This window comes from Cibotium barometz, chromosome 40 (assembly GCF_041138505.1).
Source record: "Cibotium barometz isolate CiBa-2024 chromosome 40, ASM4113850v1, whole genome shotgun sequence".
Lineage (NCBI taxonomy): Eukaryota > Viridiplantae > Streptophyta > Polypodiopsida > Cyatheales > Cibotiaceae > Cibotium > Cibotium barometz.
The window spans coordinates 26,083,639-26,155,727 of record NC_141085.1 but is presented as its reverse complement, the minus strand read 5'-3'; positions in this window follow the sequence as shown (position 1 = coordinate 26,155,727).

Below are 72,089 nucleotides of genomic sequence, written 5' to 3'. Positions count from 1 at the left end.
CTGGCGGTACAAGATAGGCGGCCGGAGCCTAGTGATGATCTCTGCCTCCTCCTTGAGCGCACCTCCGAGTTCGGTCAGTTGCTGCTGCCAGTAACTCCTCAGGCCCCTCCTCAAACTCTTACCTTGTTTTTGTCTATACTAACACTCTCTCTACTTCAGTATGACATTAATCTATCTGAAGATATAGGCCTAGGAGAACTAACCTTAGTTAAACAAAATACTGAAAGAGATTCTGATCCTACCATAATAATGGGAATTTTGAGGGGAGACTTAGTATTAAAAAATCCCCAAGACATCTTTTTCTACCCTCTACATCCTATAGTGCTAAACCTTCATAGTTGGTGTCGCGTTCTCCAAATATCAAAAATTTTGGACAACAGTGTTGAAAAATTAGACCTATTTGTCCCAGATGACATTCCAGAGACGCCCGCCATTATGAGGTAGTAGCACATAGTTACCAATGGATTATTAGTCATGGGTGGCTAGAAGTATATAACACTCACCGGCATTTAAATTTATGTGAGTCCATATTATATCATCCTTTTGTCATTCTAAAACTCTACTCGAATATCTACAAACACTTACAAGCCATGCTAACAAATGTACAATACAATTTTGATGCTACCCCACATAGAATATCCCACTATCAATTTTGAAGAAATTCCAAACTAGCAATAATTTATTAAGTCTCATAAGCCTAGCCACCCACCCGCTAGCACAGGTCAGGGTCAAGAAGAATCCTCTTCTTCATTTTCAAAATCAACTTACCCTATCTATTCTAACGTTGCAGTACGTTACTTAATCCATATCCTAATACGCCACCTACTAACACATCTCAAGCGGACTGCATTTTCTCATCTTTCAATCCTCCAGAGATGGATTTTTCCACTAACACTCTCGCCCCCGAGGAGATACTAGCACCTCACGCATCTCCACCATGGCACTCTCAAGAGGTACGACATCCTATCCCACAAGATAATATTGAGGCATTTACTAATGATACAATATGCAAAGAAAGCGAGTATTAGAGAGACAAAAGTCGGTAAATTTAAAGGCCAAGGTATATAGATTATCATCAACCCTATTCCAAGATGGAATCTTATTTATGGAACAATCCTCTACAACAATGTAAGATGGCAAGTTACTAAATATTAGCTCAACACAATGATCTACCATCTTCTCTTTCACCTTGCCTTTAGTAAAAGTTATGTTCAACGCTTCCATAATTCCACTCATGATGGTGGAGGGTTGCTTCCAATTCTGAACATCCAAAGTAAGATCTACAATGCTTGCATTAAAAGCAAATATACTTCCTATCACAATTTAAAATGTAAGCATGGCTAGGTCAAGTAAGGACCTTCATTGGGATATGTATGGAGAGTCAACTCACCTTTTGGTTCCAAAATGTCTATTGGTGGATCTCTAACGTTCTCAGTTTCCTCTCCACCAATGCTACTACTCCGTATTTGTGTTACTCGCTGCATGTTCTACAAGTTGTCTTCCTAGGTTCATAGGTGGCATGAGTAATGTGGCTGTCAATATAGTAGACTGGGCATGGGATGTAATGGGAGTATTCTAAACATACGACACACATGTTACATCATGTAATTATATTATAACACATGAAAGACAAACGATTCTCACTTACCTCATCTGTAATCTCAAGCTGTGCTCATGAAAGTAATACAGACTTATGTTGTTGATATAGATCCATCTCTTCATCTGGTGCTATATTTTTTTTCCATGTCCAACCACCATGGACAATGATCTCTCTCAATACTAGAAATAGCTTGTGTATAGGTATAACAAGAATAAGAAGAAGTTATAGTTGACTATGGTATTACATGAACTCAAAGGATACATACTTACTCTTCCCAATTACAAGTCTTCATACATATATGTTGGTGTATCATTGCAAGCCCATATGGTTTCTAGTGGAGGTATGCTCTCAAGTAAACCCACACTTATAAGTTTAAGAAGCCACCTGCTTATTACATAAGCTGATTTCAATAAGTGTCATTAATGATTAATTTAAGAGGTCAAGAAGTATATAGGAAGCAGTTCAACGTAAATAACACGTCGTGCAACCTTGCGAAGACTGGGCTGATACTTGATGTCATTGTTGAATCTAATGCTTCCTTAATGAGTCTTGAAAGCCTTTTTAAATTACTTTCTTCGATTTGTCACATGACATACTCTGTGTACACATTGTCATTTTAGGAAGCCTTACTCTATCTGCATTACGTATGTCATGCAATAAAGATACCCCCAATTTGGAAATTTGAAGCCAATAAACAAACATGTGCAACCAATCTCGTATCTTCCTCTTGTCACTAGGTAAGTACTCCAAGGTGTGTATAAGAAATTGGGAATTGTCAAGCATCCCCACAAGAAAGGATTTGTCTTCATCTTTAATACAAGCATCAGTAATCATGTTCAATTTCTCCTCGATTTGCTTGGTGTCAGGCTAAAATCTGAGAGGGTTTTTTGGTCAGTGTACATATGGTGCGTGTGGTTTGCAAATAAATTTTGCCCTGAATGCCCTGGCAAGTGTACAGGCTGGGTGATTTTGTTGTGAGCTGGATTTTGCACGTGTTTGTTCCGGAGAAAATGCTGGAGATCTGGAGTTTTTATGGCAACTGTGTGGTGTGCCGGTGGTTGCTAAAAGCAGAGCACCGAGACTGGGAATTTGATGGCTTGGTAGTTCTGAAGTTGATGATTATGGTTGTGAGCAACCCTAGCATTGTATTGGAGTGTTGTATGCACCATATACTTAGGTGAAACAAGTAGTAAGTGGTGTGGTGGCCGTTAGTGTGGTTTGGGGAAAGAAGTTTTAAAAAAATATATAAAAAATAGGTGGCCAGCTTGAAGAGATACGTGGAGGCAAAAAAGGGCTGCCAGCTTGCTTCGAGAAGGTGGTACAGAACTTGAGGGCGTGAAAGAAGGAAGGCGGCCGTTTTGAGGAGCCGGGTGCAGTAGAGAGGGGGACGTCGCCTTTGCGGAGAGAGACGCCAGACAGGAAGGGGCTCGTCGCCTTGCAAGTGGGCTGCAACGAAAAGGGGGGTCGCTTCTTGGTGTGGAGAGTAGAGGGCAACTAAGGAGTAGCGTGGAGACGCTTTGGAGCCCGCCAGTGTAGCTGCAGCGAACTGGGTGCAGTAGAGAGGACAGAGGCTGGCCCGGAGGAGGTGTTGCAGAGGAGGATCGTCGCCTTGCTGGAACCGGGTCGCCAGAGGGTATGAGTAGAAGTGCTTGCTGAGACGGGGACGTCTGGGCTCAGGCGACTGTGAGCCGCCTTGTTGTGTGAAAACTGCATGAGGAGCTGCAAAAGGGAGAACCGACTGGAGACGTAGAAGGGAGGCGCCAAGAAGGGCTGCTGGGATAGCTGCAAGTGAGGGCTGCTGGTCGACTGGGGGACCGGCTGCGAGCACAAGAGGAAGGTCTGTAGAGAGAGGAGAGCCAGCCGCAGGTCTTCAGAGAAGGAGCCGCCTTTGGAAGCTGGCGCGGGGGTGCAAAGACAAAGAGAGGGAGCTAGCCGTAGTGAGGCGGCTGGCGTGAAAGACGTGGAGAGTGGTGCTGCTGCAGAGAAGAACAGAGGTTTGAGGCCCGTGTGTTTGATGCTGCAGAGAAGAGAAGCTTGGGAGCCATGAGGGCTACTGGGAATAGTGTACAGGGAAGTGGAGAGCTGCTGTGGCTCTGAAGTGGTTGATGGATGCAGAAGTGAAGGCTGGTGTGGGCCTTGTGTGTTGGATATAAGTGGGCTGGAGTACAGCCGGGTGAACAGAGAAAGAGGCTGCAGGTCTCTTGGGTGATGTCTAGTGTGGACATCTGATTGGAGCAGCAGAGAGGGCTGCTGTGAGGAAGGGTACATGAGATGTGGCTTGGGCTAGGTATCTGGGATGCTGCGGTGAGCAGTGGGTTGTGGTGTTGAGGATTGTGCAGAGGCTCTGGGGTTGGTGAAGCTGCTGGTCACGACATACAGAGAGTGGGAGCTACTGAGTGAAGGTTAGCGGGTGTGGGCGCCTTCTGGAGAGAGTAGCTGGTCTTGTGTGGGCGATGATTGCAGGCAGTGCGTGGATGCTGACCAGAGAGGGAGCCTTGGGTTTTTGTGTGTGTTGGATGCAGAGGTGGTGCTGATGTGTGGGCTGGAGACAGTGGGGCTCGCCTACGACAATTGGCAGGTAGCAGCGGACAGAGAGTAGCCAGGCTACAGAGAAAGTGAAGAAGGGTTGCTGGTGTGGGCGCCCTCTAGAGATTACAGGGACCGGGAGACAGAGGCTCGGTTGTCAGACGCAAGGGTGTGATTCCCTTGGCAGTAAATCCTGGCCAGAGTCCTGGTCTTTGGTGTAATTGCTGTGTTTATACAGAGTGTATGATGTTGTATATGTTTTTTGCTGAATGATCATCTGTCCTTCATGGTTCTGAGCTGTCTTATGGTGTGGGTGGGTGGCGAATGTTGAGAGAGTGTTCCAGCCGGTGGCTGGTGGTGCCCCGTTCGTGTGTGTTATTCCAAGTTTGGGAGGTGGAAGGGCTATAGAGGCAGGTCTTTCTTTCTTTTTTTCACCTCACATCCTTCTGGTGCCCCCACTGAGGATTTCTCAAGGCATTGTGTGACTGAGGAGTGGCTCAGTTGACAGAGGATAGCTCAGGGATTTCTCTTACGAGGGTATATGCCCCAGACTGAGAGATTGAAGGAAGGTGTTTTTGGGTTTTTGCTTGGGATTGGAAGTGAAGTTTTGGGATCAAGATGATGTCTTACCCAGAGTTTTATGGTGGTCTGAATGAGGATGTGGCAGACTTCTTGGAAAGGATGGAGGTTGCATGTATAAGCAACCATATTAGTGAGCAGGTACAGGTGTTGCGGCTATTGAGCATCTGTCTGAATGGAGATGCAAGGACCTGGTACAGGGCTTATGAGGAGTCGTTGAGGGATGCTGTTCCACGCATTGAGATGACTGAGGATGGACTGAAGACAGCACTCAGCAACAGGTTCAAGAAGGTGGAAGACCCCGATAAGATTTGGCATGAGGTGCAAGCTCTGACACAAGGTGAGTTTGAATCAATAGATGATTATATGAAGAAATTTTCTTTGCTATGGGAAACTCTATGCAGGGCTTTGGGGGAAGATCAGGTGCCGCCTGATATGATGAAGAAGAACAAGTTTGTAGCTGGACTTAAGAGGAGTATTCGCTGGAAAGTGGAATTGAAGAAGCCCAGGTCTTTTGAGGATGCGGTGGAAATTGCTAAGTCAAAAGATTGGAAACTGCAGCGGATGAATCAACTGGGGATGATTCCAGTTGTAGCACAGCCGGAGATTCGTAGAGTGGAGGCTACACCCATGAGTGCAGTGATGGAGAGGATGAAGCCTACTGAAGCTCAAGCTATGCAGATGGTGCCTCAAGCTGGTCAGGGAGTACCTATGGTTCCTGCAGGTTCTGATGAGGGATTGCGACAGGATATGAAGCAGATGGTTGATCTTATGAAGAATTTGAGCTTAAATTTAATGGGAAGTACAGGTGGTGGACGTGGTAGAGGCCGAGGTAATTATGAAGGGGGAGATGGACAAGCAGGGTATGGATGTGGTCACGGTAGGGGCCGTCATTTCATTCCTACATGTTGGAACTGTGGTGAGCTTGGTCATTTGAGTACAGATTGTGATAAGCCTCAACGTATGGGTGGTGATATGTACCCACTACCTTCACAGTTACCTGACAGGTCGAATGATTATGGTATTGATATCAGGGATCAAGCAGGTCCGAGTGGAATTACAGCTGAGGAGAAAGGAAAAACTAAGGTGATAGATGTGGTCACCCTTGAAAAGACGAAGGAGGCAGAAGCTGATGTGATGCCTTTGGGGAAACGGATGCCACAGGAAAGGGAAAGCAAAGATGCTGCAGGGCCCAGCAAGAAGAAAGGAAAAGTGAAGGAAGGAGAAGATGTGAAGGTCAAGCAGAAGAGGAGGTCTCGTAGGAAGTTTCAGGTAACTGATTTTCCACTAGGGGGTGGGCAGGATAGCTATAGCTTGCAGGAGGATATGGCTGAAAGGAAGGCTAACATTACCTTTGGGCAATTGATAGAGTTAGCTCCCAATTTGAAGCGTCAATGGAAAAGACTTGTGAATCCGAGAGAGAAGGAGCCTGCCAAAGGAATAGTGACTGTTCTATCTGTCCAGGAGTTGCCTGACATATGTCCTGTGGTGAATGTTTGGTATAAAGGGAAGAATCTTGGAGAGGCATACATAGATGGTGGAGCACAGATTTGTGTGATCACATTTGCAGCTGTGGAGAGGCTTGGTCTTAATTTTGCTGAAGCGTCTGGATTCCGAATTCGGCTAGCTAATCATCAGAAAGTCAAATGCTTAGGTATGGTTAAGGAATTGGAATTGGAAGCTTTTGATGTGAAGGTGCTTGTAGATTGTCATGTTATGTCTGCAGGAATGGGTGCATTCCCCATTATTTTGGGAAGACCATGGCTGAGAGCAGTGAAGGCTGTTCAGGATTGGAGGAAAGGGGTTATTACTCTGTATGACAGGAGAGGGGATAAGAAGCAGTTTAACATGGATAACCAGAAGCCTGTCAATGATGAAGAGGAGAGTGAAGCTGATTCGAGTGATGACACCACCAGTAGTACTACTACTAGTGAGAAAACAGAGGATACTTCATCGAGTGAGGAGGATGCAGAGATGGATGCCGTGGTTATTGATGAGGAAGTGCTTAGTGATGAGGTTGCTGAACAGGAAGAAGCCATACATGAGGAATGCGAGGAGGTGCAAGTGAATCCTGAGCAAAGGTATGCCTGTGATGTGAAAGAGTCTGTTTTTGAGTTTTTGGATAATGAACCTGTGTGGAATGAGTGGGAAATAGACAGTCTACAGGATGATGAGCCTGAGTTGGAGATGGATGATGAGATGTGCATTAATGTTAAAAAAGCCATGATCAGAATTGAGGCTATGAAGAAAGAGAAGCAACAGAAGACTTTGAATGATGCTGCGGTTATGAATGAGAGGGATACTGTAATAGGTGAATTTCTTGGTGGCCTTGACGAAGATGAGGATACAGGAACTGAGGTGGATGCTTTGGGAATGGTGCCTGTTGAAGAGGAGTTTGTTTTGCCTGTGGTGGCTGGTTTTGATGGTGAAGTTTCTTATGATGGTGGACAGGAAAGTGTTATGGCACGACAGGTTTTTTTTGATGAAGCTTTCATCAATTTTTACCCTCAGCAGGAGTTGCTGCACTGGTTCTCCGATATTGGTGCTGATCGTATCAGGGATTTTGGGTTTGAGATGAGACGGGATGGTGTATATGTCAGGAGCTTTGTCTCGAGAGGTTTTGGTGTTGTGTTGTGGGATATGGGATGGAAGATTATGCCTGGGGAGGATGACAGTGTTTCTTGGATCACCTGGAACAGAGATGTGCTAGTTACACTATATGATGCTCAGAGGATTGATGGAGGGAAACGTGGTCATCGGAGGAAAACATGGTTATATGCTTTCTGCTGATCATAAATGATTCAGCAGGCTAGGGGTTGGGCAAAGTATGTCAGGCTAAAATCTGAGAGGGTTTTTTGGTCAGTGTACATATGGTGCGTGTGGTTTGCAAATAAATTTTGCCCTGAATGCCCTGGCAAGTGTACAGGCTGGGTGATTTTGTTGTGAGCTGGATTTTGCACGTGTTTGTTCCGGAGAAAATGCTGGAGATCTGGAGTTTTTATGGCAACTGTGTGGTGTGCCGGTGGTTGCTAAAAGCAGAGCACCGAGACTGGGAATTTGATGGCTTGGTAGTTCTGAAGTTGATGATTATGGTTGTGAGCAACCCTAGCATTGTATTGGAGTGTTGTATGCACCATATACTTAGGTGAAACAAGTAGTAAGTGGTGTGGTGGCCGTTAGTGTGGTTTGGGGAAAGAAGTTTTAAAAAAATATATAAAAAATAGGTGGCCAGCTTGAAGAGATACGTGGAGGCAAAAAAGGGCTGCCAGCTTGCTTCGAGAAGGTGGTACAGAACTTGAGGGCGTGAAAGAAGGAAGGCGGCCGTTTTGAGGAGCCGGGTGCAGTAGAGAGGGGGACGTCGCCTTTGCGGAGAGAGACGCCAGACAGGAAGGGGCTCGTCGCCTTGCAAGTGGGCTGCAACGAAAAGGGGGGTCGCTTCTTGGTGTGGAGAGTAGAGGGCAACTAAGGAGTAGCGTGGAGACGCTTTGGAGCCCGCCAGTGTAGCTGCAGCGAACTGGGTGCAGTAGAGAGGACAGAGGCTGGCCCGGAGGAGGTGTTGCAGAGGAGGATCGTCGCCTTGCTGGAACCGGGTCGCCAGAGGGTATGAGTAGAAGTGCTTGCTGAGACGGGGACGTCTGGGCTCAGGCGACTGTGAGCCGCCTTGTTGTGTGAAAACTGCATGAGGAGCTGCAAAAGGGAGAACCGACTGGAGACGTAGAAGGGAGGCGCCAAGAAGGGCTGCTGGGATAGCTGCAAGTGAGGGCTGCTGGTCGACTGGGGGACCGGCTGCGAGCACAAGAGGAAGGTCTGTAGAGAGAGGAGAGCCAGCCGCAGGTCTTCAGAGAAGGAGCCGCCTTTGGAAGCTGGCGCGGGGGTGCAAAGACAAAGAGAAGGAGCTAGCCGTAGTGAGGTGGCTGGCGTGAAAGACGTGGAGAGTGGTGCTGCTGCAGAGAAGAACAGAGGTTTGAGGCCCGTGTGTTTGATGCTGCAGAGAAGAGAAGCTTGGGAGCCATGAGGGCTACTGGGAACAGTGTACAGGGAAGTGGAGAGCTGCTGTGGCTCTGAAGTGGTTGATGGATGCAGAAGTGAAGGCTGGTGTGGGCCTTGTGTGTTGGATATAAGTGGGCTGGAGTACAGCCGGCGGGTGAACAGAGAAAGAGGCTGCAGGTCTCTTGGGTGATGTCTAGTGTGGACATCTGATTGGAGCAGCAGAGAGGGCTGCTGTGAGGAAGGGTACATGAGATGTGGCTTGGGCTAGGTATCTGGGATGCTGCGGTGAGCAGTGGGTTGTGGTGTTGAGGATTGTGCAGAGGCTCTGGGGTTGGTGAAGCTGCTGGTCACGACATACAGAGAGTGGGAGCTACTGAGTGAAGGTTAGCGGGTGTGGGCGCCTTCTGGAGAGAGTAGCTGGTCTTGTGTGGGCGATGATTGCAGGCAGTGCGTGGATGCTGACCAGAGAGGGAGCCTTGGGTTTTTGTGTGTGTTGGATGCAGAGGTGGTGCTGATGTGTGGGCTGGAGACAGTGGGGCTCGCCTACGACAATTGGCAGGTAGCAGCGGACAGAGAGTAGCCAGGCTACAGAGAAAGTGAAGAAGGGTTGCTGGTGTGGGCGCCCTCTGGAGATTACAGGGACCGAGAGACAGAGGCTCGGTTGTCAGACGCAAGGGTGTGATTCCCTTGGCAGTAAATCCTGGCCAGAGTCCTGGTCTTTGGTGTAATTGCTGTGTTTATATAGAGTGTATGATGTTGTATATGTTTTTTGCTGAATGATCATCTGTCCTTCATGGTTCTGAGCTGTCTTATGGTGTGGGTGGGTGGCGAATGTTGAGAGAGTGTTCCAGCCGGTGGCTGGTGGTGCCCCGTTCGTGTGTGTTATTCCAAGTTTGGGAGGTGGAAGGGCTATAGAGGCAGGTCTTTCTTTCTTTTTTTCACCTCACACTTGGCACATGCCAAGGCAAAGAAAGGACAACATGCCAGTAACTCACCATTGCAAGGATCTGCAAGCCTCGCATACTTCCATGCTTTTCCTCTATACAACACCTCATCTCTTATGACTTTTTGTCTGGCCTCATCATCCATGCCTTTTGTCTTTTCATCCACTTTTTGTTCCATTTCATCCTTTGATAGAAAACATAATATAATACAACAAGAACAATTAATGTAAGTTCATGTTTTCACTTTGCAAATGAAAGACATATATGTAATCTGACATTTTTAGAAATGCAAGTTATGAGTAGAAAATTACCTTGAAAACAAGTTTTGTGAGTATTGGAATCTTGTACACCAACCCTTTTTTCTTCTTGCATCAACTATCTTGCTCAACTCTGCTTCAATCCATTTCTTATCTTCTTCATCAAATTTAGCAATAAGAGTAGTAAGGTCCGATTCCCAAGCTTCCTAATCTAAAAAAGCTTATCTCTAAATGTGTTGGGAACATACCCAAACTCATTGATCCTACCACACACAAGACAACATTTTAATAAACGACCCAAAATGCACATTGGTCAATCAGATGAGAGAATAAATAGGTTCAATTGGGAGAGAGAAATTTCTTACTTGTTCAATTGGGTGAGAGAAAACAAGAGTTCCCCAACATCATTGTTCTCAAATGAAACAAAATCACAAACAACACTGAAGTCCATCGACAAATCATTTTGGTATTTAGTAGCACCAAGAACACAATTATAAACAAGTAAAAGACAAGATTTGACCATCGACATAAACAATTATAATATAATACTCACCTCTTTTGATGCAATCCATCAATGCTTTGTGGCAATTGTTTCCATCAAGTATGTGGATCATTTTGCCCTTGAGGTATGGACCTCACTCTGCATTTGTGTTCAAGAGTTTCTCAAACCTATCATTCATAGTCTTCCATGCATCAGTCCAAGACTCCCTCCTCTCATATGTTGGGGGTGTCTCCTCCCCCTCTAAATCAAGGATGGAAATAATGAAGAACCCCTTACTTTCCAAGTAACCACCCATCTTCATAAAAGACCTTTAGTAGCACCAAGAACACAATTATAAACAAGTAAAAGACAAGATTTGACCATCGACATAAACAATTATAATATAATACTCACCTCTTTTGATGCAATCCATCAATGCTTTGTGGCAATTGTTTCCATCAAGTATGTGGATCATTTTGCCCTTGAGGTATGGACCTTACTCTGCATTTGTGTTCAAGAGTTTCTCAAACCTATCATTCATAGTCTTCCATGCATCAGTCCAAGACTCCCTCCTCTCATATGTTGGGGGTGTCTCCTCCCCCTCTAAATCAAGGATGGAAATAATGAAGAACCCCTTACTTTCCAAGTAACCACCCATCTTCATAAAAGACCTTGATAGAGTTTTCTTTGTTGATGGATGTAATTTTTTGATTACTTTTGTCAGAATGAGTCTATATAGAGGGATTTTTGGAGGTGGTGTTGTAAAATTCACCCTAATTCTCTCTAGAAAATCTTGAGGTGTACTAGTTTTCAAGAGCTTACCAAATATCTCTATCTTCCTCTTACCCGCACATTTTGGCGCATTTGTCTCCTATGCACTTTCTTGTTGAGCACTTGATTCTTCAATAGATTACCCTCCTTCCTGATTTTCCCCTTCAACAGCTTCTGTAGTCTCTTCTTTATCCCCCTCGTCATTACCTTCTTCACTCCCTCCCTCATGAGCTTCATCATCCCCTTCAATATTAACTCGTTCCATCTCTCCTTCCCCATCCCCTTCCCCTTTTTTCTCTTCTTCCCTATCCCCTTCCCCTTCTCTCTTACCTATATTCCCTTCCTCACCTTCTCTATCACTTCCCCTTCTTTAACAAGATGCTTCTCTTCAATGTCGGTTTCTCCAAGCTCGAACAAACCCCGAGCAACAGTAGATGAATCTTCTGCTGCTTCATTCTGACGCACTTGCACAATATTTTTTCACTTACGGTTAGGTCTTGGATTTTCAACCTCCATGTTTCCACATGATTGTTTAGGTTTAGAGCAGCATGACCTTGTTAAATATCTACTACTTTTTGACAAGCTAGGTGAACCCATTCTATTAGTGGCATGAGAAAAACATAAGCAGTGACATATTTTAAATTTTATTGGAAATAGAAATAGAAATTAAAATGAAAATTTTGTTTTGTTTTTCTAAAATTTTCCGGATGGCGACTTCATTTCGTCATTATGAGTACCAAGGTTGTGGGTGAAATTTTGAGATACGTGTATGATAATTAATATCCATGCACGTATCTCAAAATTGCACCCATGACCTTGGTACTCATAATGTGAGATGCACCCACGACCTTGGTACTCATAAAAAATACATATTTTGAATACCATGCATTCAAGAAGATGCTCAAAATGTATAAACAAAGACATGTAGAAAATGAGAAAAATTACTCAATTTGCATTGCTAATCGAACACTAGCTACCATGTAAGTTCATCTCCCACTATATATGTGAATCCCCTATCTCCAGCTACAATGTAAGTTACTTAGTAATATGTTTTTGAATTAATTATTCCTCTATCTATGTGAAGTCTTTGTCTCTAATTTATTTCAAAAAACCTATTTGAATAAAAAAATCTTTATGTTTTTGAAGTCCTTGTGTCGTATAAATTTCATGTGATTAGGTCTCTAGTTTGATTGTGATTTAGCAGTGATCTATTGAAGCTAATCAATCTCTCTAGATTGAATCACATAAAAAAATATGGGCTCATAAGCTCACAAAATATAATAATGGAAAACAAGTCAGAGAGTAAGCAACTTTAAGAAGCCTCCTTGAATGGTCTCTGTACATCTCCCCTAGAGCTTGTCTTTGGAGACCTTAGATCAAAAACAAGATATGTTCCTTTTCAAGTCCAAGTCTATGAAAAGATGTAGGGGAGAAGAGAGCTTGAGCTCTTGCAAGCACACACACACTCACACAAACTCTAGAAGAGAACACACAAGGTGAGAGGCTGAAAATTCTTCTTCTTCTTCATACAACAAAAGAGGTCTACAAAAGAAGATAAAGTAACTAACACACATAATAGAGTATATACAAGCAGTCCATAATGTAAACATGCTAAGAGGAGTGGGTAGGTGTGGACTAGTTGGTGTAGTCAAGCTGTAGAATCTCTCGCAAAGATATGTCCGTGTGCCAGCTACTAAACGTGCCAGTGATATAAATATCGAAGGGTCATGCAGGCACCTTATGAGTGTCAGCTCATGTTGAGCTTGACATCTCAACACTCCCCATCAAGCTCAACTCCAGCTCATGAACTCCAAGCATATCTCAAAATCTGCAGAGCTTCTAAGCTCCCAAGGCATTCGTGAAGGTATCAGCAACTTGATCCTATGTGCTGACATAGGCCAAGTTGATGTCGCCTACCAGGACTCTCTCCCTGATGAAGTGGTAATGTACCTCAATGTGTTTCGTCCACGCATGGAAAACTAGGTTCCTAGCCAACTGTATACTGCTAAGATTGTCACAATATATGACAACCTTTTTTCTCCACATGCAACCCCAAATCAGCAAGTAACTTGCGTACCTAAGCTACCACATGTTGCCACCACAACTCCTCTGTACTCTGCCTTTGTACTCGATAAGGAAACTGTGGGCTGCTTCTTGCTGCTCCATGTCATAGTAGCACTCCCCAATGAAAACATAGCAACACTCCCCAATGAGTAGTTGAAATCATGACACTTGGGTACCTCTTGTTCCCTACTCTCTTTCACTCTCTCTTATTCTCTCTCTCTCTCACACACATAATTCACATGTAGACTCTATTTTCAAGATATCGATAATAGTTGCTTCCATACACAGGAGACACTGAATACAAATTCCATGGAAAGCACCAATAAGTGTGCTTGGTTGAAAACATAGGACATTTCTTTCTCTCTCTTTCACACTCTCTCTCTCTCTCTCTCTCTCTCTCTCTCTCTCTCTCTCTATATATATATATATATATATATATATATATATATATATATATATATATATCTCAATATTGGCACATTTACATACCAACACATTTCACACTTTTGCAAGATATTTCACATGTAACACATAGGACATTTTTCTCTCTCTTTCTCTCTCTCTCTCTCTCTCTCTCTCTCTCTCTCTCTCTCTCTCTCCCTCTCTCTCTCTCTCTCTCTCTCTCTCTCTCTCTCTCTCTCTCTCTCTCTCTCGATATGGACACATTTCAAACTTTTGTAAGATATTGATAAAATTCACTTCCATACATGAGACGTGAATACAAAATCCATGGAAAACAACAATAAACGTTTTTGGCAACCAATGACATCGTCATCTCTATGACTCATATTCCATGTGAGGCACTAGCACTACTTGCAGTTGCATGATCTTGCTGGTTTATGTTGGGTCATGGAGGTTTTCCCAAATTCAAATATTGATATGGGTTGGTTATTCTAGGTTGTGGTGTACCATAAGGGTATGGCATCATTTCTACTCCTAGTGGTGTGGTGGATAGTAAGAAAGTTGCCAAGATGTAGAAGTAGCACCACATGGTACATATGAAGCATGCTCTGGCAACCACTGGGGTTGTCCACACCAAGGTTCCTCCAACAAAATTTGAGGTTGCATGATTTCTTGAATAATTTTCTTGTATTCTTTACCTTGAAACCATGTGGAACCCAGGTCTATGGGCACATCTTGCAAATGAGCCAACTTCTGATTATAGCACAACTAATCATTTTCTATGCTTATACAATGTCGACGAAGCTCCTTGCATGCTTTAGCCATTATACCAATCCCTGCAAAGAAATCCAGTACTAGCTCCCCTTCCATTGTGAAAGTACCAAGGAGACATGAAAAACTTAGGATCAATGTCTTACATTGCATCAAATCATTACCAATAAAAAATAAGTAGTGTTTATTCTATACCTTGTAGTCTCAATGGGTTGCTTAGCCACACCCCGTAGTGTCCATTACTACTTGGAGGACTGTCTGAAGTATTTGTGTCATTGTCTTCGTCCTCCTCCACCTCCTCATCTTCCGTGTGATCGTCCTCCCTCTGAATCGTCATCATCCTCCTCATCCTCGCGCTTACAACCTTTATTTTCTTTGTGACTTTCTTCCTTTTTGGGGACAAATTCTTTCCACATTTGACTTGCCACCCTTTTTTTGGGTGCCAAGATTAGTGACATCTTTGCCTCGTCCACTTGCATCTTTTTTTACATTTGTAGGCAATGCTTCCCCACTACCTACTCTGGTTACACCTTTCTTGCAATGGCTTGTAGGTTGCTTAGATCCCTTAGCTCCAAATTGCTTAGGCTGATGTAGATCTACTTCACAAAATTACATCAAACAAATGGTTAACATATAGAGCAAGGCATGCAATATATCACATGGCACCGTGCATGGATAATACCTTTCCACAAGGCCTCCTCGTCAGGGGGGTATGTCCCATGGGTACAAACTCTAGACCTCTTTTCCAGCAAGTTCTTCTATCTAGATTTCTGGATATATGCCATTATCCTCAACCTCACTCAATACCCACTCATCTCCGGGATGACAAAGGTCAGGGAAAGAAACTATGTCCCTCATCAAAACCCACCTCCTGGGTAATAAATATGATGGAAATGTTTTTCTTTGCAATCGCTCAAATAATCTGTCAGGACATTATTAAAACTTTGATTCTCCTTCCGCATGAACATCCCATAACATTGGCTTCTCTTCCTCTATTTTACACTTCATATCAAGTGATGTGGTTATTAAGTGATGCCAATACACGTACTTGTTGTTGAAGAATGTGCGGAATACAAGTTCTCCACATGGTACCTGTGCAGACTTCATAGCATTCCCTCCTTTAGCAATGGTTTGAACCAGCTTGCCCTTTCTACAAAAATAGAGCAACCATGCATTACGCTCTAAAGCTTTACTAAAACCAACTTGCACTTTTTGCACAATAGATGAAACTTACTCATTTGGAGGTAGGCTGGAGCGGGTAATGAGTTGTAGCTTCTCGATTGTGAGTTGTTGCTACTTCTCATGCCAATCTTGGTACTTAAATACCACACCAAATAAATCCTTTCAATTTGTAGGATTTGCAATGGTTGCGAATGTGTACCCCTTTTTCATGAAAATCATCTCTGTTTCCTTCAAGCAATTTTGGTACACCTCCTCCTCATCTTCTGTGTGTTCCCCTTCCTTAGGCAATCCTTTCATTTTTGTTTAAATCATCTTCTTAAAGTCATCATATTCTTACAAATCAAGATAGAAAACTTTAAGAAAATCTGAGCTAAATAAGTAACGGCTTTGAATTAAATGTTAGAGGCATGCATAAATATTACTTGAAAAACAAATTGGGACAACAGTGCCATTAGGACACTGTACCACCTTGGTTTGCCCACTTTTTTATTACGAGCAACTATTGTGGTTACCCACTTCCGTTTGTCGTCTGTTAGATTCTGTATAGCAGAGTATTCGGGTTTGCTAGACCAAAACATTGCATCAGAAAAATATCATGGCCTGGTGTGTGTGGTACATGCACACGAGTCACCCTGATGAAAAAAAAACAATTAATAGCTTCAAAGAGAATACTTGCATACAAGATGTTGAACATCTATATTACGAAATATTTATATACCTATTGAGGTTTGCAAGGTTCATTAATAACTCTGCCTCTTCTTCTTTCTTTGTGAAGGAAATGACGCGACACCGAACTTGAGGATACATATACTTCATATGTAACCATTCTATGTATCCAAGAAAATGGAGAAAATTATATTGGAGCTTTCAAGAAATATAGAAAACATTCCAAAGAAAGAAGTGTAAACTTAACTTACTTGTTTCAATGGTATCAAGCCATGACACAAGTCTATGGTTTTCGTCCTCCCAAACAACTAAATTTTTCTAGGTAAGGTGAGCCCACTTCTGTGTTTCTTTTGAGCTTTTCATCAAACATATTCGATTGTTGCCACCAAAACCCATTCCTTTATCTCGAGTCCTTAGGGTTATGTTCTATGGGGGCTTCCCCGGGAGGAAAAGTCTCAGAAACAATGAACTCTCCCATTGATGGCACATAATCGTGCCTATTGAAGCTCTCTTCTGTTAAATTTGCAGCAATGTGTGATGAGCTATGGTGGATCAAATGCAAGAATCAACATCATTACTCTACTATGAGTAGTAGCAAGTTATAAATGAAGTTGTGCTTCAATAAATTGTTGGATATTTCAGAGTCTTACTGGTGTGAACACTCTTGGTCCCTTTACGAGTGACCCTTATTAAGGTCTAGGTTAAAAGATGAGGTTTGATGCCTATAAAAGCATGTTCTTGGGTGATTCTAGAATCACAATATGAATATCATTTGGGTTGTGCAACATCTCTCTCTTTTGTTCTATCACATCTCTCTCTCTCTCTCTCTCTCTCTCTCTCTCTCTCTCTCTCTCTCCACCATTGTCATGGATTAAACTTCATCTCTCTCCTACACTCACACTATGGAAAATCTTCCACACTCCCCATAGCTTGAGCTCTATATCCTATGACCAACATGGTATTAGAGCTACGGTGAACCACCATCATGATGATGCAATTTTTTTCTTTACAACCCACCATTACTGTTGTTGCCATCATCATTATCATCATCAATATATTTTAAATGTTGTTGCCACCATCATTGCCAACATATGTTTGATACTTTTTCCCTCCTACATTTTGTAGTACTATCCATACCTATGCATTTTATAATACTATCCATCCCTATGTGTTATCCTCCTAGAGGTGCCACTATGCCTATTGAAATGCCCACACTTTACCTAGCTTAGTTCACCTGCCTAGTTAGGCGGGTGAACTAACCATCCCCATGCATTCTACAATACTATCCATCCCTATGTGTTAACCTCTTAGAGTAAACACCCACCTCTGCTAGTGTCACTTAGTTTACCCACCTAGTTGGGCATCTCTAGTGTGGATATATGACCAACTTCGTTGGCATTTTGGGACACCACCCCACCACCACGGGCACTCCACCTGACCACTAGTTAGTGCCACCACCCCATGAGACTACACTATTGTATTCCAATTTTGGACAACAGAGACACGTGTCCCCAAACAAGAAAGATGTTATTATAAGAGGATAGGAAAACAAAAAACTTTGTAACACATCCTCTTCATCCTCTTGAGGTACCTCAAGCCTTGTACACATTCTAGTAACTAATATAATGCATCATTTCTTGTAGTTTCTTCTTGATGTGTGGTTCAACTAGTCTACATACTTATGTGTGATTCAACTAGTCTACAACTTATGCATGGTTCAACTAGTCTACATACTACTTTCACTGCACCTTAGTTCTCTAGATACTACATTTTGTTCTATATAGTGTAATGTGGCTCTACCATTTGACTACTTTGTGAGTTCTTTGTGATAGATCTCACGTCAAAATAGTAGTTGTAACTCTAGTTGAAGAAGCTTGCAATTTCTTTGTCCATATTTGTGATTGCTTGTCAAGCAACAATGTTTCTACTTGCAACTTAGGAGAGTTGTGTAAGTCTTGTAAATACTTAATTACTTCTTTGTGAGTACTGGAATACTTTCAAGTCAATTACAAACTTAGTCATCATCAAGTAATTGAAACATTTAGATAACTCTTACAGTGTGACTGGAAACAATTGTAAGTAATACCACTACTACTTAAAAAGTAGTCACAAGAATGAAGAACTAAGCCACAAGCACTGGTTAGCTTTGTATAGTTAGATATAGTCAGTTACAAATGTAGTCATAATCAAGCAATTAAAACATTTAGATAACTCACAGTGTGATTGGCAACAATTGTAAGTAATACCGCTACTGCTTGAAAAGCAATCACAAGAATGAAAAACTAAGCCACAAGCACTAGCTGGCTTTGTGCCTACTATATTTTGACTAATTTATGACCCCTTTAGGATTGCTTTATGACTACTTTAAGGTCATAGGAGGAATTGAAAAGCAAACACAACCACTACCACCTAAAAAATAGCAACAAGCAGAGAAAAAGCAACCATAAGCACCAATCGACACTGTAACTACTGTAATGACTACTTCTAAACTGCTTTTGATTGCTTTATGACTACTTTAAAGAAGTACTCTTTGAGTGATTTGGGATTGCTTTGACTACTTTATGCCTGCTTTGGGATTTATTTAGCTGCTTTGATTGCTTTTAACTACTTTGTGACTGCTTTGTTGGCTGCTTTGATTGCTTTTAACTGCTTTGAACTAATCTATTTAACTGCTTTGACTACCTCAAACTACTCTTTGACTACTTTGTGATGACTACTTTGAGACTGCTCTATAGATACTTTGTGACTTCTCAAGTTAGAAAAGAAGTTGCAAGGAACACACAACCACTACTATTTAAAAAAGAGTCACAAGCATGAAAGAAGCATCCATAGACACTAGTGTGATTACTTTAAAACAACATTGTGAATGCTTCTATTCTTCTTTTTTATTTCTTTTTTGAGGGCTTTAGATTGCGTTTGGACTACTTTTTGATTACTTTATGGCTTCATTGTGACTACTTTGTGACTTCTTAAGAATTCACAAGCATGGAAAAGCCACCTAAAGCATCAAAGTTTGTATCTACTAGTGTGTGCCTACTTTTTACTTCTTTCAAGTTATAACATCAATTACAAGGTAATCGTCAAGCATTTGCAGCACTTAGATAACTATCAACAATGAAATTTAGTTACAAGTAGAATCACTACTGCTTGATAATCTCTCAATAGTGACATTTATTTGCCAAGTAGAACCATTAGTGCTTGATAATTTGTGGTAGTATTTATGAAAAGTAGTAGAATTGTTGCAGGATGATAAGCTAAGTTTAATGTTTCTACATGGACACCATGGTAGGTCAAACTATTTCAAAGATTCAAGGAAATATATCTAGATCTGAAAAACCTAGGTTGTTTGATTGTATGCAGCCATATTTTGTGTGTGCAAACTAAAGGAAAAGTATACATATTATTGTATCCATCATGTGTAAACTAAAGGACAAGTATACATGTTGTTATATCTATCGAGAGCATCTGTCATGTGCATATCTCCTTTTTGAAGAATGCAATAAATCAAATTCGGCATTAGCTCTTTGGCATCCATGAATCATCATGCCAATGTACATGCTTATGATGTGTTGATGAGAGGGGCACAACTGGTTTCATATCTTCTCAACAAGCTTACAAGTGGTTTACTAGATATCCGTGTTATGTCCTAGACCTACTAGATAAACATTCCATAACCTCAAATGTATCGTGGCCTAGTGCAATGATCGTGGCATAAAAAAGTTAGCATCATGTCCAAAGGAGGTGGCAGAGTAACAAACATATAATTGTGAAGGTATTTGAGGATTTATAAGTGGGGATCGAAGATAAAGGCAATAAGAGAAAAAGAAAGGAACTTGTTTGCAAGGATATGTTACATGCAGAGATCTTGTACAAATGTTCTAAAAACACCTTGTAAAGTTTATTAAGCATAAATTCATTTCAGATGGTGAGCTCAAGGAATATAAATTGAAGGAAGTGCTACACATGTAGGTCTTCAAGAGATGGCTCATGTCACTCCTTTTGGGGACATCCTGCACTAAAAGTGAATGTGAACCCAACTAGGGAGATGGGTGATGTGTTTATTTGATGACTTGGTCACATTGTTTGGTCTTGTTGAGGAAAACAACACCATATTAGGAATGATCAGGTGAATCCATCATTTTCTTATGGGAAATTTGGTGCTTCATAAATCTTTTGTTGTGCTCTAGAGAGAACGATCAATGTCTTGATATTATAAGATTGAGGGTTCTACTATTGTTTGAAGCAATAGTGGCCACCAATTCACTTTGGAGAGGATTAGGCCAAAAACAATTGAATTATTAAAAAAATTCAATGTAGATGGCTCAGGACAGGAGTAGAGTAACAGTGCATAAACACCATTAAGCTTTTACAAAGGGGGAGGCTTCTATTTATCGAAAAAAGTGAGCCTCAAACCAAGCAAATTGATTCTAGAATTTTTCAGATCAGTTTGGTTAATTTTTGACCATTTTTGGGTTAGTTTAGCTTACTTTTTGGATCTAGTTTTGAAACAAGAGAGAGGAGAGATGAAAATATCTCATTTTATTGATTAAAAATTGGGGGTAATGATGAGAAAAAGGCGCCTACTTCATGAGGGGAGATCCCCACTCTGAGGTGTCAAAATTCAGTTTTTTAATTCTTTTCTTTGGTCCTTAGTCCACTCTTCATCTTATGTGAGCATTTACTCATTTTTGGGGGGGTTTTTCTTTTATTCTTCAATTTATCTCCTCCCTACATTTGGATTAATCTTATTGGTCCATAGGAAACTTAATTGGACCATAATCTAAAAATTTTCAGAAAATCTTGACCCTTAGGCTAAGGTCTTTTGTGCACATTATAATTTATTTCTAATGTACCTTAGGAATTTCTTTTTAAACATCTGTTTTGGGGGATTTTATTTTAATAAGAAGGGATATTTTTCCATCAAAGATATCTAAAAACTGAATTACCTCTCTCTAGAATATTTTCTTTCTCTAGGTCAAAACAGGTAGAAACAAGATCTTTTATTATTATAAAAAGGGAATTGATTACAGGGGAAGAAACTGGACATCTTGAGGGGCTAGGGATGAATCTTACATATTCTGACTTTTCCCTCTTTCGAAGGTCTATGGCAAAATAGCCTTCTCTTGTAGGGCTACGGCATACTATTCTTTCTTTAAAAGAAAAGCTATGGAGTTTTGGTCTCTTCCTCCGAAAGACCATAGCAATCTAACCTTCTTTTCTAAGATATTAGATAAGAATGAAGAGATATATACATCTCAAGCTCTAGGATTACCTTGAGGCTACTTACTGCCTTCTTACAGTTTTCCTTGTGTAGAGACCCTGATAGAATCAGCAAATTATTTTGGCCATAACTCTCTGATAAAAACTTAGAATATGGTTGTATAACCAGTCGGAAGAACCGGAAGGCATCTAGTCTATAAGCCATTGCAGGTAGAATAGGCAAAAACATCTGTATATAGCAACAAACGCGCCATCTTTGGAAACGCGTTGCTTTTCCACATTTTTAGTATGCATGGACTCTAAATATGTAAAAGTACTCTAAATATGACCTCTTATCACCTAAATTCAAATTTCTATTTTTGGAGATACTTATCTCTTTAATAGAACTATTCTTGTCTTCTTATTTCTTTTAGGATTTTTGGAGATAATATTTTGATTCTAACACTTTCCTAATGTTGCTAGCCTTATTGTCTCACTCTTCTCTAAGTGCACTCTCTTTCCTTATTGAAATCTATATTAAAAGAGACACATACATACATGGCTTGGGGGAGGGACTTACATTATATCATTTCGTAGTCATAACTACCTCATGACAATCTTGTCATATCTTTATAACTTCCTCAAAATCTTCACTCTTGTCATATCTTCCTAACTGCTATGCTATCTAATGATTACAAGATTCATTCTAATATTTTATATCCCAAAATAGAAGGCTGTTTTGAGGCCATTAAAATAATGACTTTTTGATACATTTCACATTTTAGTGTATTTTCATGTAAAACTTTCCTCTCAAATATATATATATATATAAGTTTATTTTTAATATCATTTTCAAATCCTTATCTCATTTAATGTCATTTAATGCCACCCCACTCCTTAGAATCTTTATTTTTGGAGTGTCAAAATGGTTTTTTTAGAGAGATATATTCTTAATATATATGTCTTTAGGATCATTCCAAATGTTATAATATTATTATCTAATTTAAATCTCTTTTTTAATCCTCTATTAATCTTATTTTTCTGTCATCTTGAATTAGGCATGCCTTTAGATGATATTACGAATGGTAGAAAGCGTAAAGTAGACATTCACATTCGTATAGATGAAGATTATGCACTAGAAAAACGTCCATATGTTAGGAAACCATTACCTAATTCAACCATGTCCACACTAAGAAATGAGGGGAAGAAGAATGTTGATCTTTGGGTGGATGGGAGATCCTTTGACCTTGTACAGTCCACCATTTTGTGACTTGACTAGTTTTGTTCGATATGTAGGTGATGGGAAAAATGGGCTCTTAGGTTATTGTAAAAGACTTTCTATTAGTGGTGGTCTTCACATAACCAATACTTACACTCAATTAATTCAAGTCTTCAATCAAGTATTGAAGATTTGAAAAAACATTCACATGACCTAGACATGAAAAATAAGGAACAAGAAACACTCATAAATAATCAAAGAAATAAATTATCTAGGTTATAAAAAAAAATAAGGAGGTTGAAGCACACACCAATTGGTATACGTGAGCGTAAACAAAAGCTTTCTAATATTGAAAATCTTTCGCTGCAACGACACAAGGAAAAGAAGGGTCATGGCAACAAGGTATGTTTCCATGGAATTTTTTGTTTGTATTTTATATGTATGTGTTATTTTAAAGGTTTTTCCTGATAGATCTAATGGTGGTTTTGTTATGTCCCACGAATTTCTTAGCTGATGCATCTGGTGTGGGAGATACTATACATGTTTTCAAAGCCTGCATGAAGAACAAAGAGATAACATCAATCATCCGTGATCCAAATTACAAGAATTTCTTTGAGGTGGTTACAAAGGACATTATGCAAGACATCAAGGGGCTTATTAGTGCAAGGGATGTACAAGATGCATGTTGTGAGATCCCTGTCTCCACCGCGCAACGGATTCGGGGTACTAGCAGCGGAAGTAGCACATCGTGCGCGGGGCAAGGGTCCCACACTCGGGGCCTCGCCCACGGATATCCGGACAAGAGACTAATCCGTCGGTTTATCCAAAACCGAAATCGGAAAAACTTCCTTACCCGAAAAGCACGGGCAATTCCACCAGGATAACTCTTTACTCTAACGTAGTCAAGATCATTACTGGTCAAATTGATCCGATTGTACCTCTAACGGTACTTGGTCAGATCAAGGAAGAAACTTGCACTTTGATCATTGGGATCAACGCTTTTTTCCCCATCAAGAGGCACAGCCGTTGATTCCTATCCATAGAACAATTACTATCCGGATTTACTTCATCTATTGTAATAATAGAAATTAAATCTCGATTACGGATCCATCAGTCTAGCCTAACCCCATCCAGTCCCATGCGTTAGCCAACCTCCCAACCACTGTAGTGATGGGATCCAATTAGGAATTTGGTTAGGTTTTGTCCCGGGTACCAGGGAAAAGAGTTCCCAGGCCCCCTAGCCGGAAGTTCATGCAACATAAAACTAGTCACACCACTTACACACCCGATATGAAATTGCCTTTTTCTCAGCATCAACTAACTTTCAAACAATCCTTTAATGAAACCATTATGTCACTGATGACAATCCTCAAAGTCTCTGGTTGAATCCTTATTTCCCGTCATTCATTCATTGGTGTACTTATGGCATCATTGGCAACCAGAACACTCACCACCTGTTCACTCAGGGGCCTTTTCCATAGTTCCTAGCTCATAGTAACCGGCAATATATTCATATAACAGAATGGAATCTCCGTGGAAGATCAGCAAGATCAACCCACAGAACCATATAAAAGAGCCATGGACTCATCCGTTGAGGACCAGCAAGGTCAATCAACCAGATCCATGCTCGGTTTCAGAAAACAACTCTTACTCCTTGTTCCAATATCTTCCACGACGCACGTGTGGGTATCTTTGGTGACCCAGAGCCCGAGCACCGTATGGTCAGCACCCTCTAGGATCCTTTGCAGGTGACCTAGCGCTTCACTCATAGGCCGCTTCCTTGGTCCCTCATCCACCGTACCGGAAGCTCACCATTTAAGTCGTGGTCAAGACCTTGGTCGACCTTGCTACGCGAGACATCCTCCATTGACTCTCCGTCAGCAGTTGCAACTTTAACATTTAGGTCTTCATGACCTTAATCCACAAGACGGTCAAAATGCTTTTCCAGCATTCTTGACATAAAACAATCATTTACAAACAATCACAAAATACAGTTTCTAAATCAAACTCTCGTCTTTCCACATTATCCCTCCTTAGTCCACATTACTTATTCCACATTCCATTCAATGTGTACTCATTCTCATCCATTTCCTCATATCGACGACACATTAATTCACATACACATTCATATTCACATCCATACATCCACAACTACATGCATACATCCATTTTCACATCCTCATTTGTACATCCACATCCCATATCCACATTCATACATACACATCCATATCCACATCCATACATCCACATCCACATCCACATTCACATTCATACATCCACATCCACATTCCCATTCACATCTATACATCCACATACATACATCCACATCCGTATCTACATCCATACATCCACATCCACATCCACATTCACATTCACATCCATATATCCACATCTACATGCATACATCCATTACGTCCTCATTCATATATTCACATCCACATACATACATACATCCACATCCACATTTCCATTCACATCTATACATTCACATCTACATCCACATACATACATACATCCACATCCGTATTCCCATTCACATCTATACATCCACACACATACATACATCCACATTCACATCTATGCATATACATCTTCATGCATATATCCATTTTCACATTCATACATCCACACTCCCATCTCCACATTCACACATCCACATACATACATCCATTTCCACATTCCCATTCATATAACCCCATATGCCTTCACATCTAAACTTTTACATCACATCCATTCTTGCCCTATCACAACCCATATACATCTTATCCTATCACATACACTTCTTATCTCATCTTATACACATCTTATCACATCTTAATTCATCTTATCACCTACTAACTTATTTCATAAGCATCTTATCACCTCTTATCACATCTTATACACCTCTTATCACATCCTATCACATCTCATATCTATTTATAGAATACAAGAGAATTCTTATATTTGATATAAGATTTCTTTACACATTTATTTATGCATAAATTCCATTTAAGGAGATTAATACTTTCGAAGTAAAAATCAATCTTTTATGCATCTTCCTATGCATAAATTCATTTTAAATGAAAATGACACTTTTGAATTAAAATTCAATCTTTTATGCATCTTCCTATGCATCTTCCTATGCATAAATTCAATTTAGATGAGAATGACACTTTTGAATCAATCTTTTATGCATCTTTCTATGCATAAATTCAATTTGGTAGAAATTACACTTTTAGAATAAAAGAATTTCTCTTATGCATCTAAGTTATGCATAAAATCCATTTATGATGAAAAATCACGCTTTTAGTATAAAAAGAATATCTTTTATGCATACCTCTATGCATGAAATCCAATATGATAAAAGTAACACTTTTACAATAAAATAATCAACTTTTATGCATACCTCTATGCATAAAATTCAAATATGATAAAAGTCACACTTTTATAATAAAATAATCAACTTTTATGCATACCTCTATGCATGAAATTCAAATATGATAAAAGTAATACTTTTATAATAAAATAATTATCTTTTATGCATACCTCTATGCATGAAATTCAATTATGATAAAAGTCACACTTTTATAATAAAATAATCAACTTTTATGCATACCTCTATGCATGAATTTCAAATATGATAAAAGTAACACTTTTATAATAAAATAATAATCTTTTATGCATACCTTTATGCATGAAATCTAATTATGATAAAAGTAACACTTTTATGTTAAAATAATAATCTTTTATGCATACCTCTATGCATGAAATTCAAATATGATAAAAGTAACACTTTTATAATAAAATAATAATCTTTTATGCATACCTTTATGCATGAATTCTAATTATGATAAAAGTAACACTTTTATGTTAAAATAATAATCTTTTATGCATACCTCTATGCATGAAAATCAATTATGCATAATATAAAAATCAATTTCTCTAGGATTACAATGAATATCTTTCAATTAATCTAGGATGATAATTCCTAGAATATGGTAGGAAGTTCTCTTTTCATGCTTTGAATGAAATTATTTTATGCATAATTTTTATAAAAATTTTGCGATAGCTCCACTGCTATGACTGATAAATCTCAATTTTTCTAAGGGATAAAGCTTATCATTAAGGAAATAATTAGAATGATCCCTAATTGGATCATTAATCCATAATGGATTGAATCATCAATATTCATGAAATACATAAACTAAAAGCATAGAAAAAAGCCATTAATTTGGCCTCAAGCATAGATTAATCTTGGATTAAGGAAAAGCTTTATGAAAAGCTTCATTTGGATTGAGAATGGGTCCTGAGTATGATCATTTCTTGAGTGAGAGAGAGAAATTACATAAAAACCATTAGAATTAAGCATAAATGAAAATTTATGTAATTCTTAACTATCATTAATCAATTAACTTCAATAGCATTCATCAAATTATGTAACTCTTCACTAACATTCATCAATTAACTCCAATAGCATTCAAAAACCATTCCAATTAAGCTTCTCAAGCTTGAGAGGGGTTGAGAAGAGAGAAACATTGAGGAATTATAAAAAAGATCAAAATTCACCATTTACCTTACAAATTGCTTGATTCTTTGTTCACGGTAGAGGCCCCCAACCAATCAATTGGTTAAGTATGTTGATGGAGCCACTAATGGGGATTGAAGAAAGAGGGAAGCTCCAAAAACTAGTGACTTATTAATGAATTCATAGTTCTTGGCTTAGGTGGAGTAGAGTAACGATGCATAAACACTATCTATTTTTCAACAAGGGGGAGGCTTCTATTTATAGGAAAAATTGAGCTCCTAACCAAACAAACTGATTCTAGAATTTTCCAAATCAGTTTGGTCAATTTTTGACCATTTTTAGGTCAGTTAAGCTAACTTTTTGGAACTAGACTTGAATGAGGAGAGAGGAGAGATGAAATATCTCAATTTTTATGAGTTTAAAACTCATTCAAGCATGTGAAATATACACCTCCTTTAAAGAACTCCCCTTCCTTACATATGTGTCAAAATGGAATCATTATACCCAAATATCTCATATTTTTAATATTGCTCATAGTTTTTTTACTAATAAACCTTGTACATTTTCAACTCTTCATCTTATGTGAAATATGCACCTCCTTTAAAGAACTCCCCTTCCTTACATATGTGTCAAAATGGAATCGTTATACCCAAAATATCTCATATTTTTAATATTGTTCATAGTTTTTTACTAATAAACCTTGTACATTTTCAACTCTTCATCTTATGTGAGCATTTACTCATTTTTGGATACCCAAAATATCTCATATTTTTAATATTGCTCATAGTTTTTTACTAATAAACCTTGTACAGTTTCAACTCTTCATCTTATGTGAGCATTTACTCATTTTTGGGTATCTTCTTTTACAAATTAGATTTATCTCCTCCCTACACATGGATTGATGCTATTGGCCCATAGGAACCTTAATTGGACCATAATCCAAAAATTTCTGAAAATCTAGACCCTTAGGCTAAGGTCCTTTATACACATTTCCAATTAATTCCAATTGCACATTGGAAAGTTCTTTTTGAATTTCTGTTTCAGGGGAACTTATTTTAATAAGATGAGATAATTTTCTATCCAAAAATATTAAAAATCTGAATATTCTCTCTCTAGAATATTTTCTCTCTCTATGCCAAAACAGGTAGAGACAAGATCTCTTATATTTCAGAAAAGGGAATTGATTACAGGGGAATATGCTGGACATTTTGAGAGGCTGGGGAGGAATCTTACACATGTGATGAAGTCGGCATCAGTCGCGTCGCAAGGGTTACGAGGTTATGGAGTCATCAAGGAGCTTTTTGTGCCCAAGGGATTTGAGGACACTTTTTTCCTCCTTCCTACAAAGTATCATTAGAAAAGAAGGCAAGCAATGCCTCCTTCCTACAAAGTATCATTAGAAAAGAAGGCAAGCAATGCAAATGTTAAATCAATCCTTGGTGAGTATATTCATGTAGAAGGAACAATGGTTTTAGATCCTAAGTCCAAGGATAGGCTTGAAGTACAGTACAATACATACAACAACCTCTTTGTGGACCTAGAGAACCTTAACAACATATAATCCGATTCTATAAGGTTTCACATCAAGGTTGGGTTTGATAATGTATCATTTAACTTACAAATTTCCCTTATCAATGACATGAATTACTTGTGTTATTTGGCTTGGTTTATGTGATATGTAGAATAGGAGGGAGTCCTATCACTTATACTGAAGTTGGATGAGGCTCAACTAGTAAAAGGAAAAAGATTGGAGCGAATGGGAGTCACATATATGAATGAAGCAATGGCATATGCAAAGGACAAGGATAAAATCCCTTCTTTCAGTGTTCAATCTGAGAAGGATAATTGGTGGCTTCTTGGAGCCTTTGAGGTTCTAAAGGAGAACACTAAGGTGTTGAATTGGATGCTTCAACAATGCCCTCAAATTCTAGAAGTCATCAAACAATAGATAAATGGAGAGGAGCTTGAAGTGGATGGTGTGGGCTCCTTTCGTGTGGATTGGCATCTAGGTGGTGATTTGAAGACCATAAAATGCATATGTAATTGTGACAATAGTGCACAATGCCTCCATCCATTTCCATTGTACATGAAGCGGTCAATTCTCAAGCCAAAAGAGCGAGGATGAGCTCTGATGGGTGGAGGGGATCTTGTCTTCCGATTTAGATGCAACACCCAATAGGGACACAAAGGATACAAATTAGGCACCAATTATTCCTTTCCCAATGGATGTATTTATCTATGGTTCACATTAATCAAACTCTCTCCTTCCATGTGTAAGAACTCTCTCATCATGGAAAAGGGTATCTTTTATGATCTTAATACTACTTTGTAGGGCACTATATATCTTTAGTTTTAAGCACCTAATTTATAGTAAGGCCTATATGAATGCTTGTACATGACAATTGAAGGCTAGAAAATGCAAAAGAAGCCCCAACTTGAACAGGGTGACTTTTGCCCAGATAGCAAGCCTGTTTGGGCAAAAGTCGCCCTATTCAGGTTGGGGCTATTTTTGTATTTAGTGGCCTCCAATTGTCATTTACAAGCATTTATAAGAATTCATATTCACCTACACATAGGCCTTACTATCAATTAAAGCTGGGTGTTGGCTGAATTAGATAGAACTACACTCATGTAAGAACTACACACTTATGTAAGAACTACACACTTATGTAAGAACTCTCTCCTTCCATGTGTAAGAACTCTCTCATCATGTAAAAGGGTATCATTTATGATCTTAATACTACTTTGTAAGGCACTATATATCTTTAATTTTAAGCACCTAGTTTATAGCAAAGCCTATATGAATGCTTATAAATGACAATTGAAGGCTAAAAAATGCAAAAGGAGTCCCAACCTGAACAGGGTGACTTTTGCCCAGATAGCAAGCGTGTCTGGGCAAAAGTCACCCTGTTCAGGTTGGGACTATTTTTGTATTTGGTAGCCTCCAATTCTCATGTACAAGCATTCACATTCACATACACACAGGCCTTGCTATCCAATAGAGCTGGGTGTTGGCTAAATCAGACAAAACTACACACTCATTGTGGTTAGAGAGGACAAGGGGGGACATCATGGGAAGTTGGCCCAAATTAATCACTACTAATACCACATAATAAACATGCATGCAATCCAATGTTATCCACAATCTCTCTCTCTCTCTCTCTCTCTCTCTCTCTCTCTCATACCATGGCTGGATAGGAGGACAGAACTACACACCCATTGTGGTTAGAGAGGACAGGGGGACATCATGGGAAGTTGACCCAAATTAATCATTACCGATACCACAAACTAAACATGCATGCAATCCAATGTTATCCACAATGGCTCTCTCTCTCTCTCTCTCTCTCTCATATCATGAAAACTTACATTATTCAAACTTTATGTAGACATTATGTATATAAAAACCCACTTGTATTAATAAAAAGGAATTACATTGATTGTCTTTAACAAAGTAGTAGTGCCGAACACAGTATCTACGACAATTTTTTTAGGCTAACTCATAATGTTCTTGAGATGCCTAGCTATAGTTTTGTGCCTCTTCTTGCTAAGTGGAAGGGCCCCTGACAATATGGCATCAACAACACAATCAAGGTCCTTCTGACCAATACTCTTTGCAAACGCAATGTGTGCGAGCACTTTAGAAGCGTAACCCCCTTGGAAGGCAGCATACGTTGCAGCCATGTTGATGAGCATTCTCTTGTCAGCATTTCTTGGAATCATTGACAAGCATAGGACCTTGCTAAGTACTTTGAGGGCTAACATGTAGAAGCTTTCCATGGGGGTGAATGCATTATGCACCACAACAAGGTGTTGAGGTGCAATACGACCCATGTAATGGGCCAACACAACATCTCTTCCAAAACCCTCGCGTGTGCCACCTTTATGTTGAGCCCAAGCATCTACAGAGACTATATGTTGCACACAAGCAAGAGGATTAGTGAAATTCTACTAGTATTATCAATTATATTTATTAGATTCATACATAATTTATCTTACCGTGTGTTTGAAATCAGATCTAACCACCTCAGGCTTGCAAATGTCAATGGAGGACTTATGTTCCTCCAACGACACTAATGTAGCATCCTCAAACTCTCTGGTCGGGGGCAATTGTTCCTGAGCTTTTCTAAACTCCTCCTCAGTCCATAAGGCTTTGATCAGCAATGCTGATTTCAGAATCATCACCGACTCATGCACACCACCCTGCACCGAAAAAACAAGCCCTTGTTGCAAATCCTCCGAGCCCTTGTTGTAGATGGGAAATTCATCATTCACAGCTAACAAGGAGAGGCACTTGGCTTGGTTGAGCTTGTAGACCTTTTCTAGGTCATGTAAAAAGAGGAATTCCTCCCCTTCAATCACCAAAGAGCTGAGCTTACTACGCTCAAGCTCTGGCATCTCATGTGTAACCTCCTTTCCCTTGCCCACAACATCCGGTACATCTAGGGTACCCTCTATAGGACCCTACCCCACCTCTTCCACCCTCTATTGTGGCTGAGGCACTTGCCTCTCCAGAGTATGGCACCAATGCCTTTGATGAGGATGCTTCACGAGATTGAGGTGCCTCAATTTGGAGGAGGAGATATTTGGCCATAACGGCCTCAACAATCTGGTTGAGGACCTCACGGTTAGGATCCTCCTCCTTGCCTTGTACCATGCCTCCAATTGAGACATCCTCCACCTCTACCTCTTCATTAGAGTCTTGCTCACCACAAATGTATATGAAGGTGAAGAGAGGAAATCAAGGCCAATCTTCCCCCTCTGAAGTGCAAGCATCTCCTCCTTGGTGATCTGCTTGTAGTGACCATCGAGCACAATATCTTGGAAGTTTTGCAACCTCCTGAGGGCATTCATATCATTCTTGTTGATATATCGTAGAGATCGCATGGCACCCAATCACTGTCCTCATGTGGTAGCTTGACAGTCCAAGGCCTCATGTACTCCTCCATGAAGTCAAGAGTACGTCTGTAGTTCTCTTCTACCAAGAGGATGGTCATTCCAAAGTCAATCTCGTGGGAGAAGATAAAGAAAAATTCCTCTTTGCTGTCAGGCCACTCGATCCTCTTCAAGAACTCGAGAAACCTCTTGTATGTCATGTTTGGGTCCATGCTAGAAGGGAGTGATGAATGCTAGAAATGGAGAGATGAATGAGTGCTGAAAGAGAGAGGAACTTCAAAACAAAGTGTTAGAAAATGAGAGAGGTCCTATATTTATAGACCTCAAAATTAAACATTGGGCATTTCAGACTATAACATAAGTGACCAGTAAATAACCCCAAATTTATATAAAGATATATATTAAATCGACAAGACATAAATCAAGTGGTCATTCACAAGGAATCATCATTTTACAATAGGTTTGATACAAAACCATCTTAATTACAAAAAAAAGACAAATAGCCCCTCGACAACTTGCGACACTAATTATGAAGTTGAAATTTGTATATACCATTACTCCAGTCTTTGCAAACCTTTAAGCCCTTCTCCAAATGTCTTCCAATCTAAACAAGGAAATTCAAGTGTAATAAATAAAACAACATATTCAAAAAACACAAAGCAACGCAAATTTACAAATATCAAAGCTCACATTTCGTTGGCCAATCTTGATGCTTGCTTCTTGGACATCTTGAAATCCTAGAATGAGCAAATGCTCTCGAATCTCCTAAGCTCCATTCATTGCTTGCATTCACCACCTCAATTGAACCATCAAGAAGAGTCACAGATAAATCGATGGGTGTATCCACACCCTATTTTGATTGCAAGGGAACCCACTTCCCATTCTTCTTCATCCATCGTTCATAGAAGAATCAAATGGATAAGCTCTGACAAGTCTTCAAGTATCGAAAGGTCACACTTAAGGCACCACTTTACCCGAGTAGATGTCACCTTTGTGTGAAACCCCTCCACAATATTCCATCCAATACCCAAGACATTGTCAACTTTTTCAATTTGTAATTTCTTGCAAATGAACATTGTTGGGGTGGGTTGTGGAGAAAGCTTAGAGAACATAAATACAAATAGATGGATTGGGGCAAACCATCCAAGCCCCCCATAGACTCAGAGGCCTTAGAGAATTTTAAGATGGAGTGTATGTCAAAATACATCTTATTCTTGAAAGCATTAACACTCCACCTATCCGAAATTGGCCACTCCACAGGGATCTCCTCAAGGATACCATATTTTGTAGGCCGAGAAGGGACTTTGTAAGAGTGTGTGTAAAAGAATATATTTTTGTTGAAGAGGGCTCTATGATTCTCACCTGGAAACATAAGCTCACCTATTGTACTATGAAAAGAACTAAACACATCAGTGAGGCTTCTCAAAGGTTTTTCTTCAATATAGCTTGATGGGAAAATGTTTGCAACCCACATACCATAATTAGTAAAACAAAACAAGCCATTTCCAAATAAAATTACAACCACATACTTACAGTTGCAAGGGAGCCTATTCCTCTCCATGGAAGGAGGAAGATACATGTCTATAGCCATGTAGACATGTTGTATTATTGCCTTGATTTCTCCATTCTTATCCTTCTTGAAATGAAGAATCCTTCCCTTCTAATGGTGTTCCAAAACACCACGGTGAAGAACTCGATGTGGACCTATGGCACTTGGTTGCATATAAACCCAATCTTTCACCCTAAATGGATGCTCGATCCACTCACCTTCATCATCTGTGTAGTGTTGTAGAGAAGGTATTCAAAGATGGAATCACTTGGTCTCTTACTAGAGGTAGGCATAATGAGATGTATGGGTGAAGAAGAGTGAGGAAAAGAGAGGGCACAACAGCTTAAGAAATGATTAAAGAAATAGAAGATTATGAAGAAATAGAAGATTAAAGTTTGGTATGGGTGAGCAAGAGAGAGCAAGATGAGATTAGGGAGGGTACAATAGCTTTAGAGATGATTATGCAATAATAAAAAATTAAAGAAGCCTGTGGAAGAGGATTAGAGAGAGATTAAGAGCTTAGAGAGCTTGAAAAATGGGTTTCCCACCATAGAATATGATTAGGTACCCTTTTTGGAGGGAAAACCAAAATTTTAAATTTTAAGGTTTTTTTTTTCCGAGCTGCACTTTTTTATGTAAAAATGTTGGCCCATGTCATTTCAAAAAGGAGATTTGACCCTTGCCTTAAACTTTGGTGTGAACTCTAGAGAGAGGTGGAAGATAGGGGAACAAGGCTAAGAAATGTAATAACTACCCTATATTTTATAGCTAAAGCTAGTGGGACAGAATGTGCACTCCCCCCCTTCCCATTGGTGGATATATTGATTAGCACTAATTTTTTAATTAGTAAAGGGCCCATTTTATAGTCCATTTTCTCCCTAATGCACAAGGTTCTCGAGGATGGTAGGAGGAGCTATTAGAGCAGGAGATAATAGATCAAGACAAGGCCATTCTTGCATTCTAACAATAGGATGAAAAGGGGAAAATCCATAATGAAAGTTAAGAGGATGACCTAATAGAAATAAATATGAGTGATGATCAGGAGTGTGATGATTAGGAGCTGCGTATGGAAATAAATCTAGATGAGTTGATATAATTAAATTTGGATGATGATCAGGTGTCTTGCATGGTCAAAACAAGTGCCAGAGACTAAACCAAAAGAACTATGATAATTGCCGACTTTATATAGGGATGTGTTTGGACAGAGCTACACAATCACGAAGGGAAATTACCCAAGCTTCTACCATCACAAGATCAACTTGAAGGAAGATGAAATTCCTATCAGGTAAGGAAAATATAGGATAAATCCAAACCATACAAGGAAAGTCAATGAAGAAATATAAAAGCTTCTAAAAGTTGGATTCATCTATCCTATGGACAAAGCAAAATCGCTATCACCAGAAGTCATTGTCCTAAAGAAGAATGGAATTCTAAGATTCTCTACATCAATTTACAAAAAACTCAATGTAGCCACAATTTCTATCCATCACATGGATTCTTTTATGGATATTGGACATGAGATGTACTCATTTCTAGATGGATTTGGTGGGTATAATCAAGTCTACTTAGACATCAAAGATAAGGGAAAAATATCTTGTGTGACAGAATGGGTCTAAGAATTTTCTTCCAATGAGTGCTTCCAATGTGATGAAATTTGAGCTAAAGAATGTGTGTGATTCTATTGTGATGACATTTGATTTGAAGAATGCGTATGCTTCCAATGTGATGACATTTGGTCTAAAGAATGTGTATGCTTCCAATGTGATGACATTTGGACTAAAGGATGCACCACCAACATCTCACAGAAAATATTCTATGAGTATTATCTAACCACCTTCATGAGAGTTTTTGTAGATGATTTTAGTATATTTAGGAAACACGTAGATCACCATAATCATCGCACACTCTACCTTGAAACATGTAGAGAAACCAAGCTTATCCTAAATCCAGATAAGTGTGATTTTGTAGTTACTAGTAGATTCTAGGACATTTGGATTGGCAATGGATTTGGCCAAGATATAAGTTATTGTAAATCTACAAACACCAAGGAATGTCGAAGAATTAGCTAGATTCCTAGGGTAGATCTAATGGTATATTTTTGGGGCTGATGTGGCTATGCCTTTGTCACTTTTGGCTTCTACACCCATACTTCAACAACCCAACTATGACCTCATCTCCATGTTTTTGTGGATGCTTTAGATGTGGCACTAGGAAGTGTCCTAATGAGGAAGCACAAGAAGGTTGGTCTAACAAGTATACTATGTACGGAAAAAGTTGTCCAAAGTATATTGAAATTATTTTACCACAAAAAAGGAATCATTGGGAATGATATATTCCATTAAACAATTTATGCACTATATAGGGAATGTTTTTAAGTTCCATATGTGGACCACAAGGAACTTCTATACTCGGTGAACAAATCCGATCTTACAAAAAGGTTAGCATAATAAATGTCATTGTTGTAAGAGTTTAACTTCACCACCATCAAGCACACCCCTAGTAATCATGTAGTTTGTAGCAATATCACATTTCCTATTCAGGATGGAGTTTGAAGAAGGTCCACTAAGAGTCAAAGCTAACTTTCTAGATGCACACTTGTTTATGGTAGGTGGTGTAGACTCTATGTTCAAGATGTGAAAAGCTGAATTGGTACAAAATTATTCTACACCTAGTTTTTTTAGATGGTGAAAAGATGAATTGGTATAAAGAATTGCTACAATTCTTGATTGACTTAATACATGTTAAGGAACCAAAAAAGAAGCTGACTCTTAGGAGTAAGTCATTCATGGGGTGATAACTTGGCAACTTTAAAAAATGGGCATTAATGAGATACTTATAATGTGCTCCCAAAGATTGATCAAGAGTTGTGTTGGTAGAAGCACACCAAGGAGTCACTGAAGAACACGTTTCAAGAAGAGAGATCATAGAAAAAAGGAAGTGTTCCAACTAATACTAGGTAATTAATAACCAATGGCCCCTTCTTCTTGAGAAAGGTAGATCACCATGTGCCCTTTAATGTGACTTTAAGCCTATTGAGCACTCTGCAATCATGCTTTTTGCATCCCTTGCTCTCTATCATCAACCTTCCTAGCAAGATGGTGGAATTCAAGCACTTGAGCTCTATTATCCCCAAAGAAGAAAAAAAAATATGCAAGAAGGCCTCAAAGAGTGGCCATGAGAGGAACTATAACTTAATTTGCATGTAGAGAGGCAACTAGCCAAGTTACAAAATTAAACATGATAAAGCTACCATCTAGTAAGAAATTTAAGTTTTCTCTAGCATACGTAGTAGCAAAGATGTTCAAGCTTCCTAACCATGTGGCCTCTTAGCCTACCTTCCCATGTGAATATGGTGATGTCAGATGCTTGAGCTACTCAACCATGGCTCATAATGTGTGATGTACAAATTCTTTTCTATACTCACTTTTTTTTATATTTTTCAAATGAATCTAGGTAACCAATAAGGTGCAACATGCTCTTCTTACTCTCTAAGAGGCAAGATCTTTGTCTTAATACCTAAGTGGTAATATCTCTCTCTCTCTCTCTCTCTCTCATGATCTCTCTCTCATGCTTTTAATGTTTAAATGGTGCCCTCATGTTCCTTATGTTGAGAAATGTAATTGTGGTGTTGTATGTATGTGTAGGAACGCATCCTAGAGGTGCAAGATATTGTGGCAAGATAAGAATGCCACATGTAATATTGAATGGTGTGTGAGTGTTGACCAAAATATGTGGAAAAGGGAGTGCCACATGGATGATGATGTGTAAAGCGGGATAATGCTAGAAAACCTATATCATTGTATGGTCCATTGTGAATGCAATAGAGATCAAGTGTTGAGTGTGCAATCTCTCTCTCACTCTCTCTCTCTCATGGAGTTTTTAGTGTGGTTTAATCCACCTTGATTATGTTGCTTAATCATTGTCTATCACCATGATCAATCCCATTTTTGGATTGTTAACATGGTATCAGAGCTTGGGTGGGCTCTTGGTCATGGGTGAATATTTATGTATAGTTTTTCTTGGTTATGAGTTCTTTGATTAAGCATTATTTTTAGTTTATTATGAAAAAAATTTATGCACACTCATATTATCATTTGGATTTGCATTTGTGAGGATTTGAGAGAGATTTGGAGATGCCATTCTCAAGTTTGATAGGAGATTTACAACAAGGAGGTTGCATAGAAGTTGTCCATGAGAGTTGCAAATGGGAGTTTTGCAACATGGAAAACCTGCTCATCATCAAAGAAGCTGAAAATGGAGATTTCAGCAAGTATGAAGACTATGGAGTCTTTGGTGTCATCAGGAAGCTGTCAAGGAGATTTGTGAAGGTATTTTGGTGAACTTTACCTCATTAATTTTTGGTTTGAGCATGAAAAATGCTCAATGTTGAAGGGATGCTATGTGATGGGATATATGGATCCCATGGTTCTTTGCAAATGGTCAAAGAATGTTAAGGTGCAGCTTGTCCAAGTGAGGGACAAGTGGTTATGGGCTGAGATGGAGCTCATATTTGGGCAGGCTGGAAGGCATGGTGCTCATTGGTTTTCTCAAGAAGGGAAGGAAACTACTGTGGAAGCCATTGAAGGCTTGCTTTGTTGTCATGCACCTAGTGGTTTCTCAAATGGGAGAAACTTGCAGAAAAGCACCCTTGAAGATTTGCACATGTAGAGGACAAGCATGCATGTTAGAGCTCAATTGGGGAGCTCTTGAAGGCCATTTGGATGGCTATGTGAAGAACCTCAATGAGGTTGATGAGGCAAGATGAGAAAAAGCTCCGTTTGGGAGCTAATAAAGAAAGGCGCAAAATGGTGGCACTATGTGCAATGAAATACACTATTTCTTCCAAGAAATGGAAGTAGAGTTTCATGAAGAAAAAAGGTTGCAGCTAGAGAAGATGAATAGAGGCAGAGAAGGATCTGGCAAAGGATGAAGCTGGAGCTCTCTGCACACGAGAAGGCTCAATTTGAGCCTAGATAGATAGGCACACCCACTGATGGTGGATATTGCCTTTGTGATAAGAAGTGTAGCAGTAGCAGTAGCTTCTGTGCAGCAGTAATTTCTTCTAGAGGGAATGCAGCAATGGCAAGGAAGACTTATCTTCAAGCTGCAAAAGTAGCGACATAAAGTCTGCCTGCACCTTAAGGATCTCTATGAGAAGATGGATGGTGAAGGCCTTAAATACATGGTAGAACGCAGGAAAGATGTGAATGGCCTAGAAAACGAGCTGCCTCTTGCTCTCAGGAGTGCCAGCAAGCTTGCTACGCTCGTACTCGACTGTCTGGATGGGTATTATTTCGTGGATTAGCCAGGGGCAATTAGCCAGGGGCAAACACTCAAGGTGAGAAGAAAGAGTCACGGATTTTTGCCAATAGGTGGGCCTACATATCTGATGTGCCCCTGACAAAGATGAAGAGCAGAAAGACTGATATGAAGCTGTAGAGTAGCGTGGAGAAGCTATTGAAGAAGACAATGACAAGAGTGGGGCTGTCGAGTTAAGAGTTGCAGCCTGCCAGCCTGCACGTCTAGATTTGCAGGCACCATGCCAGCTACTGATGCACAGCAGCTGCCAAATTTTTTTTTTTTGTTTGGTTCAATTTACCCTTAATAACTTTAAGGGCTGCTTCACACATTTCAACAAAGCAACAAAAGAACTCCGATTTTGGATTGGTCAAAACCGTAATCAAGATAAGGGCACTTTCTCACACACAAAGTTTGTAAGCGTCTTGAAATAGTAGGCAAATATCAGCTTGTAAAAATAAAGCTGTGGAAATTTTTTTGACCACTTGGATTTTGTGGGTACCCTGCCCTTGCATAGCACATAAAAAGGTTTGTAAAATCATCTCACCCAGATTTATGAGGGTAATCGTGCCCGAACCTGCATGCTCAAAATGAGGATTTTTTGTAGTCACCCATGGTCTAAGGGTTGCCCTGCCCGAACTCACCTAGAAGCTCGAAATGGTTATCGCGTGATGTGTGCATGAGCGATGCATGTGTGAGGTGCATGCGTATGGGTTGGTTGCCACCCAAACTTATATATTCAAATTGGACTTAGTGGTTCCACTATGAGCAAGTCAGCTCAAAATGGACTTGGTGTCTAAGATGGTAGACACGTGCACACATTCTTGTTTGATGGACACTCCAATGTATCATTGAGGGGGAGTGTTGAGAGCTAGCGATTGTGGTTGCAATGCTACATTGATGGGTGTGATGGGTGAGTTGTGGAACACCTCAATTAAGAGGGGGTGTTAAGAAATGTAATCGTGGTGTTGTGTGTATGTGGGAACACATCCTAGAGGTGCAAGATATTGTGGCAAGATAAGAATGCCACATGTAATATATTGAATGGTGTGTAAGTGTTGACCAAAAGATGTGGAAAAGGGAGTGCCACATGGATGATGATGTGTAAAGTGGGATAAAGCTAGAAAGCCTATATAATGCATTGTATGGCTCATTGTGAATGCAATAAAGATCAAGTGTTGAGTGTGCAATCTCTCTCTCTCTCTCATTGAGTTTTTAGTGTGGTTTAATCCACCTTAATTATGTTGCTTAATCATTGTCTATCACCATGATCAATCCCATTTTTGGATTGTTAACACCTTAGAATTTCATTTATGTCTAAGATATTTATGCATATGCATATGAGCTAGTTCAGTGTCTGGACAAAATATTATGATAGTGGAGAATTGATATCCAACATATATATAATGATTTAAAAGATCAAATAACCTAGAGATAAGATATCTAAGCTCCTGCATAAATGCACTAAAGGTCCTTCCACCTACAATTAAATTATTTCAAGACAAAAAAAGTCCACAGTCCATTAAGCCCTCTCGTAAATGCTTATGTGTATGTTTCCTTGAAGGCTATCTAGGTCTTAGAGCATGGGGTTTATCCTAAAGGTCTTTCCACCAAGTAAAGGATCAACCTTGGAGGGGTGTGATTATTTGGCAAGATTTTTATCATGCGAGCTTTTTTGGCACTCCCTAAATTTTATGCGAGCTATTTTAATTGAACCATATATGGCCCATGCTACCAACAAGTATGCACACTGTTGGAAGCACATTTTGAATATCCAAAGCACCTTCACTTACATCATGAACATAAACTAAGAATCCCCTGCCAGGCATACACTTGGAAACCTCATACAATGGAAAAATCCATTCAATCAAATCTAGATCAAGTTCAGCCTTAAAACATGTCTCCAGTGTGGCCAATTCAGGATACCATCTCCTCAACACTAGAATTGACCCTACTCGCCCCTTGTGCATCCAAACCTCCAAGTAAACCAAGAAAACCCTACCAGACATACAATTGGAAATCTCATCCAATGGACAACTCCATTCAATCAAATCTAAATCAAGTTCAACCTTGAAGCATGTTTGTAGTGTGGCCAATTTAGGATACCATGTCCTTAACACTAAAATTGACCCTACTCGCCCCTTGTTCATTCAAACCCCCACATAACCATTCAAACCTCTCTTTCATAACCCTTGAACATGTACACCTTGCCTCATCCAAAAATAAAAAGAATAAGGATATCAAAAGCACTTAAGGTCAATAAGACCTCACATAGTCCATAGTCCACACATTTCACAAATAGGCACATTTATTAGCTTTAAAAACACACCAATATAACTCCAATAAACCCGAAACTTGGCATACGGCTAGTGCATCATATATCCTAACAATATATGAAATATCACTTTCAAACTCAGCACCAATTAAGAAATACAAGGGCTAAAAGAGAGCACCCATAACACTACCCGTTTTTTTGGATCAAGACATACCACTAAACTATAAAACCAATTTCTCGATGAAATAGATTGAATACTTGCACAAATGGTATTTCCTATGCCAACTAATTAGTATCCTATTATCCATATCATACTTTCATGTATCATAATCAAAAAGTTCAAATCCATTACATACTTTCCTATATCAAAATCATACATGTGGATCCATAAACATGTTATATAATGCATGAAACATATTATACTTATCATGTAGATTTAAAAAATTATAATAGGGTAAAGCTAAAGGTAGAACATGACATCTGAATACATAAATATGATAAAAGTTTATGTCAAAAAAAGTTTCTCCAAAAGCATGTGAAAGTACAAGGATTGCATGACAATAAGAAGGAATATCAATATGTGGAATGTCTGAGAGGACTGTGTCAATAAGAGAGGTGTCACTCTCTCAATGCCTATATAGTGTTGAAGCATCTCATTGCTTTGATGCCCCAACTCTCGACATCTAGCAAAAACAGCAATCATAGAATCGCTCTCATTAGTGAAAGTACTAAGAAACCACTTGGAACATTACAACTTATATAATTTCTTATAGAGTGAGGGATAGCCACATAGAGGATCTTATGGAATACTAGTAACTTAATTATACAAATGGAGTGACCTCTCTACACCTCCATGAATGTAGACAATGCCCACCTTTATTCTCTCAAAAAGGCGTATCATTGGCCGTAATCATATCAAATTATTTTTTGCATTAAAAGAGCATAGGGGATATTCTTTGCCTTGCCTCTTTGTCTGTCTTCAACAAGACATCGTACTTTCCCTGCCAAAATAAAGAAATTTGTAATCTCTTGATCTATCAAAAAATTTACTACATGCCTCTCTGTCTATCTTTGGGACATCGTACTTCCCCCGCCAAACAGAGCAATCTGTAAATTTCTTGATCTATCAAGAAATTTAGTACATGTTAGTTAAATGGCTAATTACAAAACAATATACTCAACAAGAAACATTCATGTTCATGTACCTGATCTCCGCCTCATGCACATCCATCCATCCTACTAACACACTTCTTATATCCTCTATCCCACTAACACACTTCCCTCATACACAGGCACTCTTCCCCTCAACAAGAGAAGGTGTAAGGCCTCAAAAGAAGCAATCAAAAGACTGAAAAAATTGGGATGTAAATTAATGCTTATCATGTAATCCCTTGTTTTGGTAATAAAAAATATTTTTTTAAACTATTTTAATTTTTGTAGTTGAATTTTACATGAAGTGAATTTTTTTATTGTGCATTTGATTATAAATTTGTAGTTTAATGGAGTGAGTTCAATTTTTTAGTTGAGTTTGTACTAATTAACTAAATTTTTGTAATTATATTTGAAATCAATTAAAAAAACATTTCAAAATATTTTTTTAGAGCCTGTTCCTTCCAAGCCCTCCCCCAAGCCTTGGGGGGGGGGGGGGTTGCATGTGCCTAGAAGGCCCCAAGTCTCCCCAAGCTAGCCTGGGGCCTTTTGGGCAGATGCATCCCTCCCGAGGCCTGGGGGAGGGCTTGGAAGGCCTATACAGACTCTAAAAAAATGTTTTGGATAATTTGAAAAAAAAATCTAGTTTTCCCTGAATTTTTTTTTTGCACATTTAGAATTAAATTTAGCGATTCAAATGAATAATTTTTTTTTGTAAATCTGTAAACTCTTTAGAAGAATTTACAAAAAATTGCACTTATGTATTTTATAAATTACTGTGAGAAACATGGTGCAATTGAATTCAATTTTCCACATGGTACATTAATAAAATATATTTCAAACTTATAGATTTTAAAATGTGTTCCAAAACAAAAATCCATGACTATACAAGATTAAAATGAGACAAGACAGAAAAAACTTAAGCTTTCTATTGATAAATATAAGTTTTTACATAGCAGCACTACTGATTACAAGTCTTGACGACGCAAAAGCCTAGCTAATTTAAGATCTTTCGTCGTTATAGTAACCCTCTTGGTATGGATAGCACAAAGGTTTGCATCCTCAAAAAAGGTCACCAAAAAGGATTATGTAGCTTCTTGTAAAGCTCAAAAGGCAAGGCTTTGCACATGATAGTCTTGAGAGTAAATATATAGGATTTCTTTTTACAAGATGTGTGAAAGGTGCCTTGGGAATAAGGAGATCCATAGATTTTTGAAATCTGCGTATCTCCTAGAGTGCATTGACTCCATATTTCCTCCTCCTCCTTGGTGCATGTGGAGGCACATTCGGGTTCTGAGGCCTTGGAGGAAAAGGAGCCTTCTTCCAGTCAGGTCCCTTAGGGCGGCCACAGCGAGGTTGTCGTGGAGGTTCTTCTACCTATTGTGTGGTGGTGCTTGTAAATATAAAATCCCAGGCGCGCTCCCCTCACTTGTAGAGCCTCCTTGTCCTCCGTCTTTGCTGCTGCTTAGACTTCCTCTCATGTTAGAAGGGGACCCATATTGGTAGGGAGGGTCTTTCTAGCACGTTGCCCTTGTGGAGGTGGAATATTTTGTCCTTCTCATGGTGGAGGACTGCAAGCTACTCTTGGTCCTTTTCCTGCTTGCTGTCAGTTGACAATTCCGTGCTGTCGGGATCGTGAGGACACTTTCTACGAGTAGCACCATTGGCAGGACAAGGCGGTACTTTATGTGAAATATTCTTTGTTTGAGCCATGGGTGAGAAAGTGAGGAGAGTGAAAGTGAAATGACAAAAATGATGCCATAGAGTCTTATTATAGGCACTTCAACATTAGGTCAAATTTTAAAAAATGACAATTTACCAAAAAAAAATTAATGTACTTTACAATTTAATGTTGTTTCACCCCCAAAATTTTCCATTTCTAACAATTGTAGCATGCCATGCAGTGCATGGCATGTTGGCCCACTACTTTGGTTCCATTTAGCCTTATTGGTCTCCTTCATGCAGCGTTGGATTGGTTTTGCAATTTGAGATGCTTTTGCTTTCTCCTTTTCAATAAGCTTCAGCCATTCAACATTGAATTTCTTAATAATTCAATTGTTTTTGGCTTCAACCTCTCCAAAGAGAATTGGTGGCCACTGTTGCTTCAAACAAGAGTAGAAACTTCAATCCCTCAAGCCAAAGGAAAGATTACAACTCTATGTAAGCTAAATTTTCTTACTTTTTCAATTTTAAATTTGCATAAATAGATGCATAAAGAATTTTTAAAATGGATGTAAATGTATAAGTGAAGAATGGATGTGAATGTATATGTGAAAGAATTGATGTGAATGAGTATGGGAAAGAATGGATATAGATGTGTATGTGAAAGAATGTGATGTGATGGAAAGAGATGTGATGTGTCATAAATATATGTGGATATGAATGTGATGGATATGAATGAATGTGAATGTGATGAATATGAATGAATATGAATGAATGTGAATGTGATGGATATGAATGAATGTGATGAATATGAATGAATGTGAATGTGATGGATATGAATGAATGTGAATATGATGGATATGAATGAATGTGATGTGATGGGATGTGAATCGAGATAGATGTGAATGAATGAGATGTGAGGTAAAATAAATGAGATGTGATGTGAGTGAATGTGATGTGGTCTGAATGGATGAGATGTGAATGAATGTGATGTGATGAGATGCGGATATGGGTAGATGCGAGTGGATGAGATCTGATGTGGATAAATGAGAAAAGATGTGATGAAATGGAAAATGATGTGATGAGAATGGGAATACACATGAAATAAATGAGAATTAATGTGGAAAAATGTGGAAAGGTGAGAGTTCGTTGTAGAAATTGTATTTATGACCTGTTTTTAAATGGTTGTTTTATGTCAAGAATGCTGGGGAAGCATTTTGACCGTCTTGTGAATGAGGTTGTGGAGACCTAGTCTGATAAAGTTACAACAGCTGACGGAGAGTCAATGGAGGACGTCTCACATAACAAGGTCGTCTTGACTAGCCTCGGTTTGATTAAAATGGTGAGCTTCCGATACGGTGGATGAGGGACCAAGGAAGCGGCCTATGAGTGAAGCGCTAGGTCACCTGCGAAGGATCCTAGAGGGTGTTGACCATACGGTGCTCGGGCTCTGGGTCGCTGATGATACCCATGCGTGCATCGAGGAAGATATTGGAACAAGGAGTAAGAGTTGTTTTCTGAATTCGGGCATGGATCTGGTTGATTGACCTTGCTGGTCCCTCAATGGATGAGTCCATGGCTCTTTTATATGGATCCGTTTGTTGACCTTGCTGATCTTCAATGGAGATTCCATTTTGATATGTGAATATATTGCCGGTTACTATGAGCTAGGAACTATCGAAAAGGCCCCCTGAGTGGAGAGGTGGTGAGCGTTCTGGTTGCCAATGATGCCATAGGTACACCGATGAAGGAATGATTGGAATTAAGGATTCAACCGGAGATTTTGAGGATCATGATCAGTGACTCTATGATTTCATTAAATGATTGTTTTAAAGACAACTGATTCTGTGAAAAAGGCAATTTCATATTGGGTGTGTAAGTGGTGTGACTAATTTTAAGTTTGCATGAATACCCGGCTAGGGGGCCTGGGAATTCTTTTCCCTGGTACCCGAGACAAAACCTAACCAAATTCTTAATTGGATCCCATCACTATAGTTGTTGGGTAGTTGGCTAACCCATGGGACTGGATGGAGTTAGGTTGGACTGATGGATCCCTAAATTGAGACTCAATTCTGTTATGGTACGATAGATGAAGTAAATCCCGGACAAAAATTATTCTATGGAAAAGAATCAAAGGTTGTGCCTCTCAATGAGGAAAAAAGTGTTGGTCTGTATGATCCAAGTGCAATCTTTTCCCTGATCTGACTAAGGGACTTACGGGTTCGGTCAGATCAGTTCAATTAGTTAAGGCTTTTGACTACGTTAGAGAAAAATTATCCTAGAGGAATCACCCGTGCTTTCCGGGCAAGGGAAGTTTTTTCGGGTTTGGTTTTGGAAGAACCAATGGATTAGTCCCTTGTCCGGATATCCGTGCGCGAGGCCCCGAGTGAGGGACCCTGCCCCGTGCAAGAAGTGCTACTTCCGCTGCTAGCACCCCTAAATTCGTTGCGTGGTGGGGATAGGGATCTCACAGCCATCCCAAAATGTCTTTGAGTCCTTGGGGTCGTGCAAGAATGGCCGTAGGGCCTTTCTACCACATGGTGTGCATGAAAATAATGGCCCTTGGGCCCCCATATCCATCCAAAAACAACCCTAAGACCTTGGGGTCATGCAAGAATGGCCCTATGGCCATTCTTCCACCTCTTGTGCATGAAAAGAGGCCATCCTTGGATGCCCCATGGCCAATCCAAAATGACCTTGAGGCCTTGGGATCAGGCAAGAATGGTCATTCTTCCAGTTGTTGTGCATGAAAACAATGGCCCCAAGGCCATTCTTGGATGCCCATGGCCATGCTTGGATGCCCTATGGCCATCCCAAAAATGACCTTGAGGCCTTGGGGTCATGCAAGAATGGCCCTAGGGCCATTCTTCCTGTAAGATCCCTGTTCCCACCGAGCAACGGATTCGGGGTACTGGCAGCGGAAGTAGCGCTTCTCGCGCGGGACAGGGGTCCCACACTCGGGGCCTCGCCCACGGATATCCGGATAAGAGACTAATCCGTCGGTTTGTCCAAAATCGAACCCGGAAAAACTTCCTTTACCGGAAAGCACGGGCGATTCCACCAGGATAACTTTTTACTCTAACGTAGTCAAGATCATTTCTGATCGAGATGATCCGATTACATCTATAAGATACTTAGTCAGTTCAAGGAAGAAACTTGCACTTGGATCATTGGGATCAACGCTTTTTTCCCCATTCAAGAGGCACAGCCGTTGATTCCTATCCATAGAACAGTTTCTGTCCGAGATTTATTTATTTATTTTTTATCGTAAAAACAAAAGTTTGAGTCTCGATTTACGGATCCATCAGTCCAGCCTAACCCCATCCAATCCCATGGGTTAGCCAACCGCCCAACCACTGTAGTGATGGGATCCAATTAAAAATTTGGTTAGGTTTTGTCCCGAGTACCAAGGAAAAGAGTTCCAAGGCCCCCTAGCCGGATGTTCATGCAAAATAAAACTAGTCACACCACTCACACACCCAATATGAAATTGCCTTTTTCAACCAGATTCAACCAGTTTAAAACAATCCTTTAATAAAACCATAGTATCATTGATCACCATCTTCCAATTTATCCAATTGATTCTTAATTTCCCATCATTCCTTCATCAGAGTATCTATGGCATCATTGGCAACTAGAACGCTCAGGAGCCGTTTCGATAGTTCCTAGCCCATAATACTTGGCAATGTAATCACTTAACAAGATGGACTCTCGTTGAAGATCAGCAAGATCAACCAACAGATCCATATAAGGAGCCATGGACTCATCCATTGAAGACCAGCAAGGTCAATCAACATTAGGAAAATTCTGGACTCAAAAGAGGGCTGTTTCAACAATAATATAATAATAGACACATAGATTGAGTGACATGTAATCTACGAACGAGATTCACCGGTGGTGGGACCTCTGTACAAACCCACCCAAAACGTGGAGAAACTCTTATCTTCATGAAATATTAAAAAAAACCATCACCTTGTCTTAAAATATTTAAAACCGTTTTTTTGTCAGAAACTAACACAATAAAAGAATGTTTTCCACATTCCTGTGTTAGACGTGGAGCACTAAAAAATTCTTTCCACCACCCCTAGAACTAATGAAGCTTGAATGCTTGGAATAGATAGATACACATTCTCCCGGTTATTCCCTCAACTTGGTTCCACTTTTGAATCTTGAAACATCTTTGGCGCCCAAAAAGAACACACCGTCCCTCATTTCATCCTCCCTCCTTGATCCACAAAAGCGGTTAGCCCAGTCATCCACTTTCTGCTACTTCTTCTTTCTCATACGTCTGTTATTCTATCATGGCACCCGAAAGTGGACTGAAACGAGCAAGGAGCAGTATCTCATCTGTTGTGTTGTATAACATAAAAGACGAGAACGAAGAATGGATTCCCCAAGTATACAGGAAGTACTCTTGGGTCACTATGCAGCCAGGAAAACAAGGCCACTACCGAGTGAAGGGAAAGGCATCTGAAGACTTGGCCAAACATTGGAAAGGAAGGATCCTTGACTTTAAGATGGCACCAGGAGGGAAAACTGTCAAAGAAGTGTTGATCCAGCATGTATTCATGCAAAAAGAGATCAACGTGGGACCATTGGAAGGACTTCCAAGACACAGACCACATTGTAAGTGCTTGTGTTTTGTATTTCAATGTTGCAAATAAGGTGATTGATATACATTTTTCTGCCTTGCACAGATTTGTACCCATCCAATCTTCAGGAGTGGGAGCCTGCACAATGCTTGACGGGGTTCTTGAATGTCGTACATGGTGAGGTGGGGGAACTTCAATATGAAGGTCGTGCACCAAGTGATCTCGCAAGAAGTAGAACATATTTCTATGACTCATTTTATACCTTGCCCACTCAATCGAGTCGACATGGAAAGTTGGAACGTATTCCGTTGCCCGCACTTGATAGTCCGGAGTGGCCATTACTTGACACAGAAGTGATAGAGTCATACAGGACCAAAATGTTTAATGATATTAAATGTGCTATGAAGCCTAGCATTGGTGCAAGAAATGTGCACTTAAGTTTGTTTGTTCCAATTGCATGCTTTGTTCATTTATTTTCTGATTGTAAACAATTGAGAAAAACTAGAACAACTTTTGTGTGCAAAGATGTAGATGAAGCCTGGCTTGATCATTTGTTTGACAAAGGTTGGAGAGTGAAATCATCAAAGGGAGATGATTTGATCGAATGTCGATTGAACACCTCCGACATTGCATTTCGGTGAGTGTTAAAACATTAAAATGTATTTTTGTGAAACAGTTACAACGCTTATTTGATTATACTTGAAAAATTATCCTAATGATATTTTGGAATCAGATACTATATTGCCAGGCAACATCTGTGCATGTCATTTACTTATAGAAGGTGGCGATGGATCAACAACAACTGGGAAAGCATGGACCAAGATACAAGAGATGGCAGCCACTCTTGCTTGATAGATATAGTTATGATTCGACAGGGTCACCCATCTTTGACATTGGAAGTGGAAGAGAATTGGACTCTCGAATATGTTAGGAAGGAATTAGAAGTAGCTATTCAGAATCCTCCAGATCAATTTTGCTTCCAGCTCGATGGTCGGAAGCTAAGTAAAAGAAGAGAGCATCAGATCATTTGTAAAGATGTTGCAGCCCCACATGAATTGGAGGCACTAGAAGATATATGATGTGACCATGTATACGGTGACAATGTATTTTCCATATGCAATAAACTTATCTATTCAGAACATTGCTTTTGTAATGCTTTATTGTTTAAAACAATGTAATGAAGGCAAGAATTCCCCAATTGAATTTTTATGTACACAAAAAAAGGCTTAAAGTAAGAAAGCAAGCAGTGAAGGAACACAGTAGCAAATTTGATCCTCTGATTTTCAAATGATAAGTGTATTTACATTTGATGTTCTCCCTCCAATACATGTATAGCTGCATATTTACAAACGTACATTTGTTGGAAGAAGGAAAAAACTATTTATGGCTGGAACCCATAGGTATCGGCTTCAGGATGGAGCCAGGGCTCTTCTCCCAAGTATGGAGCCCATGTAAGAGGCTCAGGGGGGCCTATCCCCCCTCGTGGATTTGGCGGGATGAAGTCCACTGGCCCGTCTGGAGGCATAACTTCAGCGACCTCGATCAATTTCGCAATCGTTTCCTCCCTAAACGTTTGGACGTCTAGGTCCACGTAGCGAGACATTGATGGAAACTGCCATCACAATTCATCAAGGCATAAATAAGATCAACATGACAATATATACGAAGATAAACAAGAGCACAAATGCGTATGGGAGCTGAAAATGCTTACATCCTCTGAAGGGAGCTGAAAAATGCTTCGTAGCAGCAACATTGCATTAAGTGCAACCCTCCACCCACAGCTGTAGCCATCTTCTTGTTTGGGGACACTAACCCTACGGATGGTCGATCGATCCAGGGTGTCGATGTCCATGCTGAGGCTCTCGTAAGCTGCCATTAGTTTCCTGACTCCACTGTAAACAGAGACCAATCATTATCCTGATCAATCCGGACTTCTAACTCAAATAATAATATGTATCTTAATGATTTTTACTTACAGCAAAACATTTCCATGGACACCAGATGTCGAATTTGCAAGGTAAATGACATTTTCTTGCACGTCGACTAGTAGAAGACTCCAATGGGAACTGCACAATAGAATTCTATTAGTTTCAATCCAAAGGAAGCACTATATAACTCGTGTACGGTGATTCCTATAAACATCATGCGAGAGAGAGAGAGAGAGAGAGAGAGAGAGAGAGAGAGAGAGAGAGAGAGAGAGAGAGAGAAACTCACTTTTCATGATATGCCAAAAAAAATACTCGGGCATCGTCCAGCTGGACCTCCCGAAACCAGTTCAGCACATCGAGGTACGGAACTGACTCTACTAGCAACAGTGTTGAGACCAGTGAATCAATCTGGAACACTCGTTGCTGTACATCCTCGGGCAATAGCGAAATAACAAAACTTCACAAGGAAACATATCAAGAGTGAGGCATCAACTTTAAGAGCCAAGAATGAAAAATTGTGGGAGGACAGAGAAAAGAGTATACCTTAAAACACATCTGAGCACTTTGTCGTTGACTTCAGTTTTGGGATCAAACAAAATGTTGATTTCTTCAGCATGAATCGGGAAATAACATCTATGCCCTCTAATATTAAAGGGTACATAGAACTCCGGCAACAAAAATTGCAGCGCCTCCCGATTCATGGCGTGGAGTGCGCGAACATTTTCCCTTTTTGTTTGCAATGCAAGCATTGCAGCTTGATGTTCCCTTTGAGCGCTTGTCATTAAATTTGCCCGAGTCTGCTGATGCGCATGATCTGGACCTCCCTCGGTCACCTCTTCAATTCTCACTTTTTGTACAGGCTGGACATCCAAAATTTGTAACATTCGTTCATCAGTAAACGTAACTGGTCTAAGTAACTTATCGTATCTGAAACGAAGGGCCATTAGGCTGAAAAAATCTTTGTTCATTACTGTCACCCTGTGTGCGTGGGCAGCAAGAACGTAACTATCCAAAAAAAATTCGATCATCCAATCTTCTGTGGCCTCTTGCAAGCAAAACAAGGCCGATGCCTTCCACCTAAACAAAATTCCATTCTGCTCACAAATTCTCCTGGCAAGCCTCTGGAATGGCAATCTGGGAATAGCAGCTGTCGGGTGCTTCATAAACTTTTTGATTTCTCGCAGGGCTGACGAATGCTCTGCGAAACGCCTTAGTCTAGGCTGCGTTTTGGACAATCGGGAAGGACTGCTTGATTTTCTTGATCTTGAGGCTTTCAGAACGCCCATCTTCTTCCCAGTAGATGAGGGAGCTGCACTGTCAATGGGTCTAGCTGTATGCCTTACACGAGCCATCTGAAAACGCAAGAAAAAGCAGAAAACTTTGCTATTCAGTAGTGCACGATTAACAATTCACCATAAAGCGAGAGAGGGTGGCCAAGAAAGCAATATGCACTTCCTCGCGTTATGGTGAATCCATTCACCATAACGCGAGATGAAGGCCCACAGAAACACAATAATCCTTCTCGCATTATGGTGAATTCATTGACACCAATAAGAGGCGGATTATCGTGCATCCTTTGAGCTTTGATCTTGCGTTATAGTGATTTGATTCACTATAACGCGAGAGTAAGAGCCAGTCAAAGCAAAACAATCCTCCTCGCGTTATAGTGAATCGATCTACTACAACGGGAGGAGGGTTCTCCCGAATCTCTTACCATTCCGTCTTGCATTTTGGTGATTCGATTCACCATAACACATAGAGCAGTATTGAGATTCTAATGACTCGTCGTCTGCTTTACGGTGAATCGAATCACCATGACAAAGGGCAAACAGTCGAAGAGAAAACAATGGAAGAGGGCAAACATTCGAAGGAAAAACAAAACAATCAAGTATTATACAAGAAACTCACAAAACAATCAAGTAATACACTTTCATCACATTCTATGAGTGGGAATGGATGGAGACTGTCGTGTAGGAGGTGAATTAATTGACACCAATAAGAGGTGGATTATCGTGAATCCTTTGCCCCTTGGTCATGCGTTATGGTGAATCAATTCACCATAACGCGAGTCTAAGGGCCAGTCAAAGCAAAACAATCCTCCTCGCGTTATAGTGAATCGATTTTCGCGAATCTCTTACGTTTGCCTTCTGCCATGGTGATTCGATCCACCATAAGACATGGAGCTTATTGAGATTCTAATGGCCCGTCGTGTGCTTTAAGGTGAATCGAATCACCACGGCAGAAGGCAAACAGTCGAAGAAGAAACAATGGCACAGGGCAAACAGTCGAAGAAAAAACAAAACAAACAAGCAATATACAAGAAACTTACAAAACAATCAAGTATTATACAAGAACTTACATTTCTTGCGCGTGAATGGATGGAGACTGTCGTGCAGGAGTTGGAAAGTCGGTTCAGTACTGTGGCGGTAGTCGGAAGTCACCTGGAGGCAAGCAGGAGGACGGACAAGGCAAAATCGATAAGAGGACGAAAAGGTGGCGTGATTAACGGCTTTGATTAGTCTTTAGAGCGAACACACGTGCTGGCGGGCTGCCAGGGCGACTAGGCGGCGCGGACGTGTCGTATAGCATTAAAAAGGGCTTTGATTAAACTTTATAGCTTGTACACGTGCTAGGTACACGGCGGGATGCCACGTGGCATTCATGGAATGGCGGGTGAAAACGCGGCGCTGACGTGTCGCGTAGCATTAAAAACGGATTTTCTAGGATACTCATCTCATTTATTGCCTCTCTTGGAGTTTGTATTCTCATTTATCTCCCCACCAACGGCCTTCATCTCCATCAACGACTGACTATCTCCTCCAACCCTCCTTCATCAATCATCCTCCTGTATCCAACATCAAAGACAAACCTCCAACCTCCTTCATCTCCATCTCCTGCGACGATTGTATACAATTCGTTTTCCTAGTATTTTTATCTCCTTTGTGCTTTTTTCTTCTTTTGTTATTTCGTTGTTTTGGTTTCAGTCGTGGAGAACTTCTTGCTTTGTCTTTTCATCGCGTTAAGGTGAATTGAAAACCTATGACTCCTCGCCTTATGGTGAATTGACTGCGAAGAAGAGTATTTTAATTCGTTTGACACCTCCTCTCTCAGTATGGGTACTGGAGAACTATCTTTATTTTTAATTCACCATAACGTTAGAGGCGTTGCCAAAGGATGATAAAGTCGTCATGTTGCGGTGAATCAATTCACCATAACGCGAGCGAAGGTCCCATAGGAAGCACAATATTCCTCCTCGCATTATGGTGAATCGATTCACCATAACGCGAGAAGAGGTCCTTGACTTAGCTGCAATTTTATTTGCGTTAGGGAAAATAGATTCACTACAACGCGAGGAGGAATACCTGGATTCCTCTGGCATCTCCTCTCGCGTTATGTTGAATCCATTTACACCACACAGAGATTTGTTGTTTAAGATCGACTGTCTCTTGATTCATTGCCTGAACTAATATTTTCCATGTCTTTTCTACAGACTTGAATTCAGCCATGGCACAAGTTCAAGTCGAATTTGATGTGGACGAAGAGATTAAAGAAACACCTGCAACTCTATTATATGACTTCCTCTACAAATGTCGACATCATGATTTGCACCCTGCAATTTCGTTGATGTTCAATTGCGATTTTTCTCTGGAGGATACATTGTCTAGCCATCATGGATACTTCGAAGAGGCAAAGCAAGAGTTTGACGAGCTCACAAATGAAGAACCAATGATGATTGATGGGAAAAGTCACATTCATTTTAATCTCAAGGTGTCGCCGGAGAAGAAGCAGAGGTTAAACAGGGATTGGCACAAGGTGCCATGTGATAAGAAGAGAGCCTTGCTATGCCCTTTTCACAAAAGAAAATGCCGCTTGATGGAATACTCCTACGCCTTCTTATGCTTCTTGCACATGAACGTGCAATTAACAGATGAAGAATGTACAGAGCCACCTGCAAAAATTGAAAGTGAAGACACGATTTCTCGTCAGGCTAGTCCCACCGTTGAGGATGCTGCTGAAGAGGAGGACACTCCTCATGTCATTGAGGAGTTCAATGTTGAAGAAGAGAGGAAGCTCAGTTCGGTGGTTGATATTGAGGCAGTTAGAGAACAAAACAGTGATGTAGGTCAGCTTGTGATTGAATCAGATGACTCCTCCCCCATTCCAACGCCATTACTCCCCTCCTACCAAGTAGGAGATTCAGAGTATATATTGCTGACAGACATACAACGTGTATTTAACTTAAGGGAGGATCATTGCATAGCTTTCATAGCCCAGAATCTGGAGGTCGATGACAATTTTGTAGATGATGATGGGATAGACAACAAGTACCTACTAGTGGATAGCCATGTGAAAGACACCGAGTTCCTTTCTGCTCTGCAGCAACACTAAATATGATCTATGCTGATGCCCTTAGATATGAAGGAAAAGATGCCACAGAGGAAGAGCTACAAGAAGCAAGGGACAGACTGAATATCACCAACATGGGAGGGTGTAGGGATGTGCCAAATAAGTCAGCGGAAACCGTTCCTAGTTCGAGCACTAATTTATGGCAAGACGCCTTGCTTGAAGCAGATGAGAACCAAGAGGTTAGTTTTTTTTTGTTGTGGATTTGGCTTTATCAACTTTGTCCTGAAATGTTTGGTGATGTTGTTTCTGGCTAATGCTCCTTTATTTTTTCAGTTGGAAATATATGAAGACACATTCCTCAAACGTGCTTCAGGCAAGCGTATGGCGGGATTGGGCCACGATTCGACACTAGGAACATATATACACCGCCTAAAATTCCCTCAAATTATGATATTTCACGCTAGCTACTCCAAGGACAACGCCAGTTTTCCTCTGATGGCGATAAAGACTTTATCCAGGTATTTAGGTGGCTACCACGTAAGGCTGAATGCAAACAAGGCAATACTTCTGGAGCGGCAAGCAGCTGTTCGAATTTTTGGAGAGGGACCTGGAGTATATTCGTTAAGATGTAAATATTATTTAACATATGCTGCTTACGGGTTGGCATGTGGAATCACAGATCCTAATCTGTTGAGTGATTGCGGGAAGAAGCATCTTCTTAGAACAGCAAGGCCAAAGGTCCCTCTTGTGCCATTGATAGAGGATGAAGAAGATGATGCAGAAACGTCAACAAAAAAGGCTCGGCTGGGGGAAGTCTCTGTTCCAGATTAACAAATTTAGATTGTTCCAGTTGCTAAGAAGTTTCGTCATATTTCTCAATACTCTTCTTATTTACCATTGCAAACTATGAAATGTATATATATTGGAAACATTTATATGGGACATAGATGAAAGCTCTTGTTCTTTTAAAATCTTTCACAGTTACATCATTGTTTTACAATATATATTTCAATGATCAATTTTCTTCCACACTCTGCCCTGTCTTTGTCGTTGTCTTAGCCATTCAGCATGATTCTGCTTTCCCTGTGAGGAGACATATATTGAACGTCTCCGTTCAGCCTGAACCTTTCTTATTGCACATGACACAGCTGATTCAGCATGTTTGATCTTCACACGAGCCCTCACTTGAATCCGCCTATACCACCACTGACATAGTTGCTTCATGGGATTACTTTTCTTTATTCCTCCTCCATGTTGAGTGGCCCTTTGATAGGCACAACGTGCTTGCCAATGAGATCTTTCCATGCCTTGGGTAGACCAAATCCCAAGGCTTCCAAACTCTTCCGCAAAAAAGGTTCCATGTGCATGCAAAATGTGCTACAAATGCTCAACAACAACAAGACATTTAGTATCGTACAATATTTTTTGAACAACAAAAATACTCAAAGCTGTAGGTTTTCAAGTAATAACCATGTATTGTGTCAAGTTTGTCGCACCCCATGCCTTTTCATAGCTAGTGTAGAACTCTGTCACAACTGCCTCAAATTTCTCAACATCCCCATCTTCAAACCTTGCTTTTTGCAACAAAGGTGCTAGGCGATCAAGTGCCAACCACGCTTTGGCCTTTGCCACCCTTGCTTGTCCTGAAGAGCCTCGGTCAGGTACAGCTGCATGAAGCTTCCTCCACACCTCAAAATCTGTACCCAGATGACCTCTCTGGGTATGATTAGATAAGAACTTTCTGGCTTTTGCACCTCCAAAACATGGTTTGCTAGGAACATTTCCGGTCTTCCCTGATCTTCTCAAGTCCTTCTCAATCTTCACTTGACCACAATGTAAACCTGCATCTGAAAGCACTTGCTCTATTTTTTTAATAGTTCTTTCACTCTCTACTGCTGGTTTCATATTCCATGAAAATTCGATGTACATGTAGACTAGTTTCTCAATTATTCTAACCAACGCATGCAAAACACAAATATGCACTCTGATCAAAGGGATAGGAAGAATTGGATCCCAAGTAGGATCCACTCTTGGAGCATCACGATTTGGGGGTTCACGCCTATTACTGATTGCATTTAGGCATTTCCATTCTCTCTCTTTTCCTCCTTTGGAGACACCTCGTTCGGTCATACAATACAGGCAAGGATACTTGGCCATTGCTCCTTGGGAAATACCAAACATGCATTTCAAGGTTTTAAGATCTGCAGCCAGGTGCCATTCAACCTCATATTCACCATATCCTTCTACATAAAGCTTTTCGCCATGGATAGTGGAAGGAAGCTCAGTCTGGTTGAAGTACCACTTCAGAATTTCATGGGTCTCTGTTGGAACCTGTTAACAACAACTGTTAGATTGTCTACAACATCATAACAAGTGGATAGCAACATAATATTCTTTATTTAAAAATGGATAGCACGTCACCTCAAATGCAGCCAGCCACCAAATCTCATTTTCGGATTGTACACTAAAGTGCTTCTCATCAGCATTACTGATACTTGCATCCAAAGCTCTATTCATTAAAGTAATGCTAACCCTTTCCAGCTTCTGTCCTTTGATCACCTCACTCTCATCAAGTTTCAAAACAAATTGCAGCCTTCCATTGCACTCATGTACACTGATGTCATAAAATTTCACCATAGCCATTTGTAATTTCCGAACATCCATGATGAAATTGTTGAACTCTGTAAGCTCTATAATTTTCTGTTCCCCGCTCTTTTTTGTCACTGTCAATGTGCTAGACACGTGACAAGGCTCTCCAACAAGTTCGACCATTCCCAAGTTGAGAATATTTCGAGCTTTGTTTACGTGAAATGGTTTTGGAATGGGAATTACTGTTTTTTTTCCAAGCTTGCAATTGAAACCCTCTTTTACTTTATTAAACAACATCCTGTAAGACTTTGTGCTTATACCAGCCATGTCACATATACCTTGTGCATCTGCAGGCGTGAATGCTTCACTCACCTCCTGCAAGGATTGCTTTGCTATGTCTGATCGAAGTCTTGCAAACTTAGGATGCTGTATTGCTGACTCCACGATGTCTTTTGTCAGAACTTTGCCAAATATATCAGAACCTTGCTCTTTTGGACCCACAACATCTGTGACCATCCTGAAGCAACAATGATAGCTATTTCAGTCCACCATTCATCTAACTATACCACCCCCACACCCAATCCCCCATCTCCAAGAAAGGAACTAAAGATGAAAATGAAAGTGAGTGCTCAAAGAAATTTAAGCTCAAAGAAATTATAGATCCAAATACCTGCAAGCTTTTACACGACGCTTCCATTGGCCACCTCCAACATTGAGTTCTTCCAATGGTTTGATCTGTCTCTTGCGTAATCGAGCACCCAATGGCGTGTCTTTCAAATATTGCAATTTTCTGTTGAACTTTTCAAGTTGTTTTCGAAGGTGTGCATTCTCACTCTCCATGATTTCTCGAACTGCCAAAATTTCATTCTTCTCCTTAATAGTGTCCTGCATCTTACAAATAGTCTGCTGCAAATGATCAAACTCTTTTTGTAACCCAGCACAAACTTTTGCCTTGTCCTCGTTTGAAGCTTGCAAAGCTGTTGTGATCGATGCCAAGTAAAAATTCGCACCTTCAAGCATTTTTATCCTGGCATCTCTATCACTCAAATGTCTTTCAAAGATACTTTGACATTGGCCAAACAGTCTTTTGCAATACCCAAGCAATCCATTTTCACCCTCACACACAAACTTGAAGAAACTTGTCAACCCAAAGAATGATGGAGATTGAGAGGAGGTTGGATCTGGTGGGTAAATACTACCATCCAACCAAAGGTCCATATTTTTCTTTCCTTCATTTCAAAGCTCAGTAATGCGGGCTTTGCATGCTGGCCTAGACCAATTTCTCTTACAGCAGGGAGCATAATCGGGTTCTACTTGGAAGTGGATGTCCACCTTTTTCCTCTTTTGCTGCACAGGTTCCATTGCATTGTTCTGTGCTTTAACAACACCAAAAAGCATAATGAACTCACACTTAAACCAAAAAAAACCAAAGATATTACACTTATCTCCCGTGAAGAAGATTGCTTCATTAAAACCAAAAGACAACATCACTAAATAATACCTCCTTGTCCATCAAACAAACTTGTTGGTATCCTGGATGAACCAAAATGTACAGAGTACTTGTAAGCACAACCCTCACTTGAAAAAGGTAAGAAATGGGATTGTTATTCATGCACAAGCAGGTATGGCGCATGAAGAACAAATACTTTTCCATCCTTTTTCAAAACTTGCCGCCTTGAGAAGAAGAGAAAATCAAAAACCTCCCGCTCAAAAAAACTCGGATTTGGAGTGGTAGTGGTTGTGCAATCAGGAAGACAATGAGGGAGACAATGCAAGATAGTCGGTTGTTGCAGGGACGAAGTTCGGTTAGCAGAGTTGGCTTCGTTACATTCAAAAGTGTAATGAAGAAAGAGAGTGGTGTCTTTTTTCAATAAAATAAGGCACCATAGTGGGAATAAAAAACTATACTCAAGATGCATTGTTTTGAATTAAAAAACACCCTACATGTCAGTTAATGGAATAAAGAACTCAAAAACGACGCACGTGCCCTCCAATATTATATGTGGATTTATTGGCTTGCTTTGTCCACATCACCATCCCAAGGGATCTCTTACAAGGCCCCTTTTTGAGTCCAAATTTTCCCTAATGCCAGATCCATGCTCGATTTCAGAAAACAACTCCAACTCTGTTCCAATATCTTCCTCGACGCACGCGTGGGTATCCTAGGCGACCCAGAGCCCGAGCACCGTATGGTCAGCACCCTCTAGGATCCTTCGCAGGTAACCTAGCGCTTCACGCATAGGCCGCTTCCTTGGCCCCTCATCCACCGTACCGGAAGCTCACCATTTTAATCGCACCGAGGCTGGTCAAGACCTCGGCCGACCTTGCTACGCGAGACGTCCTTCATTGACTCCCCGTCAGCAGTTGCAACTTTCTCATCACGACCTTAATCACAAGACGGTCAAAATGCTCCCCCCAGCATTCTTGACATAAAACAATCATTTACAGACAGCATTTACAAACAGTTTACAATACAATTTCTATTTTAACTTTCATTTTTCCACATTATCCCTCCTCAATCTACATTACTTATTCCATATTCCATTTATATGTATACTCATCCCATCACATCATTTCCATCTCATCACTTCAGATTCCCTCACATCACAATCGTATATTCACATCCATACATCCACAACTATATGCGTACATTCACATCTACATGCATACATCTACATCCCTATGCATACATCCACATCCACATTCACATTCACCTCCATACATCTACATCTACATGCATACATCCACTCCACATTCACATCCACATCTATACATCTACATCTACATGCATACATCCACCTCTACATCCACATCTACGTCTATACACCTACATCTACATGCATACATCCCCATCCACATCCACATCTACATCTATACATCTACATCTACATGTATACATATACATCTCTATTCACAACTACATCTACATGCATACATCCATATCTCCATTCCCATCTACATCTATACATCTACATCTACATGCATCCATCCACCTCCACATCCACATCTACATCTATACATCTACATCTACATGTATACATCCACATCTCCATTCACATCTACATCTATACCTCTACATCTACATGCATCCATCCACATCTCCATTTACATCCTCATCTACACATCTATTTCTACATGCATACATCCACGTCCCATGCATACATCCACCTCCACATTCACACTCACATCCATACATCTACATCTACATGCAACATCCACATCTCCATGCATAATAAAATTCTTTTAATTAATCTAGGATGATAGTTCCTAGAATATGGTAGGAATTCCTCTTTTTATGCTTTGAATGAATTTATTTTATGCGTCATTTCTATAAAAATTTTACCATAGCTCCGCTACTATGACTGATAAATCTCTATTTTTTTCTAAGGGATAAAGCTCATTATTAAAGAAATAATTAGAATGGTCTCTAATTGGATCATCAATCCATAATGGTCTCTAATTGGATCATTAAGAAAATAATTAGAATGGTCTCTAATTGGGTCATCAATCCATAATGGATTGAATCATCAATGTGCATAAACTAAAAGCATAGCAAAAAGCTATTAATTTGGCCTCAAGCATAGCTTAATCTTGGATTAAGGAAAGGCTTTATGAAAAGCTTCATTTGGATTAAGAATGGGTCATGAGTATGACCATTTCTTGAGTGAGAGAGAGAAATTACATAAAAACCATTAGAATTTAAACATAAATAGAAATTAACTTCTATAGCATTTATTAAATTATGTAACTCTTCACTACTATTCACCAATTAACTTCAATAGCACTTAAAAAACCATACCAATTAAACTTCTCAAGCTTGAGAGGGGTTGAGAAGAGAGAATCATTGAGTAATTATAGAAAAGATCAAAATTCAATATACTTACCTTATAATTTGCTTGATTCTTTATTCACGGTAGAGGCCCCCAACCAATCAATTGGTTTAGTATGTTGATGGAGCCACCAATGGGGATTGAAGAAAGAGAGAAGTGTCAAAAACTAGTGAATTATTAAAGAATTCACAGTTCTTGGCTTAGGTGGAGTAACATAGCATAAGACACTATATATTTTGGCTTAGATGGAGTACAGTAACAAAGCATAAGACACTATCTAATTTGGCTTAGGTGGAGTAGAGTAACAAAGCATAAGACTCTATCTATTTTGGCTTAGGTGGAGTAGAGTAACAAAGCATAAGACACTATCTATTTTGGCTTAGGTGGAGTAGAGTAACAAAGCATAAGACACTATCTATTTTGGCTTAGGTGGAGTAGAGTAACAAAGCATAAGACACTATATTTTTTTCAACAAGGGGAGGCTTCTATTTATAGGAAAATTTGAGCTCCTAACCAAACAAACTGATTCTAGAATTTTCCAAGTCAGTTTGGTTGAATTTGGACTAGATTTGGACCTAGTTTGGTTACTTTTTGACTCGTTTTGGTTCCATTTTGATTTGGTTTGGTTCAAGAGAGATGAGAGATAAAAATATCACATTATTTTTTAGTTTAAAACTCATTCAAGCATGTGAAATATGCACCTCCTTTAAAGAATTCCCCTTCCTTACATATGTGTCAAAATTTTATTGCTCATAGTTTTTTACTAATAAATCTTGTACATTTTCAACTCTTCATCTTATGTGAAATATGCACCTTCTTTAAAGAACTCCTCTTCCTTACATATGTGTCATAGTTTTTTTACTAATAAACCTTGTACATTTTCAACTCTTCATCTTATGTGAAATATGCACCTTCTTTAAGAACTCCCCTTCCTTACATATGTGTCAAAATTTTATTGCTCATAGTTTTTTACTAATAAACCTTGTACATTTTCAACTCTTCATCTTATGTGAAATATGCACCTCCTTTAAAGAACTCCTCTTCCTTACATATGTGTCATAGTTTTTTTTACTAATAAACCTTGTACATTTTCAACTCTTCATCTTATGTGAAATATGCACCTCCTTTAAAGAACTCCCCTTCTTACATATGTGTTTATTTACTAATAAACCTTGTACATTTTCAACTCTTCATCTTATGTGAGCATTTACTCATTTTTCGGTATCTTCTTTTAAAAATTGGATTTATCTCCTCCCTACACATGTATTGATGCTATTGGCCCATAGGAACCTTAATTGGACCATAATCTAAAAATTCCTGAAAATCTAGACCCTTAGACTAAGATTCTTTATACTTATTTCCAATTAATTCCAATTACACATTGGAAAATTCTTTTTGAATTTCTGTTTCAGGGGAACTTATTTTAATAAGATGAGTTATTTTTCTATCCAAAAATATTCATAATCTGAATATTCTCTCTCTAGCATATTTTTCTCTCTCTAGGCTAAAACAGTTAGAAACAAGGCCTTTATATTTCTGAAGAGGGATTGATTACAGGAGAAGATACTAGACATCAAAAAGGGGTTGGGGGGAGGAATCTTACATTCTACCCCACTTAAAAAACGCGAGATGTCCTCATCTCGCAACTTGGGATAATTTCGCAAGATGCACGAATATGAGACTTAGAGAAAAATTTTAATCAAGATTAACCACCAAGAAAAGTCTTAAAGAGAGCAAGATTCAAAATAAGAACAAGATTTAATCTTTATTCATTCTCGGAACTTATACAGTAAAGATAAAAGAACTCTTTACACTTCCATAAGCCCGTCCATCATATGGTCACAAAAGCAGTCCTCACAAGCTGCACAAGTATAGGGTAACTCATCTATGGGAATGATTCTGCTGGTTATTGCCGCACCTATCTCAGTGGTATGAGGTGATCTAACAAAAGGACCTCTGAGAGGCAAGCCAAAAACGGGGTAAAGGCATATCTTCTCATGAGGAAGAAAACACGCCAGTAAGAAGACCCGCTCAGAAAACCCAAGATGTCTTGATCTCATGACGCAGTAGTATCGGGGACCCAAACCCAAAGCTTCAATAACCATGGCCAAGCGGACATTGTTACGAAAGTGCTGCTGACCCCAGGGTGTTACCCTAGTTATGTTTTGATAGGTCCGCCATTTGGTCTGCGCTACAGAAGTTCCTAGGTGAGGAAAAAGTGAGCGCTCATACTGTTCTATAAAGTCTTTCTTCACAGACTCTCTTGCGTCTTGAAGGTGAGAAATCATCAGGGATAAAACTAGTTCTTGTTGCCAAGCCATGAAGGAGATTAAGAAAGAAAGGAGATTGATGGGAGTAAGATTACTGTGAGCGACAAGTAAAAGTTACGACTTATATAAAGGAAGGAGCTAGCGTAACCTAGAAGCCAACGGTAACTTGCCACTGAAGTTTTACCGTCTTTCTATGATTTGAGTTTGACACATTTTTCTATAGAAGGCATTAAGAATTTTTGAGATAAGGAGATAAAAGAAACTTGTAGGCTAAGTCACCTTCTTTCATTTGAATTTAGATATAAGGTCACAATATCTGGGGGATAACTTCTTATACTCCCCAAGAGATAAAGAACTTCTTTTGGGCCGTACTCGAATGAAAACCAAAACCTTGGTATCCAAAACACCGATTCTCACTTCTGAACTCATTGTTCTAAATCCTTAAAACAGGTGGGACTCCTGAGAAGTATTCTAGGGAAGGGTCTTCCTTTTTTTTAAACAGAACTTTCTTTTAATTTAGAGAGGGAATAATTATAAGATCAGAAAGGGAGATTCTTACTCCTGTATACCTCGAAGGTTGGGGAGGAATCTTACATTCTACCCCACTTAAAAGTGCGAGATGTCCTTATCTCGCAAGGTAGAGGACAGCTCTTATTCTTAAGATCCAATTTTTATTCTGGGGTTGCTTATATTCTGGTCAACCCAACAGAACACTGGGATAAATATCCCTTATATAGAATTCATCATTAAATAACAATTCATTCAGATTATATCATTCATATCTTTAACATGATAATGGTCCATTAGACCGAAAAGTTTCCTTCGGAACATTCCTCCACACGAAAATTTCAGTCAAGCAAGTTCTCAATTTGACATCCTTTAACTTGATCTACCGGTCAAGTATTAACAGTAGCAATCTGACAGCACAACCCACTAATCTCATAGTGATTTGCTGAATTCGTTATCATCAATCTAGTTATGAATATCATCACAGGGACTCGTCCCATTCCCCCTCATTGTGGTTTCATTATATTTCAACTAATTTTTAAAAATCAACATTTTTCAATCAGCATTTTCAATCAGAATCCAAATCAATTCATTCATTCTCAAACAGAATTAAAAATCATATCAATCACATTTGAAATCATCATCTAGATAGCATTAACGCTTATAATTTCAAGTCTTAGATTTACTCGTATATACTGTCAGTAAAGAGCTGCAGTATACTCTCGGTATATACGGGTAGTCACGGCCCTTGGAATTATAAGGTAAATACTATCATGTCTAGGCCTCAAGCAAGTCAGGGATTCTATATAATTGCGGTACTTCCATCTGAAGACCCAATTACCAAAATTACGAATTTCAATTTGAATATCAAATTGTATGAATTATCTCACACAATTATAACCTTTTTGTGTTTCTTGATAAATTTTTGACATATTTGTCTTCTCAGTTGATCTTTATAAACCAAATGCTCTGATACCAACTGTAAGATCCCTGTTCCCACCGAGCAACGGATTCGGGGTACTGGCAGCGGAAGTAGCGCTTCTCGCGCGGGACAGGGGTCCCACACTCGGGGCCTCGCCCACGGATATCCGGATAAGAGACTAATCCGTCGGTTTGTCCAAAATCGAACCCGGAAAAACTTCCTTTACCGGAAAGCACGGGCGATTCCACCAGGATAACTTTTTACTCTAACGTAGTCAAGATCATTTCTGATCGAGATGATCCGATTACATCTATAAGATACTTAGTCAGTTCAAGGAAGAAACTTGCACTTGGATCATTGGGATCAACGCTTTTTTTCCCATTCAAGAGGCACAGCCGTTGATTCCTATCCATAGAACAGTTTCTGTCCGGGATTTATTTATTTATTTTTTTTATCGTAAAAACAAAAGTTTGAGTCTCGATTTACGGATCCATCAGTCCAGCCTAACCCCATCCAATCCCATGGGTTAGCCAACCGCCCAACCACTGTAGTGATGGGATCCAATTAAAAATTTGGTTAGGTTTTGTCCCGGGTACCAAGGAAAAGAGTTCCAAGGCTCCCTAGCCGGATGTTCATGCAAAATAAAACTAGTCACACCACTCACACACCCAATATGAAATTGCCTTTTTCAACCAGATTCAACCAGTTTAAAACAATCCTTTAATAAAACCATAGTATCATTGATCACCATCTTCCAATTTATCCAATTGATTCTTAATTTCCCATCATTCCTTCATCAGAGTATCTATGGCATCATTGGCAACTAGAACGCTCAGGAGCCCTTTCGATAGTTCCTAGCCCATAATACTTGGCAATGTAATCACTTAACAAGATGGACTCTCGTTGAAGATCAGCAAGATCAACCAACAGATCCATATAAGGAGCCATGGACTCATCCATTGAAGACCAGCAAGGTCAATCAACCAGATCCATGCTCGATTTCAGAAAACAACTCCAACTCTGTTCCAATATCTTCCTCGACGCACGCGTGGGTATCCTAGGCGACCCAGAGCCCGAGCACCGTATGGTCAGCACCCTCTAGGATCCTTCGCAGGTAACCTAGCGCTTCACGCATAGGCCGCTTCCTTGGCCCCTCATCCACCGTACCGGAAGCTCACCATTTTAATCGCACCGAGGCTGGTCAAGACCTCGGCCGACCTTGCTACGCGAGACGTCCTTCATTGACTCCCCGTCAGCAGTTGCAACTTTCTCATCACGACCTTAATCACAAGACGGTCAAAATGCTCCCCCCAGCATTCTTGACATAAAACAATCATTTACAGACAGCATTTACAAACAGTTTACAATACAATTTCTATTTTAACTTTCATTTTTCCACATTATCCCTCCTCAATCTACATTACTTATTCCATATTCCATTTATATGTATACTCATCCCATCACATCATTTCCATCTCATCACTTCAGATTCCCTCACATCACAATCGTATATTCACATCCATACATCCACAACTATATGCGTACATTCACATCTACATGCATACATCTACATCCCTATGCATACATCCACATCCACATTCACATTCACCTCCATACATCTACATCTACATGCATACATCCACTCCACATTCACATCCACATCTATACATCTACATCTACATGCATACATCCACCTCTACATCCACATCTACGTCTATACACCTACATCTACATGCATACATCCCCATCCACATCCACGTCTACATCTATACATCTACATCTACATGTATACATATACATCTCTATTCACAACTACATCTACATGCATACATCCATATCTCCATTCCCATCTACATCTATACATCTACATCTACATGCATCCATCCACCTCCACATCCACATCTACATCTATACATCTACATCTACATGTATACATCCACATCTCCATTCACATCTACATCTATACCTCTACATCTACATGCATCCATCCACATCTCCATTTACATTCTCATCTACACATCTATTTCTACATGCATACATCCACGTCCCATGCATACATCCACCTCCACATTCACACTCACATCCATACATCTACATCTACATGCAACATCCACATCTCCATGCATAATAAAATTCTTTTAATTAATCTAGGATGATAGTTCCTAGAATATGGTAGGAATTCCTCTTTTTATGCTTTGAATGAATTTATTTTATGCGTAATTTCTATAAAAATTTTACCATAGCTCCGCTACTATGACTGATAAATCTCAATTTTTTTCTAAGGGATAAAGCTCATTATTAAAGAAATAATTAGAATGGTCTCTAATTGGATCATCAATCCATAATGGTCTCTAATTGGATCATTAAGAAAACAATTAGAATGGTCTCTAATTGGGTCATCAATCCATAATGGATTGAATCATCAATGTGCATAAACTAAAAGCATAGCAAAAAGCCATTAATTTGACCTCAAGCATAGCTTAATCTTGGATTAAGGAAAGGCTTTATGAAAAGCTTCATTTGGATTAAGAACGGGTCATGAGTATGACCATTTCTTGAGTGAGAGAGAGAAATTACATAAAAACCATTAGAATTTAAACATAAATGGAAATTAACTTCTATAGCATTTATTAAATTATGTAACTCTTCACTACTATTCACCAATTAACTTCAATAGCACTTAAAAAACCATACCAATTAAACTTCTCAAGCTTGAGAGGGGTTGAGAAGAGAGAATCATTGAGTAATTATAGAAAAGATCAAAATTCAATATACTTACCTTATAATTTGCTTGATTCTTTATTCACGGTAGAGGCTCCCAACCAATCAATTAGTTTAGTATGTTGATGGAGCCACCAATGGGGATTGAAGAAAGAGAGAAGTGTCAAAAACTAGTGAATTATTAAAGAATTCACAGTTCTTGGCTTAGGTGGAGTAACATAGCATAAGACACTATATATTTTGGCTTAGATGGAGTAGAGTAACAAAGCATAAGATACTATCTAATTTGGCTTAGGTGGAGTAGAGTAACAAAGCATAAGACTCTATCTATTTTGGCTTAGGTGGAGTAGAGTAACAAAGCATAAGACACTATCTATTTTGGCTTAGGTGGAGTAGAGTAACAAAGCATAAGACACTATATTTTTTTCAACAAGGGGAGGCTTCTATTTATAGGAAAATTTGAGCTCCTAACCAAACAAACTGATTCTAGAATTTTCCAAGTCAGTTTGGTTGAATTTGGACTAGATTTGGACCTAGTTTGGTTACTTTTTGACTCGTTTTGGTTCCATTTTGATTTGGTTTGGTTCAAGAGAGATGAGAGATAAAAATATCACATTATTTTTGAGTTTAAAACTCATTCAAGCATGTGAAATATGCACCTCCTTTAAAGAATTCCCCTTCCTTACATATGTGTCAAAATTTTATTGCTCATAGTTTTTTACTAATAAATCTTGTACATTTTCAACTCTTCATCTTATGTGAAATATGCACCTTCTTTAAAGAACTCCTCTTCCTTACATATGTGTCATAGTTTTTTTACTAATAAACCTTGTACATTTTCAACTCTTCATCTTATGTGAAATATGCACCTTCTTTAAGAACTCCCCTTCCTTACATATGTGTCAAAATTTTATTGCTCATAGTTTTTTACTAATAAACCTTGTACATTTTCAACTCTTCATCTTATGTGAAATATGCACCTCCTTTAAAGAACTCCTCTTCCTTACATATGTGTCATAGTTTTTTTTACTAATAAACCTTGTACATTTTCAACTCTTCATCTTATGTGAAATATGCACCTCCTTTAAAGAACTCCCCTTCTTACATATGTGTTTATTTACTAATAAACCTTGTACATTTTCAACTCTTCATCTTATGTGAGCATTTACTCATTTTTCGGTATCTTCTTTTACAAATTGGATTTATCTCCTCCCTAAACATGTATTGATGCTATTGGCCCATAGGAACCTTAATTGGACCATAATCTAAAAATTCCTGAAAATCTAGACCCTTAGACTAAGGTTCTTTATACTTATTTCCAATTAATTCCAATTGCACATTGGAAAATTCTTTTTGAATTTCTGTTTCAGGGAAACTTATTTTAATAAGATGAGTTATTTTTCTATCCAAAAATATTCATAATCTGAATATTCTCTCTCTAGCATATTTTTCTCTCTCTAGGCTAAAACAGTTAGAAACAAGGCCTTTATATTTCTGAAGAGGGATTGATTACAGGAGAAGATACTAGACATCAAAAAGGGGTTGGGGGGAGGAATCTTACACTTCCTCATATTGTGCATGAACAAGATGGCCCTAGGGCCATTCTTGCAAGAATGGCCCTAGGACCATTTTTGGATGCACCCATGGCCCCTTTGGGGTCATGCAAGTATGTCCCTTGGGCCATTCGAATGGTCCTTACATCTGTTGTACATGAAAAGAATGGCCCTAGGACCATTCTTGGATGCCCGATGGGCATCCAAAATGCCTTGTGGCCATCCCAAAAAGGACCTTAAGGCCTTGGGGTCATGCACGAATGAAAGAGAATGGCCCTATGACCATTCTTGGATGCCTCCATGGCCAACCCTAACCTCGAGGCCTTCGGGTCATGCAAGAATAGCCCTAGGGCCATTTTTCCACCTATTGTGCATGAAAATAATGGCCATTTGGCCATTGTTGGATGTCCCCATGGTAACTATTTCACGCACTCGGCAAAGTAAAACAATGGATCTTTGAGGCATTGGGGTCATGCAAGAATGGCCCTTACACCTGCTGTTGTACATGAAAAGAAAGACCCTTGGGCCATTCTTGCATGCCCCAATGGCTATTCCAAAATGACCTTGAGACCTTGGGATCATGCAAGAATGGCCTAGGGCCATTCTTCCACCTGTTGTGGATGAAACGAATGGCCCTTTGGCCATCCTTGGATGCCCCTATAGCCATCCTAAAATGACTTTAAGGCCTTGGGGTATTGCAAGAATGGCCCTAGGACCATTCTTCCACATGGTGTGTATGAAAAGAATGGCCCTATGGCCATTCTTGGATGCCCCCATATCCATCCCAAAATGACCTTAAGGCCTTGGGGTCATTAAAACATGGCCCTAGGGCCATTCTTCCACATTCTTGGCCCCTTGGGGTCATGCAAGAATGGCTCTTGCGCCATTCTTGGATTCCCCCATGGCAACTATTTCATACACTGTGATACATTTTAAAGTAAAACGGTGGATATATGAGGCCTTGGGGTCATGTAGCAATGGTCCTTACACATGTTGTGCATGAAAAGAATGGCCCTAGGGCCATTCTTGGATGCCCCATGGCCATCCCAAAAATGACCTTGAGGCCTTGGGGTCATGCAAGAATGGCCCCAGGGCCATTCTTCCTCACGTTGTGCATGGAAAAGAATGGCCCTAGGACCATTCTTGGATGTACCCATGTCCCCTTGGGGTCATGCAAGAATAGCCCTTGGGCCATTCTTGGATTCCCCCATGGCCACTATTTCATACACTGTGATGCATTTTAAAGTAAAATGGTCGATATATGAGGTCTTGGGGTCATGTAGGAATGGTCCTTACACCTATTGTGCATGAAAAGAATGGCCTTAGGGCCATTCTTGGATGCCCAATGGCCATCCCAAAAATGACCTTGAGGCCTTGGGGTCATGCAAGAATGGCCCTAGGGCCATTGTTCCTCATGTTGTGCATGGAAAAGAATGGCCCTAGGACCATTCTTGGATGCAACCATGGCCACTATTCCATACACTGTGATGCATTTTAAAGTAAAACGGTGGATATTTGAGGCCTTGGGGTCATGTAGAAATGGTCCTTACACCTATTGTGCATAAAACAAATGGCACTAGGGCCATTCTTGGATGCCCTATGGCCGTCTCCCAAAATGGCCTTGAGGCCTTGGGGTCATGCAATAATGGCCCTTAGGCGATTCTTGCACCTATTGTGCATGAGACGAATGGCCCTAGAGCCATTCTTGGATGCAACATGGCCATTGAAAAATGACCTTGAGGCCTTTGGGTCATGGAATAATGGCCTTGCATGAAAAGAATGGTCCTAGGGCCATTCTTGGATGCCCCATGGCCATTCCAAAATGACCTTGAGGCCTTGGGTTCATGCAAGAATGGCCCTTGGGCCATTCTTCCACCTGTTGTGCATTAATAGAGTGGCCCTTGGGCCATTCTTGGATGGCCCCATGGCCCTCCCAAAATGACCTTGAGGCCTTAGGGTCATGTAAAAATGGCCCTTGGGCTATAATAAAATGTAATATAATGCTTAATGTAATATAACCATAGGGCCCTTCTTATATCAAGATTGTCCATGGTGTGCCTAGGTCCACCCTTGTGTCAACTCCCTAGGGCCATTCTTTCAATATGCATTCAAAATACAACAAGATTTTCCATGGAAGAATGGCCTAGGGTCATTATTACTGTATGCACAATATGCTTGAAAGAATGGCCTGAGGGTCATTTTAAAGCACACCATCCATGGTGTGCTTGGTAGAATGGTCCTAGGGCCATTCTTCCATCCATGGTGTGCTTAAATAATGGCCCTAGGGCCATTCCACCATTAATGGTTTGCTTTAGAATGGCTCTAGGGCCATTCTCCACTCCCTTGTGTCAACGTTTCCATGGAAGAACTAGGGCCATTCTCCACTCCCTTGTGTTAGCCCCCTAGGGCAAATCTCTACATATGCATGCAAGATACATCAACATTGTCCATGTAAGAATGTCCCTAAAGCCATTCTTGTAAGCACAATGTGCTTGAAAGAATGGCCCTAGTACCATTCTAAAGCACATTGTGCGAATGGTCCTAGGGCCATTCTCCACTCCTTGTGTCAACTACTATTAGTGAATTTTATAATGGACATAAGGCCATTCTGCCCTCCATGGACAATATTCTACCAAGCACACCATGGTAGAATGGCTCTAGGGCCATTCTCCACTACCTTGTGTCAAGCCCTTTGGGCAAATCTCTACATATGCATGCAAAATTATCAATATTTTAAGCACAATGTGCTTGAAAGAATGGCCCTAGTGCCATTCCAAAGCACATTGTGAGAATAGTCCTAGGGCCATTCTCCACTGCCTTGTGTCAGCTCTACTGGGTGAATTTTAGAA